We start from the raw sequence: 72,089 nt of genomic DNA on the forward strand, positions 1-72,089 counted from the left end.
AGCACACTTTTATCATTTAACTAAGTATTAGGAGGATGAATACATGTTTTAGAAGAAATACTCATTGAAAATTGGAATCATGTATTTCTGTTTCTAAGACTTTAGGCAAATAATTCATTCTGGTTTTCAGCTATTATTTATATACAAGAAAAGGAATATATCAATGTTGAAACATTATTTGTTTAATTGAAGTGTTTGCAATAACCTCAAAAATGTATTTTAGATCAAAACATTTCTGTTTCAAATTCATACTAATATCCTGGGTGACCGCATTTTGAACTACTCAACCTCCTGGATCAACATAGTTGGCTGAATGCTAGTCACAGTTAACTTGACCTGTGCTCTGCTTCATAAAACCCCACTTCAGTGAGAATACCTTTAAAATTAATTGTGGAATCCCTTTGGATATTTTAAAACTTTAAGTTAATTGGATAGAAAGGAATGGTGTTGTCCATTTCCTGAACTCACTGCTAACCTTTAATGCTTGATGAGTATGAGGAGAGAAACATCCAGAACTCTATGTATTAACATCTAATCGGTATAGTGCAGCTATCAGGTAATAAGCTAATTGTATATTCAACCAAGCACTTCTGCTTGCAATAGACTAAGGAATCAGCCAGTTGAAATTGAAGTTGGCAGGTACAAACAAGTACAAGTGCAAGAAATAATAATAATAATAATAATAATAATAATAATAATAATAATAATAATAAATTCCTCCAGCATGAGATAAACCCCTTATTAAACTGAGAGATGGTAGCTTTTTTCCTGGTTCTTAAGACCAAATATTATTCTAAAAGACATGATTAATCAATGCTTATAATTTCATTAATCTTTACTGCTTATATTTTTTCAGTGCTAGTGTACATATGCTAATGGATAATTCCTTCAGGATTTCATTATGGAAGGTGTATAAAATGTTGGATAATTCTGTGCAGTTCTCACAACTGAGTTTCTTCCTCCCAGTGAGCCAACAAACATTGACTGATGCAATATAGATAGGCATTAGCTATTCCAAACAGCACTTGTGCTGAATTGATGCCACCTGGGTCTCAGCAAAGAGCTTGTAGAATACTTAGCAGGCATTACATTAATACATGGTTATTCTGGAGTTTGTTTTTCTTTCTTTGTTTTGTTATAGCACCTGAAATAGTTGAACATAGTATACAGGTTAAAAAAAATACTGACCTTAGAAACATATATATCAAAAACACAAACCATTAACAATACTTTTTTCTTTTTAAAACACAGAATATATTGAAATATTGAAACAATCTTATAGCAAATTTTAGATAGTTCATAGCAATATTATTTAGTGTGTGTCCTGGTTAATTTCATCAGCATTGAGAAGGTTAGTCTACAAAATTATTCTTGAATACACATTCAGGAAAACATACTGCAATGATGATATAAATCAGAACAAAGTGGTGTTATATTATAATGCCTATAATTATGCAAAATTATAGGTATGCTCTTATAAAAAGAAATAGAAAGGTCATGTGATACAATCATCTTTTGAACCCAGTTTATAAACATTACTAAAACTGAGTTGTGTCCCATTATAAGTAATATTTAGATACACTATATATAAATATCCATCAGAACATTCCTTAAAACTTCACAATCTAAGCATCCCAGGAAATGGCTCACTGAATAAAGTCCTTCTCACAGAAGTATAAGAACCTATATTTGAATCTCCAGAACTCATATAATGCTTGACAAAGTAACCAACATGTCTGTAATTCCAGTATACCTACAGCAAAGTGAAAGGCAGACACAGAAGAATTCTCTACAGCTCATGCCTATGTAGGTATCCTCGTTTGTTCAACACCATCAGCACTGAGCCAAGCTGCACATATAACTATGAAGTTGATCATGATCTTAGAAGTTGTTGAGGTACCTCTAGGTTTACATAGAATCTTCTGTGAATTTTACACCATATACAATTATCTGAGTAGTCTAGAGTGTGCATACATTTAAGTAAACTCGTCAGCTCATTTAGAATTGCATCATCAAAAGAATGTCACCACTGCTCAGTATAGAGCTATTTTATGGTTGTATTTTTGTAGAAAAGTTTTATTAAATGAATGTGGATTTCTTAATGATAATTTAGTTACATTTAAAGACTTTATTATGTGCAGGGTTTTTAGTAGAGGGCAACATAATAAACAGCATACAATAGAAATGTGTGACTTACTGAAGCCTGAGTAGGAAGCTGTAAGTGTAGGAACACTTAGAGCCCTTCTGTGCCTGACATATTAGAGTTCTTTTGGCAATTTTATTCAAGAAGATCTAATTTCCTGGTTGTCTGGCTCACTTTTTCTTGGCCTATGGAGATCACTTACTCTGGCTGTTCAGCAAATATCAGTGAGGATTCATTAGATGTCATATAGGCAAAATATATTTTCAAAGTAAATGCCTAGTTACAGTCTAGAAGGCTATATTATCAGTAAGCCCCATGTGGTCATAAAATATACAAAGGACAGTCCTAGGCACACCTGTTAAAATTAAGAACAGTCTCATGATAAAGAAGAAAAGGCAAGAAGTTAAGGAAAAATAAAAATCCCTAGAGTCAAAAATATCTAGGGAGTGATTTGAGAACCTGAGAATAAGTCAACTAACATGGCTTGAGAATGGTTGGAGAAAGGCTGGCAAGACTGAGCCAGGAAGGTAGAGAGGGGACAGAGGCTTAAGAAACTTGAAGGCTCGTGGAAAGACAAACCACCTTCAATTACAAGGAACTTAGAACCCATGCCCTACAAAATCTGAAAAATTATGTGAAATGCAGCACAAAGGAATAAACAACTAATGAATGTTTTTGAATGCTAATGCGTGTTTTGAATTAGCAGTACTAAGCAATGCTCACAAAGACTTCAAAGGAATCCAGCTTCATCCAAACAGCAAGTTTTACTCCACTTTTTTAATTCCATTTTTTTTTCTGCCATAGCAAACCTTGCTTCCTTGATTCTCCTATCTCTTAAGTGACTCAAAAATTCATTCTATGAATAATTGAAGAGAATGGACTGGGAGAATCTAACAACTATTGTTTAGTGACATATTCATCTGCTAAGCTAAAAAATGGTTAATAAAGATTATTACAATGCTAAATATAGACACTGAACATAGAAATATGCACTTAATAAGCTCTGTTAGCAATATGGATAACAGTAATAATTGGAGGGGCTTCTTAATTTAGCATGCAGCTAGGCTTGAAGCAGAGGTCATCATTCATCCCCACTGATGGCTTCTGACTGAGCCCAAATGAACAAAATTCCCAGGTCTTAAAAACGACTCACATCACTACACCTTCTAATGGAATAGAGTTGTTATAATTTTTTAAATCCCCTTTTCTGCAAGTTGCTAGTACATTATTTTTTTAAATGACTGTGGCCTTTATATGAAGCCATGTTTTTATAAGCTATGATGATTTTTCTAGGCAATAAAATATAATAAGTAGGCATGGGTTTATGATTTTTGTCTTAAATTTTTACATAATGCTCCTGGTTAGTGTTTATTTTTCTTTCTTGATATATCTATTGCCATTAAATTACCACTAATGTCTTTTCCCTCTGGTGTGTGAAAATGGCCATATGCCTCTAAAATTCAAAAAAGAAGAGTCTATATTCATGGAAAAAATATCTAAATATTTCAAGTGTTATACACGTGATTATTCCGTTTTATATCTTAGACTTTTAAAATAATGCTTTCTGTTTCAGAAACTTTACATTTGCCAATACCTTTGGAATTCTATAGATAGAAATTTTAAAATTTCATTCATATACCACAATCTCCTTTTTCACAAATAAGATATATTGGTTTGTTAAGAATTTTGATGAACATAATTATCTTCCTTTAGGCTTTGAAAGTCACATATTCAGAGCAAAAACAACATATGCTATCATTTGTATTTTGTTTCACTTATAGTTATTCATAATACTATGGGACCCCATGCTTAAATTTTAGAAAATTGTCCTCAAATTAGACTTGTGACCTCTACGTGAGAGACAGGTGCATGTCACCCACATATATGTTCACATATAACAAACACACATAATCCACAAACACTCACAAACATGTATACATCAAGCTTGAAATTTTTAGAGTTAAGCATATCATACATATGTGATGGTGTCATTAATATTTAGAACATGGACACCTAGATCTGTAGACTCAGACCATTTGGCTCACATTACTTCCCACCAGAACATTGAGTTTCATTTACCATATTTCTTTACTGATTTCTACAGTCTTGTCTTTCTTATTTTAGATAAAATGCAGGGTACTACCTCAGGGTAGTGTGCTCTTCCACCCTGCACAGATGTCTCCAGTTGGTTTATTTCCTGCTTGATGGTTTTGTTTTGTTTTGTTTTGTTTTGTTTTGTTTTGTTAAAACAAATAACATGATATATAATCGTGAATTTGTACTTTTCCATTAACAATAATATATCTAGTGATGTGGTGGTTTGAAAGAAGATGGCCTTCATAGTTTCATAAGGAGTGAATCTATCGGGAGGTTTAGCTGTGCAGAAGTAGATGTGTCTTTGTTGGCAGTAGTGTGTCACTGGAGGAAAACTCTGATATCTCAGATGCTCAAGCCTGACTAGTGACTCACAGTATTTTTCTGCTGCCTGCTTGTCCAGACATAGAACTTTAAACTCCTTCTCTAACACCATGTCTGCATGCATAAAGCCATTCTTCCTACCATGACAGTAATAGAATAAACCTCTAAAGTGTAAGCCAGGACCAATTTTCTTTTTTCTTTAAGAGAGTGGCATTGTCATGATATTTCTTCATAGCAATAGAAATTGTAACTAAGATAGTAGTTAGTACCAGGGACTGAGGTATTGAGATAGGTATAATCATTCTTTTGTTTGGAGTAATGTGGACCTTGAGAATTTGGATTAGAAAAGTGGTTGGATGCATAAGTAGAGCTTAGTGGGCCAATCTAGTAGGAATATGGAAGACAGTGGTGGTGGAGGTGGTTTGAACTGTCAGGACATGGCTTAAGAAGTTTCAAAGGAAAAGACTAGTGTTCTCATAATATATTGGTTAAGAATGTGGCTACTTTTTCCTTTTCTCCAAAAAGTTTTTTGAAGCTAAATTGAAATTTTTTGAATTAATGGCTTTTACAGAAGAAGTTTCAAAGCAGCCTAGTATTGATTCTGTCATCTCATTATGAAAGGAAATAATCTGAGAATGAAAAAATTCACAATGTGTACTTCTAGGAGAACAACAAAATAGAACAGAGCTAAATTCTGTGTTGAAGGAGATAAACAGTGTAAAAGAAGGCCTTATACTAGATGGAATAAAGGGATTGATGATATGTTAAAAACACCATCCAGCTAAGCATTCAACTTGTAAAGAGGAATTAAAGAAAAGTTTATGGTTATAGTATGGTGTGCACACCTTTAATCCCAAAACTCAGAAAGCAAAGGCTGGTAGATCTCTGAGTTTTAGATAAACCTGATCTACATACTTAGTTTTAAGACAGCCAAACTAAGGCAATGAAAAAAACCATCAAAAACAGAAAGTGTATAAAGATGTAATTCAATGAGGCGGCTGTGTCCCAGTTCCAGCGAGCAGCCGAACTTGTCAGCTTCAGCCACATGGTTCTGATTTTAGAGTCAAGAATAGAAGAAAGGTATTATAGAATCTTCTCCCAACAACAAAGGAAAGCTGCTGGGGCCAGACATGTGTCAGGGGTGCTCCTGCATGGATAGATAAGGAGGTCACTGCATGAAGCTGTAAAGATGTGAAGCTGGATTGCCTTGGAATCCCCCAAAATTTTCAAGATGCCAGAACTATAACATAACTGCCAAGGAACATTACTAACAAGAAATACAAGCAGCTCAAGAGAGATAGTGTGTTTCACTCAATGAAAGGAGTTAGAGATATGAAGAATATTTTAACATTAGACATGGGGATGCTTAGTTTGGCATTTTGCCCAGCTGATCTTGCTTTGGTCCAGTATTTTCTCACTATTTTCTTTCCTCCTTTCAGAAGTGGTAATGTATATCCTGTGCTATTATACATAGTAAGTATGTTATTTACTGTTTTGGCTTTGATTTTACAGGGTATTACAGTAAAGCAATAACCATGAGTCTCAGAGGAGACATTGGACTTTTATAGACTATAAGAACTTTTAAGGTTGGATTTAATGTATTTCTGTATTATGATATAGTTACAACCGATGGAGGCCAGTGAATATAATGTGGTGGTTTGAGAGAAAATGGCCCCCATAGGCTCACAAGGAGTGGCACTATTAAGAAGTGTGGACTTGCTTGAATAGATGCAGCTTTGTTTGAGAGTGTATCACTGGGGGCAGGCTTTGAAGTCTAGATGCTCAAGCCAGGCCAGTGGCCTCACAATTTCTTCCTGCTGTCTCCCAATCTGAATTATCAGTTTCTTCTTCAGCCCCATGTCTACCTGAAAGCTGCCATTCTTCCTGCCTTGATGATAATGAACTGAAGCTCTTGAGATTGTAAGCCAGACTGAATTAAATATTTTACTTTATAAGAGTTGCCAAGGTCATGGTGTCTCTTCACAACAATAGAAATGCCAACTAACATAAATGACAAGCAACTGACTTCCAATTTAAATGTGGTGACATATTAAAATAATATGATATTGCACAATATCTGTGTAGTTTTAAACCAAAACATGTATCATAGATCCTTGGTCACTGCCAAGAGCTTCCAGTTTGGAGAAGAAATGCTTGAACTACTAGGATTGTATTCTTCTCTATACTCATGACTGTTCCACCTTGGCTTTGAGTATTTCTTCTGGTTCTCATGATGTTGGGATTTGTGCACTAGGAGAAACTATAGGAGTATAGTAGGAGACTTTCCTACTCCAGATTTTGAGTAGCAGAAGCAGGATCTTTCTGGGCCAATTTGAGTCATATCCCTATCACTATAGCTCAAGAATTATGATGACCAAGTTAGAGAGATATGACACATTTTCTATTGGAAAATGAATATTAAAAGTAAAAGGTAACTGAGAGTAACAAATACTCTACCTAGCAGTAAGTTGGATGGATGGAATAGGCAACCTTTGTGTAGTTACTTGTTTGGTATCTATAATGGATACTAGAAAGTACATTTTGTGATGGATGAGAATGTATTGAATTTTCTCATTACTTTACTATCTGACATAATCCCAGGAGCATCATAGACTTTGTTAATTATTTACTGATTGGATAACTGGATAAATCCAAATGTTTTAAAGTTTTACTGCTGTGAACTGACTCAGCCCACAGATCAGTCTGTAAGAGAGAAAGTTGGAACAGAGGGGAAAGAGACTCGCAGAATGGAGCCAAGACAATGTTTTCTGATTAAGGCTAGTTTATTGAAAGGCAATTGTGGGTATATAAGCACAAGCAGGGGAGTGCAGCTGGAGACACTTTACTACAAGAACCTTGCAGCTGGGGACACTAAACAACAAGTCCAGCATATGTCTGAGAAAAACAAGATGTTTATCAGAGGGTGCTCAGCTGTTGTAGGTTGCTTGCAAAAACATCATGCTAGAAAAATAAGTCTCTTGTCCAGGTGGAAAAGTATCAACCTGCAAATACATAGCCTGAGATGGCTGCAAAAATGATAGCCTCAGAGAAGTTGGCTCCCACCAGGTCCCCGTTCTTAATTATTTTCAAAAACAGAAGGCTAGAAAAACTTACAGAAACCATGCCTGTCTTAGGTTGGAACAGAAGTCCCTAGCAGGTCTAATAAAGTCACTGCGGCTACACAAATTGCTAGATCTATCTTCCTTGGTGTTTCCCTCAGAGAGGAGACCTGGTAGTCCTATGTGGGCTTTCAGGTGTCCTATAAAGCATTTACACTTCCTCCTCAAAATTAGTTGTTCACACTGTAAAAACAAACCAACGGCTTCTGAGGAATGAATGCTTTGTTTTCACAGCAGTTTCTAGCAGAGGGATAGAGTGAGCTAAATCTGAGCTTTCTGTATAAGTATTGATGGCTTGATTCAAAAATGCATGGAACACAGCAATTACAGCATGTAATTTAACCAACTGAGCTGACACAGATGATGTAGCAAAAAAGATTACTTGATCCTTAAAGGCATAAGCAGCTGTTCCTGATGAGGAACCATCACTGAAAACTAGTAATGCTTCCTTTAGAGGTGCATGTGCAATGCAAGATGGAAAAATGAATGCATGGTGATTACATGGCCAGGAGTTTCCTTCCAACAGTGAAAAGACACTATGACCAAGGCAACTCTTATAAGAATAACACTTAATTGAGGCTGACTTAGAGGTTCAAAGGTTCAATCCATTATCACTAAGCAAGGAACATGGAAGCATCCAAGCAAGCATGGTACAGGAGGAGCTGAGAGTTTTACATCTTCATTTGAAGGCTGCTAGGAGAAGATTGGCTTCCAGGCAGATGGAAATGGTGTATTAAAGCCCATGCCCATAGTGACATACCAACTCCAACAAGGCCACTCCTCCTAATGGTTACACACCCTAGGCAAAGCCTATACAAACCATCACATTGATTGATGAAGGAGACAGATTAAACATGGAAGTAATCAACACTTTTAGATAATAAAAATTTTCTGGCCTTATAAGTCAGAAGGATGTTTCAACCATTCTCTGTCTCTCTCGCTGTCTGTCTCTCTCTCTCTCTCTCTCTCTCTCTCATCTCTCTCTCTGTGTGTGTGTGTGTGTGAGTGCATGCAGTTTTAATTTGCCTGTTTGAAAATTTTAAGTCTCATTTCAATAAAAGAAGGGCATTAAATGAACAGATGTTATATTTCTAGTGAGTCTGTCCCTCTGGGATCAAATGAGTTATAGAGCTCTGCTTCAAATTTTGTAAGCTCACTTGAAGAGATATTTGATAATTCTGAGCCTTACTGTTCTCCATCTCTTTGGGGAGGGCAACTCGGTATTTCACAGTTAGAATAGCTACAATCTCTTATCCTGTGGAGAAAATGTCCTCTTTGGATACCCAAATTTGTGACTTACACTGAGCCCAGCAGCTTGTGAGATCTCATACCATTCTGATGATCCTTTCACTCCCTGACAGGATTATATGCCATCCATAATTGATTCTAAGGTGTTCTGAGAAATATAATGTTGCAAAAATGTTACTATCCATATTCTCCTGCATTTCATTATGACATAATGACTTTGTTACCTTTAACACTTGGGTCACTGTTGAAATTAATGATGAGGATCAAGATACAACTAGGTAGGGTAAAAGAGATGGCTCAAGTTGTAATGTTGCTTTCTCTTAAACCTGATGACCTGAGTTCATTTCCCAGGACCCACATGGTAGAGACAACAGACTCTCCCATGTTGTCCTCTGGCATTCACATGTGCACTGTACTGCATGTGTGGACATGCACACGCGCGCGCGCGCACACACACACACACACACACACACACACTGAATGTAACAAAAGCCTTTTTTAAAGATGTAACTGAGTAAAGAGGACAAAAACATGACCCCAAAAGAGATAGAATGAAGTAGCAGGATTTACCAGAATTAAGAAGAATAAGATCCAGACACATTCTGGGGGATCCACAGAACCCATAGCCAGCGCTAGCACGCCCCTTCCGCCGCTCGCACCTCCTCCAGTCTGAGACCTGCAGGAGAGTGCACCCAGGAGTCCCCCAGACACATTCTGGGAGATCCACAGAACCCATAGCCAGCGCTAGCATGCCCCTTCCACCGCTCGCCCCTCCTCCAGTCTGAGGCCTGCGGGTGAGTGCACCCAGGTGTCCCCCAGACACATTCTGGGGGATCCATAGAACCCATAGCCAGCGCTAGCATGCCCCTTCCACTGCTCGCCCCTCCTCCAGTCTGAGGCCTGCGGTGAGTGCACCCCGGAGTCCCCCAGACACATTCTGGGGGATCCATAGAACCCATAGCCAGTGCTAGCACGCCTCTTCTGCCACTCGCCCCTCCTCCGGTCTGAGGCCTGCGGGTGAGTGCACCCTGGATTCTGCCAGACACATTCTGGGGGATCCATAGAACCCATAGCCAGTGCTAGCACGCTCCTTCTGCTGCTCGCCCCTCCTCCGGTCTGAGGCCTGCGGGTGAGTGCACCCCGGATTCCACCAGACATATTCGGGGGGATCCACAGATCCCACAACCAGCTTTAGGTAGGAAAACCCACATACTACCCTGAGCTCATAGCTGGGTGCCCTGAGTGCTCAGAACCCAGCAGATACCCCTCCCCGCCCCCTTCCCCCGCGCCCCTGCCGGCTAGCGCCCCTTTTCTGCCAATCTCCCTGGTCTGAGTCCCGGACCAGACCTCTACCAGGTCTGCAGTTGTGTGGACCCCAGTCACCGCCTGAGACATACTGGAAGGTCCGCTCAACCCAGAGCCACAGAGGAACAACTGAACTCAGAGTGTCAGAGAACATACCCTGAGATATCCAAGAGGAGACACTGCACCCAGAACAGCAGACATCTAGCTGGACTGCTACATAGGAGGCACCATATCCTGAGGCATCCTAGAGATACCACTGTAATCAGAGCAGCTGGAAAAAAATCACAAAGACATCTGGACTCCTAGAAGACCAAACACAAGCGAGACAACTGGAAAGACAGGCTTCAATCAGAGACAGAAGTACAGGTAGCACTAGAATTAACCAGATGGCAAAAGGCAGGTGCAAGAACGTAAGCAACAGAAATCAAAGTTACATGGCAACATCAGAACCCAGTTCCCCCATCATAGCAAGCCCTGAACACCCCATCACACCAGAAAAGCAGGATTCAGAATTAAAATCACTTCTCATGATGATGATAGAGGACTTTAAGAAAGACATAAATAACACTCTCAAAGAACAGATAGAAACCCATAGAGAGGAAACACAAAAATCCCTTAAGGAATTGCAAGAAAATGCAACCAAACAGGAGAAGGAATTAAACAAAACCATGCAGGATCTAAAAATGGAAGTAGAAACAATAAAGAAATCACAAAGGGAGAACACCCTGGAGATAGAAAACTTAAAAAAACGATCAGGAGTCATAGACACAAGTATTACCAACAGAATACAAGAGATGGAAGAGAGAATCTCATGTGCAGAAGATACCATGGAAAACATTGACACAACTGTCAAAGAAAATGCAAAATACAAAAAGCTACTAACCCAAAATATACAAGAAATCCAAGACACAATGAGAAGGCCAAACCTAAGGATAATAGGAATAGATGAGGGAGAAGACTCCCAACTTAAAGGACCAGTAAATATCCTCAACAAAATTATAGAGGAAAACTTCCCTAACCTAAAGAAAGAGTGGCATAATTATGCTCTAATTGTATTTTGAGAGAAAAGTTTCCTTTTAACAGGAAGGGTGATGTGTAGGAGGAGCTAAGGTAGGAGGAGTACTGAGAGGAAGAAAAGGAGTAAGAAGAGGAGAAGAAGAAGGAGAGGAGAAGCTAGGTGATGAAAGAGAGATAGAGGGGGGAGACAGGAAAGCAGATGTTCATGAGTCTCCACCAGTCAAAGATAGTAGATATATCTAGGTTGGGTAGTGGGTTACACCTCTGATTGAACAATACCAAACTTATAAAGCCTATGATTAACATTTTTTAAAAAAATGTATAAATGCAAAAAGGAAACGGGGGGATGGGATAGGGGTTTTCTAAGGGGGGGAATGGGGAAAGGGGATGACATCTGAAGTGTAAATGAAAGATCTAATAAAAAATATATATATAATAAAAAAAAAAGAAAGAGATGTCCATAAATATACAAGAAGCCTACAGAACTCCAAATAGTTTAGACCAGAAAAGAAATACTTCCCGCCACATAATAGTCAAAACATCAAATGTACAAAACAAAGAAAAAATACTAAAAGCAGTAAGGGAAAAAGGCAAAGTAACATATAAAGGCAGACCTATAAGAATTACATCAGACTTCTCACCAGAGACCATAAAAGCCAGAAGATCCTGGGCCGATATCATACAGACCCTAAAAGAACATAAATGTCAGCCCAGACTACTATACCCAGCAAAACTGTCAATCATTATTGATGGAGAAACCAAAATATTCCATGACAAATCCAAATTTACACAGTATCTCAACACAAACCCAGCACTTCAAAGGATAATTGGTGGAAAACTCCATCACAAGGAGGGAAACTACAACCTAGAAAAAGCAGAAAAGTAATCTTCCAAAAACCGTAAAAGAAGGTAGCTACACAAACATATCTCCAATGCCAATAACAAAAATAACAGGAAACAACACTCATTTTTCCTTAATATCTCTTAATATCAATGGACTCAATTCTCCAGTAAAAAGACATAGACTATCAGACTGGATACGTAAACAGGACCCAACATTTTGCTGCATTCAGGAAACGCACCTCTGTGGAAAGGACAGACACTACCTCAGAGTAAAAGGTTGGAAAACAATCTGCCAAGCAAATGGTCCCAAGAAACAAGGTGGAGTAGCGATTCTAATATCAAATAAAATCAGTTTTCAACCAGAAGTAATCAAAAAAGATAAAGAAGGACACTTCATATTCATGAAAGGAAAAATGTACCAAGAGGAACTTGCAATTCTCAACATCTATGCCCCAAATGTAAGGGCACCCACATACATAAAAGACACTTTACTAAAACTTAAAGCATACATTGCACCCTATACAATAATAGTGGGAGATTTCAACACCCCACTCTCAGCTATGGACAGACGATGGAAACAGAAACTAAATCGAGACACAATGAAACTAACAGAAGTTATGAACCAATTGGACTTAACTGACATCTATAGAACATTTCATCCTAAAACAAAAGAATATACCTTCTTCTCAGCACCTCATGGTACCTTCTCGAAAATAGACCATATAATTGGTCACAAAACAGGCCTCAACAGATACAAAAAGATTGAAATAATCCCCAGTACCTTATCAGACCACCATGGATTAAGACTTGTCTTTGACATGGACAAAAACATCAGAAAACCGACATACACTTGGCAACTGAACAATGCTCTACTCAATGATAACTTGGTCAAGGAAGAAATTAAGAAAGAAATTAAAGACTTTTTAGATTTAAATGAAAATGAGGACACATCATATCAAAACATGTGGGACTCATTGAAAGCAGTACTAAGAGGAAAAATCATAGCTCTAAGTGCTCACAAAAAGAAAGTGGAAAGAGCATACATCAACAACTTGACAGCAAACCTGAAAGCATTAGAACAAAAAGAAGCTAGTATACCCAAGAGGAATAGACCGCAGGAAATAATCAAACTCAGGGCTGAAATCAACCAAGTCGAAACAAAAAGAACTATACAAAATATCAACAAAACCAGGAGCTGGTTCTTTGAGAAAATCAACAAGATAGACAAACCCTTAGCCAGACTAACCAAAGGGCGCAGAGACAGCATTCAAATTAATAAAATCAGAACTGAAAAGGGAGACATAACAACAGAAACAGAGGAAATTAAAAAAATTATCAGATCCTACTACAAAGGCCTATACTCAACAAAATTGGAAAATCTGGAGGAAATGGACAATTTTCTAGATAGATACCAGGTACCAAAGTTAAACGAGGAGCAGATAAACCACCTAAACAGTCCCATAACACCTAAAGAAATAGACACAGTCATTAAAAATCTTCCCACCAAAAAATGTCCGGGGCCAGATGGTTTCAGTGCAGAATTCTTTCAGACCTTCAAGGAAGACCTAATACCAATCCTCTTCAAGTTATTCCATCGAATAGAAACAGAAGGAACACTACCCAATTCATTCTATGAAGCTACCATTACACTCATACCTAAACCACAGAAAGACCCAACAAAGAAAGAGAACTACAGACCAATCTCTCTTATGAATATTGATGCAAAAATACTCAATAAAATTCTCCCAAACCGAATCCAACAACACATCAAAACAATTATCCATCAAGATCAAGTAGGCTTTATCCCAGGAATGCAGGGATGGTTCAATATTCGGAAATCCATCAATGTAATCCACTACATAAATAAACTCAAAGAGAAAAACCACATGGTCATATGACTAGATGCTGAGAAAGCATTTGATAAAATTCAACATCCCTTCATGTTAAAAGTCTTGGAAAGATCAGGAATACAAGGCCCATATCTAAACATAGTAAAAGCAATATACAGCAAGCCAGTAGCCAACATCAAACTAAATGGAGAGAAACTTGAAGCAATCCCACTAAGATCAGGGACTAGGCAAGGCTGCCCACTCTCACCTTACCTATTCAATATAGTACTGGAAGTCTTAGCTAGAGCAATTAGACAACAAAAGGAAGTCAAAGGGATACAGATAGGAAAGGAAGAAGTCAAAATTTCACTATTTGCAGATGATATGATAGTATACTTAAGTGAACCTAAAACTTCCACCAGAGAACTCCTAAACCTGATAAACAACTTTAGCAATGTGGCTGGATATAAAATCAACTCAAACAAATCAGTAGCCTTCCTCTACTCAAAGGATAAACAGGCAGAGAAAGAAATCAGGGAAATGACACCCTTCACAATAGCCACGAATAAAATAAATTATCTTGGAGTGAATCTAACAAAGCAAGTGAAAGATCTGTATGACAAGAACTTCAAGTCTCTGAAGAAAGAAATTGAAGAAGATCTCAGAAGATGGAAAGATCTCCCATGCTCCTGGATTGGCAGGATTAATTTAGTAAAAATGGCTATCCTGCCAAAAGCAATCTATAGATTCAATGCAATACCCATCAAAATTCCAAATCAATTCTTCATAGAGATAGAAAGAGCAATTTACAAATTCATTTGGAATAACAAAAAACCTAGGATAGCGAGAACTATTCTCAACAATAAAAGAACCTCTGGGGGAATCACCATTCCGGACCTCAAACTGTACTACAGAGCAGTAGTGATAAAAACTGCTTGGTATTGGTACAGAGACAGAAAGGACGATCAATGGAACAGAATTGAAGACCCAGAAATGAACCCGCATACCTATGGTCACTTGATATTTGACAAGGGAGCTAAATTCATCCAGTGGAAAAAGGACAGCATTTTCAACAAGTGGTGCTGGCTCAACTGGAGGTCAACATGTAGAAGAATGCAAATTAAACCATTCTTATTGCCTTGCACAAAGCTCAACTCCAAGTGGATAAAGGACCTTCACATAAAGCCAGGTACACTGAAAATATTAGAAGAGAAGTTGGGGAAGACCCTCGAATACCTAGGCACAGGGGAAAAGTTCCTGAACAGAACACCAATGGCTTATGCTCTAAGATCAAGAATCGACAAATGGGACCTCATCAAATTGCAAAGCTTCTGTAAGGCAAAGGATACTGTGAAGAAGACAAAACGGCAACCAACAGATTGGGAAAAGATCATTACCAATCCTACATCTGATAGGGGGCTAATATCGAATATTTACAAAGAACTCAAGAAATTAGACGCCAAACAACAAAATAACCCCATTAAAAAATGGGGTACAGAGCTAAACAAAGAATTCTCAACTGAGGAAACTCGAATGGCCGAGAAGCACCTCAAGAAATGCTCAACATCCTTAGTCATCAGGGAAATGCAAATCAAAACAACACTGAGATACCACCTCACACCAGTCAGAATGGCTAAGATCAAAAACTCAGGTGATAGTAGATGCTGGCAAGGATGTGAAGAAAGAGGAACACTCCTGCATTGTTGGTGGGGTTGCAAGCTGGTACAACCACTTTGGAAGTCAGTCTGGAGGTTCCTCAGAAAATTGGACATAGCACTACCTGAGGACCCAGCTATACCACTTCTGGGTATATACCCAGAAAATGCCCCAACAAATAACAAAGACATATGCTCCACTATGTTCATAGCAGCCCTATTTATAATAGCCAGAAGCTGGAAAGAACCCAGATGCCCTTCAACAGAGGAATGGATACAAAAAATGTGGTACATTTACACAATGGAATATTACTCAGCTATTAAAAATAATGAATTCGAGAAATTCTTAGGTAAATGGATGGAACTAGAAAATATCATCCTGAGTGAGGTAACCCAATCACAAAAGAACACACATGGTATTTACTCACTGATAAGCGGAGATTAGCCCAAAAAATTTGAAACAACAAAGATTCAACTACCAGACGATTGAAGGAACCGTGAACCATAAGGGCTGGTGGCCCCGTGAGGAAAGCAACAATACCAACCAGCCAGAGCTCCCCAGGGTCTAAACCACCAGCCTAGGAGCACATAGGGAGAGACACATGACTCCAGCTGTATATGTAGGGGAGGATGGCCCTGTTGGGCATAGGTGGGAGACAAGATAATTAGTACCCTGAAGGCTGAGCACTGAGGGGGGGGGAATCTGAGGGTGGGGAGGGAGGCTGGGGGTAGGTGGGTAAACACCTTCATAGAGGCAGGAGGAGGGGGGATGGGATAAGGGGTTCCTGGGTGGTGGGGGAAATATGGTAAGGGGATAAAATTTGAAATGTAAATATTATATCCAATAAAAGAGGGGAAAAATAGAAAAGCTGTTAGAACCAACATTCTTAATAAAATGTCAGCCCTCTTCTAAAAAAAAAAATATCTTCATACTAAAATTTGTTTTGAGAATTGTATATTGCAGAATGATCAGCCTTGGTGTATCTACTCAACAAGCAAGCTGGGCAGACCTGCTCAAACCTCTGAGGTCCGTGAATTGCTTCTGGAGGCAGAGAAGACACAGCATGAGAGGATTGTCAATTTGCTCTCTCCCCCACTCCTCTTCTAATATCTCAACGCCCATAATCAGCTTGAAGAAGCTAATGATGAGTCAGCGCCCCTATTCCCTGGGCATGGGGACTAAGGTGGTAAATGTTGGGCTGTCTCTCTAGGGAAAAGTAGTGGTTTTGTCGGAATAGAGAGGATTAGCTAGGGTTTATTGCATAGCCATAACCTATTAGTAGAAATCTGTATAATTAATATCAAGATGAAGATATAAATTCTTAAATGGCACCAATTTACTTTGTTTACAAATTTTAAGGTTTTCATTGGCATGAGCTTCTTAGTGATATAAGAGTGAGATGAATATTGTTACTCTCATAGGCATTGTACCAGTATAACACACTTAGGAATACAAAGCTTAGACCCAGTCCTTCTTTAACTTTTTTAACTGATTTGAGATGGTCAGCCTGTGAGTTAAGGGACTATAGCAAATTCATGACTTGGAGTTTATTATAAGGGTGTTCTCTATGTTTTATTTAGAAATAGCTGAATGGAGTTAACAGGCAACAGTCCAGATTACCTTACATGGATAGCTGGTTTTCAAAACATCAGAAATCCTTAGAATTGACATGACAAACATTTCAGTATTAATGTTCATTTTCATTAGAGACCTGTCTGCTCCAGACAGCTTCCTATGTTAAATTCTAAGAAGAAATTGAGCATCCTTGGAGTTACTCCAGTTGTGGTGAGACAGCCACTAGGCAAGAATTGCCACTTTCCTTCTACAGACAAATTACTGTCCAGAAAAGGACACACTTGCAGAATAGTCGACTGATTATATCTGCCTAGACAGAGTAATCAGCCCTTAATAATTCTGCAGCACTAAGGTCTGTCAGATGATCCTGGGCCAGAAGGCAGAAGAACAGATGCTCCAACGTTTTGAAGTAGAGCGAGTGTCCAGGTGTTCAGAGGTCTCTATAAATTGGCTAAGTTTTAGAAGCTATGCTTTGTGCTTCCCACAATTATAGTCAACTCAGTCATTCTGGATTTCTGACGGGGTTGAAAACTTATAGCTATTTACCTTGAGAGAAAAGATCTGAGTGTATGGTCGTCAGCTGACATTCATCCTAAAGCCAGGTTCAGAACTAAATGTTTTAGTTAGGAGAGATGACAGAGGTGCTGGTAGGTCAACAAAAGGATGGACTGGGTATTAGGACTATCTTGTTCCTCACTGGTACAAATTGGCATAATTATGCTCTACTTGTATTTTGAGAGAAAAGTTTCCTTTTAACAGGAAGGGTGATGTGTAGGAGGAGCTAAGGTGGGAGGAGTACTGAGAGGAAGAAAAGGAGTAAGAAGAGAAGAAGAAGGAGAGGAGAAGCTAGGTGATGAAAGAGAGATAGAGGGGGGAGACAGGGAAGCAGATGTTCATGTATCTCCACCAGTCAAAGATAGTAGATATATCTAGGTTGGGTAGTGGGTTACACCTCTGATTGAACAATACCAAACTTATAAAGCCTATGATTAACATTTTTTAAAAAAATGTATAAATGCAAAAAGGAAAAGGGGGCATGGGATAGGGGTTTTCTAAGGGGGGGAATGGGGAAAGGGGATGGCATCTGAAGTGTAAATGAAAGATCTAATAAAAAAAAGGGAAAAAAGAAAATATCAAATAAAAATATAAAAAATTAAAAAAAAAAAAAAAAAAAAAGAAGAATAAGACACCATGAATCTGCAAATAAAAGAAGGGGAACAGAAAATTAGCTACCTTGAGCACCTACTTTGTGACAGACTGTCATGGATAATTAGTTATAGGTATAATCCTTTCAGTCGGCAAGTGGCCTTTTATCTGATGCAGCAGACAAGGGAACAGAATCTCAGAGATACTGAATAAATTGTCCTCAATCACAAATTCCTATTTTGGTTATTTCTTAGAAAATAAAATAGAAAGAATAAAAAGAAAAAGTGATTCAAAACCTGAAGAAGTGTTAGTTTAAAGAGGCTCCAAGGACATGTACAAATATAGATACCTCTAAGGTGAACTCATTTGATTTTTTGTTGCCCAAAACAGTATAATTTTGTGGGACTAATTCTAAGAAACAATTTATCAGAAAACTCTACTTAGTTGAAATTATTGTTGGAATTTAACTTGCCATTTAAACTAGAGAGTTTTTCTCTCTGAAAAAATATGCATAATTAAATCATTCCCATAAAATAGAGGAATATAAACCCATTCCCTTTGGGTGCCTCAGTAGCTCTCAGGTCTGTAATGAAAGAGAGTGTGCGTATACATCTTAAAGATCTTGCTAATCCCAAAGGTAATGTGGAAACCTTTCATGGAACAGACTGCTTGGCATAGTATAGTGATATCCCTGTTGATATAATTAGATGGTGCTATTCACTAAACCCAGACCCTGCAGATTCTGTTGTAATAAAGCAGTCTAATATTATGCACAGTAATTACTGAGCCAACATACAAATGTGTGCTCCTTCTTCTCTACCTACACCTACATTTTTTTTCTATTTTCAAATTAATTTCAAAATGTTATTATTTTTGTAGTCTAATGACTGCTTCTTCAGAATATTTTCTGTTTGATGATCCTACTCAGCCAGTTACTCAACTTGAGTATCTTGTTTTTGTCTTTTTTCTTTTACCTTGCTGTTCATTCTTTAATATTTTAAAAATAAATGTTTTGAAGTTGCATGCTCGTTAAATGACAGATCCATACTTAAAGTATTTAGAAAACACAGCCAGAAAATTGTTGGCTTGGTGTCAGTTTCATATTTTCATAGTTTCATAGTTTTATATGTTGGCTGCTAGCAGGCAGAGGCTAAAGCTCTAGAATGAAATGTAGCCCAAAAATGCCAGACAATGCTATTTGCCTGGCATCTACTCTTCCCCTTCTCCCGATACTTGGGTACTCCAGTTTTGTTCAAGGAGAGAATGAGTTTATCTCTCTACAAAAATTATACAGCAGGATGTTAGCTTCCTGTGTCTGGGCCCATGGAAATGTATGTAGAGCTGCACATGCAGATCTCGTGTTTTCATTTTGCTTTAGTTAGCAAAAACATAGATGTATTACTAATATAACATAGTAATCTATGTAACTAACCTGAAGACTAGTTTTTCAAACCTTGAGGCTGACTGAACCCTGATGCATTATCTTAGATTACTTGAGGGGGGGTGGGAAGAGAAAAACTTATCTGTAGATACTAAATCACAACTAAACAGGAAAGAAGTCCTGCCTTGCTGCCCATAGTGGGAATGAAGTGGAAATTTCTGGATTCTTTGGAAATTCAATTGTGTCACATGATTTTTTTTTTCTGAAAGAATGTTTTGCTGAAGCAGAGAAGACATGATGTTTAGAAAAATATAAATATGACACAGATAGTGAGCAGACATTGTTCTTGCATGGCCACAATAGCCATGCAACACTTTGAGATCTTTGTTGGTCTTCACTTTGTTGAAAGAAATACACCAAAGAACTTCTTGTAATATTCCACTCGATTCTTGCCTTTTGCACCGACTCCTGATGACTACATGGAGCATTGTGGTTTCTGCTGGATGAAGCTTCTGATTTGGGTTTCAAATCAAACCCAAATGTTTTTGCTATTGGATTGGACTGCTGATATCCTGACAAAGATATTGGAATTACCACGAAAAACTACATCTAAACTGGTCCATAACTCCCTTTTCTTGTTAACTTTCTTTCTCTGCTACTTCTGGTCAGTGTGCTAGAAGAGAGAGTGGAATGCTTAAGAATCCTAAATAAAGTAGGTTTTGAAAAAAACTCTAAGCCTATAGAGGGACACTACAAATAACAGTAATGTATCATGTATTTCACAAGGCAAGAAATAGGGTTTGCAATGTTCTCAGCAGAAAGATAGGTAAGCATTTGAGAAAACATGAGATGTATAACCAGATTCAAGCATTATGCAAAAATAATATATTATACTACAGAATACCATGTTACCCAAAAAACTCTAGGACAGGCAGGTGCAAACATCCATCAACTGGTGTCCATCAACTGGGCAGTGCACGACCCTACACACTGGATTCAATAGACCACTATAGCCAGTCCTTCTGTCCTTTAATCTTAGAACATAAAACGTAAACATGACCACCACAGGTATTTTGTTTGTTCTTTCCATTATTTCCCATGAGTGATAGCTGTCACAGTTGATATCTACTAATCATATTCTTATCCCTGCTTTACAAAGGCCCACTATGAAGACAAAAAGTATAAATGATCATAATATACATAAGCTGTTAAGTAAGGTACTAAGTGCATTGTATTTTGAACTTCTGAAGGAGTTCCCTTACTTTTTCCCCAACTATAAATCAGTTGATCTCACCACTGGGCTCTCTTTTCACTCTCTTCAGAAATGTTTTTAAGATATGGCATCAGATGTGGGCATTTGAACAAAGCTGAAAATTTTGCCTATCAAGCATAAACTCAGTGTGTGTAGGTATGAAGAATGACCTGGAAACAAAGAAAACATGGTTAGTGCTTTCATGAAACTTATGTTTTGCTGACAACAGCCTTAAAATATTTTTAAGGTGACATTTGTATAATTATAACAATTGCAGCTACAGGGATCATCGAAGTGAGAAAATGAGCTACAGTCCTGGGGCATGGAAACACTTCCTTAAAGAAATAATATCCTTGTTAGGATACCACTTTTAACAAGGATATCACTTCTTTAAGTAAGAGGAGGAGAGGGGAAAATTGGAGAGGACCTTTGGGAAGGGGGGGGACCAAGAGTAGAGACAGAGTTTGAGATGAAAATAAATAAATAAAAATTAGTAATACAATATTTCTGCTGGGACACAGACGTTAATGTCATTGGCAAGGGATTAACAGCTTGCTTTCAACAGAGAAATGTACCTGAAACACCTAGAAGCATGGGGAGTCGGAGAAGCTGTGATCCTGCCAAGTGTGGTAAACAGAGAAGAAAGAATAAATAGACAAACAAAAGATACTGAAGAAGAGAAGCAAGAGCCAGGCCACCTTGCCATATGTCAAGGTCATGTGAATCTGGTATAAACAAAGGTGTTTTACTTGTATAAAAGTCTTTCAAACACAAAAGCATAAATTAAAAGTATATTCTTGAAATGGAGAGGGCTTTTTTGTGACAAGCTGACTGTCAGGAAAAGCTCCAAATCTTTCAGTAGCTTATAAATAGCTTGGGTTGAGTTGCCTGTGGCCAAATATCTAGCACTTTGAAAAATAGTCTTCTACCAAGATGCCATTAGACATGATTCAGATGTTTATCTTCTGTGTTAGAATGATATCTAATCCTCCAACTAAAGAACTGAATGGGTTAGCAAAAGATACCTAAAATTTTAAAGATTTATATTCTTTGTCTGTGTGTTTGAACTAATCTGCCTCTTTCTCCGAGTTACCTAGTCACTACATAAATTTATTTCATAAAAAGTGTTAAAAGAAACTTCCAGGAGTCATTATTATAGGAATACTACATTTATGAATAATCTTCATATAATTAGCAAATCCCTCCAAAAACCTAGACAGCTTCAATCATAATTGCTAACTTGTATAAAGCTCCATTTTCATACCATCAATATTTCATGTTAGAGGCACAGTAGTTTAATAACCTGTTTAAGAATTTCATCCAGGAAATAATGGTACCAGGGTTTAATTCATTGGTTAATTAAATATCTGCATCTGATTGAATGAAATGAGGACATGACTACTCTAACATATGGTTGAGAAAATTTTTATTGTAGATATGAGAGAGAGAACAGCCAGTGGAAACTGGAAGCCATCTGAACCAGCTGTGGGGGCAGGGGGAAATGAGGAAAAGAGCATGGCACAAGCAAACCCAAAGAGCCAAGAGAGTCATGAGAATGAAGAGAGTCAGTAGCTGAAATGACAAGTTTATATAGGAAAGAGAAGCTTGGGGAAGGGAATCAAAGCCCCTGGACTAGGGAGCTTTGGGTAGGAGGGTTGAGGTGAGAAGAGCTGAGAGTTACCACAGGCATTTAGAAAGTCTGGAGGCACAACTGCACTTTGGTATGCCAATAGGCACCACAGTTAGCCATATGTCCCTGCTTTCCTTGGGACCTGAAACTGTTCTGAGCTCTGCTTCCAAGCACAGTTTGTACCTGTATCTCAAACACCATGTTTCTGTTTACCCCCTTGTATCTCATTCATCAATACTTCATGGTTCCAAGGTTATGAGATACATTCACATGAAGATTTATCAACTTACCTTAGTGTAGTATTCTGATAGGATATAATTTGCAGTAAAATTTCTGGAGTTTTCCAGGTATAGTGGAGTCACAGGGATGTATTTCAGCCTTGCTACAGTTTTTGAGTGATCTTACATAAGTGGTCATTGGGTACTTACAAGAGAAGCTTTATATTAAACTATTAAATGTTTCAACTTTTTTTTTCATTTCCCAAAAATGTAATTTTTAATTTATTATTTTAATTTTATTTTCAAATATTTGTATTTATTCTTTGAAAATTTCATACATATATACAATGTTTCTTGGCTAAATTCACTACTTTCCATCATCCAAATCATTCTTTGCCTTCCCAATAGAACTTCATCTAAACTCCAAGTCTTTTCTTTTTTTTTTTAATCTTTTAAAATACATAATTCTAAGTTAAATTCATCTTGGAAAATAAATATATGGAAGAATTAACTATGATTACTTTTATCTTAAAAGGTGATTTATTAAATGATTGTATATATTTTTTGCCTGAAATGTATATAGTTTATCAGTCATATATGTGGTATTTTAATGTAGTAATTCTCAAACTTCCTAATCCTGTAATTCTTTAATATAGTTCTTCATTCTGTGGAGAACCCTCCAAAAACAAAATTATTTCATTATTACACCATAATTGAATTTGTTTACTGTTAAAAAATAGTACTTTAAATATCTGATATGCAGGATATCTGATATGCAATCTCTGTAAAAGAGTAATCCAATGCCCAAAAGGAATACGACCCACAGGTTGAGAACCACTGCTTTAATGTATCATAAGCAAATGTAAATTTTGAGTTAGATGATAAAAATGCTGAGATAGGGCTATGTCCCAACTAGAGATGAAATGATACTACAGATCTATTTGTCACATTTTGCGTATTGACTACTAGCTAACTTTATACAAAGAATTATAGATCACAATTGCACAGATGTGTTTACTGTTTGTTATCTATGTTTTTCCATGACAACCTCAGGTTGCATACAGAACCTTTGTAGACCAACCTCCAAATATTTAATATGCATCCATCATTCTTTCAGATACAGTGAGACTTATAGTGGTGGGTATGGCATCAAAGGATAGAGTCAAAAACATAAAGCAGGTGTAGGAAAATCACAAAGGCAAATGTTAATGCTGTCGACACAGTCAACACACAGAGTGTGATCATTGCTAAGCAGAGTCCAGCAAGGAACTGTGAATACATGAGCAGTGTCATCAGAGAGAAGAGTGTGGCCAGGAATACAAGGCAGTATTCAGGAAAAAAAGATTTGCTAGGGGCCAACGTTTTAGGAAGGAGAGGGAGCTGCATGTATTTAGAGACATAGAGAAGTCATGGATCTAAAGTTTGTCAAGAAGCAGATTACAGTTAAGAGGCTAGGTAGAGTTAGAAGATGTTATGGAACAGAATGAATTACACATCAGGGTACAATATGAAAATATTGTAGTCAGGAGACCTACTGTTGTCATAAAGCTGTAAGGGTGCAAGGTGACATATAAATGGAATGATGGTTGCTTAGGTTGGAGGGAATACATAGATATATTGGAGAGCCAAATGGTGACATGGCGCAGAGTATGATCAAGAGCACAGTCAAGAGACTGAGGAATAGTGTGGCTAAACAGAGTCAGTGTGTAGGTTAAATTCAATAAGTAGAATGTTATCACATAGCAAAGTATGCCATAAAACAGACTACACCAGCCAACAGAAGAGTCAGGAAAAATAGGGTAACCAGAGTAGGGAGAGTTTTACAGATGTAAAGGAACAGTAAGCTAATTGTTGTTAGGCAAACAGAGGAACTATTGAAGAGCCATACAGAGTGAGCCAAGCTGGCACTGGTGAGATTGAGACACCAATTAGGAAGTTTAGTTTTAGGTCAGAGTCTACTTGTCCTTTGAGTGTCAGAGCTTAGCTCTACACAGCAAGATGTCAAGTGTCTACTGTAAATTGAGAACTCTGATAAATATATAAGTATTCTTCCACATTCTACTTGTGCAACCACCTAGACCAAAGACAGCTGTTGGGTTTTGGCCTAAAGGAAATCACAGAGTCACAAAAGCAGAAACCAGATTCTAAATGATCATAGAAAGGTTTGGCACAATGTAACTGTGCTCTGTGTTTGTGCAAACTATAATGAAAGTAATTATAAAACTCAATCCATATATATGTACCTGCCAGCCTGAGGCATTGTATGCAATGTTAGCTGAAACTCACTGTGTACAAAGAAAATAATAGCATTTTATGTGGTGAAATATAATGCCTTATTAAAAATGAATTTTAACTGCAGATATTAAGCCTGAAGTAGCCCAACCCCCACACCCTACTGCCAGCTGGTAATATAGTTTTACAGTATACCTAGTCAAAACCATGTAGCTTAATTGCCTTTGATGCATTCATAATTATATTTACCAGTAGTACTTCAATACAAAACCTAATATACACACATGTGCCTTGATATACAACACACAATTGTCCCACATACTAGGAATAGAAAATAGGCTTTAAAGTAGTTATTATATGAAAAATTCTACAATGAATTTTGTAAAATTCATTTTATTTTACTTGCTGGGATGAATATTCGTTCTTTTTCCTCTTGTACCACATTTTTATCCATATTTATTCATATACTATAGGTTTATTAATTAATATTTAATCAATATATTTTGAGTAAGTCCAGCTAGCAAGAGGCATTTATAGTCTTATAAGTCATAATGGAATAAGCTTGTTAAATTGAAAAACAATTTAGCTATTAGACTAGCTTTTTAGAAATTAGCATTTTCTTGCAAAAAAAATGGAGATGCTGTACTCTACAATTTCAAGGCAAGCCTGAATGGATGCACTTTACAACCTGTAAATCTGCACAGTCTTGAGAAGAGAAAGAAGAGATTCAGTAAATCTAGTCAGTAAGACTTTGTGATATCAAATCATCGCCCTTCATATGTCACATCACACTCATTGTGGAGGATGGTGAAAAACCAGGCATCTTTCTCTTAAACACATCTGATTATCCTGCTCTGAAATTTTAAAAATTGTTTTTAATCACTGCATAGTACTCCACTGTGTATATGTACCACTTTTTCTGTATCCATTCTTCTGTTGAGAAACATCTGGGTTGTTTCCACCTTCTGGCTATTATAAATAAGGCTGCTATGAACATAGTGGAGCATGTGTCCTTGTTATATGTTGGAGCATCTTTTGGGTATATGCCCAGGAGAGGTATAGATGCATTAACAGGTTATATTATATTGCACACGGTATATCTAGGCTGCTTGTCATGTTGAACAAGCACCTATTTTTAATTCTCCTATGACTTTTAAGTGTGTATTAGCATATGTGGCCCTTTAATTCACCCAAAGGAAAATTGGGACCTTGTGAACATAAAATGGTATTAAACATGGACAGTTTCCAAATATTTTCCCATGTTAGGTAGATGAGAGTGGGTCTATTTATTTGAATCTTGGCAGAAAAATTTTGGTCTGGATATTGATGCCATTAATTTTCATGCCAACAGAGATTGCAGTGTTTACAGTGTGGACCAGAAAGCACTCATTCTGGCTTCCATATTTATGATTAACTTAACTCTTGAAGGCTTTTAAGAAAATTTTCCTGTAGAACTGCAATTATTTTTATTGTCTTATTTCCTGATTAGCCTCAATATGAGAATCAGTAATTTTTATCACCATTATTTGGTATCTGACTCAGTAAAATGTAAAATATGTTTTAGTAAGCTGGAGATTCAAGCCATTCTTTTTGTCTTCAGGCCATACCTCCCAAAAGAAAAATCTCTGGACTTCCTCTACATTTTGTATTAAAGCCTGTTACCTAACATCACACAATGTGTATGACTTCTATTTTTAAGAGGGCAATGGAAAATAATTTGTAAGGAATCCTAACATATTGCTTTCCTTCTTTCTTTTCTCATGGAGTACAAGGTTACAACTAAACTGTGATGAGTGCTGTTTAGAGCCATCCTCTGCCATTAGCCTTGTCTGACCCTTAGTTACAGTAACACTTTCACTTCTGTCTTAGTCATAAAGATCTTAACATTGACTTTACCATTAACTTTTGTTTTTTGTCTCTGACTTCATCCACCAGCCCTCCAAATCCTAATACCCTTTTTCTGTTTTTTGTTTTCTGTTTTTTTTTTCTTTTTGTATCTTCTTCATTTAATGAACAAGGTATTACTATAAGGCTTTAACTATCTAAGGTCCTAGATACACTGAGATAACAGTATCCAGACCCTGTTATGACAAATTTCAATCTCAAATTAGAGATACAAACAATGTATTAAATGGTTACAATTTGGTGTGGGAAATGCTAAGATAGAACTCTTAGGTACTGTGAGAATTCTAAGGACCAACTTCTCTAGTCCAAAAAAAAAAAAAAAAAAAAAAAAGGAAAAAAAAAGACTTAGTCAGAATGATAGATATCATGTGATAACAGAGGAGATAGTGAATGAGTCATAAGGAATTATACAAAGTTTAATAATAAATTTATTCTTTTTGCTAGATGGTGTAAAACTAAAATCTACCATTTTAGATTTGTATTAAAATACTTAATATTGGATAGGAGAGATGGCTCAGTGGTGAAGAGCACTGACTGCTGCTCTTCCAGAGGTCCTGAGTTCAATTCTCAGCAACTGCATGGTAGCTCACAACCATCTGTAATGGGTTCTGATGCCCTCTTCTGGTGTGTCTGAAGACAGCAGCGGTGTACTCATATGCATAAAATAAATAAATCTTTAAAGAAATGCTTAATATTAGTATCTTTCTTAGATCTCAGTAGATATTTTTGTTGGTACATGTATATAATCAAAACTGAGAAAACACACAGATGAAAATTAGGATAAAATTTTGTGTTTAGTACAGAAACAATGGATCTGTCTAACCTATTGAACTACACATCTGGAAGAGTAAACTATGATATATACAAAAAAGAAAGAAAAGCTGATGACTTAAGAACTTTGAAACAAAATATTTTTCCTTAAAAGTATAGTTAATATACAAAATAATTTTATATAAACATTGTATACTAGACAATATTGATGCTTGTGATAAAAATATAGGTTAACAATTCTAACACAACCATACAAATGGGTGGCAGATGAAGAAATAAGTAACTGAGTGTCAGATGGCTGGAACCAGATTTCTTACTGTTAGGGGGAATACAGATAAGCAAGCAAAGGAAAAACAAAGCCTGAGAGACAACAATCTCTTATTTATTTCAATATTTACACAGAGGGCAAGGAACAGAAACAATTGTGGACATGTATACATATATGAGCTAGCCGGCAAACATTTCTTTTGTAAGAGTTCAGGAGTAACTAAATCCCTAAGTCAATATACCTAGTGCTCTTGTCTAGCTAAACACATGCTGAGTCATCCCAAAGTCTGGGTCAAGAGAAATACTGGAAGAGGTTGTCGAAAACTGTAGTTGGATGGAGTGACAAAGAAAGAGTGCTAAATTCAATGAGTGTTAAGGTCTAGAAAGAGCAGTAAGAACATTTTTAGGGATAGTTGTGTACAGAATGTTACAGTACCCTTGAGGCTGACAGCAACAAAGATATTCTGATTTATCCTGTAAGATGCCCAAATTATATAGTTTAAATGAGGGTTGAAATAGTTTGACTTAGAACTAGTTTCTACAGTCAATGACATAATTGATCTTTCAATATATCACATAACCATTCATTATGACTAATTACTGTAATTGCTCTGAAAATTTCCATGAAAACTTACTGGTTCTAATTGGATTTACATATTCTGAGAAAATATACAGTCAGCTGGTTTCCAAGTAAAGATAAAGAAAGAAAGAGGAAAAAAAGGATAGGTAGAACAGGGTACTTTGAAAATACCAACACCCAGGGAGAAGTTTCTCATAGGAGTGTCCCAAGAATTAAGTCACGGATCTTGAAGGAATGCCAAGATCTAAGTCCTGGGGAGAGAAAATACAATAGAAACCAAAAACAACCTGTTGTGTTAGTCTGGAAAACAGTAATACAAAGCTAAAGTATGGATTAATGAGAAGGAGGTACAAAAGCCAGATTAAAAAGCTGCCAATGATCAAAAAGGAGAGTGGGAGTATATGGCTTTATCCCCAAAAGGTGGTACCCAACTTTAGCTCCAGCCCTTGGGAGTCAGAGTCAAGTGGATCTCTGAGTTTCGGGTCAGTCTGGTCTATAGGGAGAGGGCAGCCAGGATTATATAGAGAGACTTTATCCAAAACAAACAAACAAATAAATAGTCAAATACTACATGTATACATATGTACATACCAGTAATTAAAATTGCAATTATTTAAACAAAATAAATAACATTCTATTGGATTATAACCAATAACTGAAAAAAATACATATAAATTCACTCTAGGATAAATTGTTAAAAATACATCTTACTAAGAACAATTTTTAAGAAAAAAAATAAGCTAATGATATTGATACTGCTAATTGCTCAAAGAAATCAATCCCATATCTGGCTTCCCTGTCTCCTAACAAGGTCATTAAGGGTGTTTTAAAAGAAAACAAAAACTTTTGGGAAAAGGATGACCATCTCAACAAAAACTTTAAAGTTTCTAGAATTCAGTGAGATAGACTATGTTCCTTGCCTATAATGTATACTCAGAGACTCTTACTTGTTCATGTGTACCCAATACTTTTATGTTGATTGAAGTGTCATTTCAGCACTCAAACTTGAGATTAAGTCAATATGATACCAAAAAGGAAGGACTTGCTAATTTAATTGTAGACTGTACTTTTTTACTAATTTAACTATACAGTTTTGTACAACTATAATTTAATTTGTAAATATACCTTCAGTTGAACTGTGTAATTATTGAGAGTAAGGAGTTTATTATATACTGACTTTGTATTTCCTATAAGATACCAAAGAGTCATATCAAAGTTTTAAGTATCTAAAATCATCTTTGACTCATTGAAGTAGGACATTTCTAGAAAAGTAGACAGTGCAGCTGGACGCACAGATGCTCAAGCAGTAAAGGGCAGTAAAGGATCCAAGAGAAAGATGTCACACTTTCTTCATCTGGCCGGGAAAATAATTTTGCTTATACTTTTTCATATTAGAAATATTTTCAGCAAGCATCTTGTTGAAATCCAGTTTCAGAACAAAAATTAAAAGCTGAATTTTAATCAGCAATTCCCAGAGTATACACACCTTCCATAGACTTTTCTCTAGTGACACACTGATGGATAACAGCACAGTCTGTGGCCCTCTCCATCACCATTTTGGAAAGGTGAAGGAGTTGCCCTCTAATGTCTTTTCATTGGCAGGCATGTGGCAAATCATCCTTCACTTTTCAGTGGTTGACAATTTCTGAATGATACAAGTAGTTGAAGCATATCCTCAGGGCACCACACTTTCTGGAGATGAAGTTGGTTCAAAAAGTTATATTTCTTGCAGGTCTTTTTTTAACCATCAAGAGCATACTTGTAGTAAACAAGTATAAACTACCTAACTCTCATTGTCTCGTTTATATTTTGCCCTTTAGAGTATATGTATATTGACAAAAGGAAATACAAACATCGGGGAAAAGAGGTCATTTGAATGGAAACATTCCTAAAAAAAAAAAAAAAAAAAAAAAAAAAAAAAAAAAAAAAAAAGTTAAGTTTTGTAGGGCTGTGAAGGGATGATTTGGTCTCTGCGGTAGAGCACTGGGTTTGAGATAGCTGGAGACCCAACAGGTGACCATGGCCTGTGAGGGACAGCACATATCTCCCCACGCCTCTGGATTCCAGACTCCTCCATTCAGCCTACATCCCCATTAACCTGAGCCTTGCAGGTGCAGAGTAGCTCTGTTTGGCTCAGAGTAGCTCTTCCCAGAGAGGTTTTGCTTCACCCTCCACAGCTACAGGTAGAGGGCATGACTAACAGACTTCAGCCTCGAGAAATTTCCATATTCATGAGTTATCTAAAGGCCAGGGGGCATAGCTCAATTAAGTTATTCCTCCCCAGTTCCTCCTCTTTCCTTCTCCCCCTGGCTTTGGGGGGGTGGGGCACACATCCAGACCCAACGACTACACCATGAACAATAAACTTCTTGAGAAGCCCATGGGCTTTTCCTATCATTGGGGCCTGCTGTCAAAGCTTCCAGCTTTTGAAACTTCAGACTTTCTCCAGTATGTGGGACCTGCCGGCATACAAAGCCTCCGGGACTCCCCTGCCTTCGCCCACCTCTGCTGGTTGCTGCTGCTGCTGCGCTGGCCCCCAGACCCCACCCCGCGAGTTTTTTCCCCACAAAGTTTCATTGCTGATGTTGCAAAGATAAATATATAAGGAAAAAATAAATAATAAAAAGAATATTAGCACCTCCTCTGCATGCACACTGCTGCTGTTCTAGGTACTACAAAACTGTAGTGTGTCCTTCCTTCTGGGTCCAATAAAAAAAATAAATAAAACTAGGTTAAGTATTTTAAATAAGCCAGGCAGTAGTGGCTCACGCCTTTAATCCCAGCACTTGGGAGGCAGAGGCAGGTGGATTTCTGAGTTCAAGGCCAGCCTGGTCTACAGAATGAGTCCAGGACAGCCAGGGCTACACAGAGAAACCCTGTCTCGAAAAACAAACAAACAAACAAAAAGTATTTTAAATAAGAAGAATAGAGTCGAGCATAGGCAATCAATAATATGAGAGACAGTGAAAAAAAAAGGAATCATAAGAGATGATGAAGAAACCGAGATAAACAATAGAAGTTATGAAAACCTTGTAGGATACCATAAAAAATATAGAAAAGCTTACAATCATATTCACATTCCTGGGTTATCTGGATAAAAGCATCATCATAACAAAGGCCACCCCCAGAGTATTTTATCCAAAAATCCCAGATCTTACTATCCTCCAAATTCTCCAGTCTTCAGTTTGTATGTCCCAATAATACGGCATCCAAGCCCAGAGCAAGCGGAGAGGCCTGGACAATGTGATCTATTACAGACACACTGATTACCAGCACAGCAAAGGATGGGCGAGGCACAGATCCAACAACCAAGGACTAACCAGAAATCTAACGGAACCTGTCTTTTCAAGGTATACAGTGAGGAACCAGATCAAATTCATGTTTCTTTATCAGAAATTTCTGGTGAAGTTCTAACTGATAATAGTTGTGTTTGCTAGGGATTTTATGCTTAGAGCAGTGAAGGTGAAAATGTGATATTTGCATATCTTGCAACACTAAAATCTGTGAAAAATATTTTTTAAAAAAAGAGACAAGAAGAGGTTAAAGCAAAATTTCAACTATATAATGTAAATACTAGAGAACCTGATGCTATTTAGTTGATAATATGTGATCTGATTTGGATCATTAAAAACAATCACTGCTAAGGGAGGAGGCACTTGAACTCCTGAAGCCTGAGGACCCCATCAAGATCAATACTAAAATACAAAACACTCAATAGTGAAAATAAAACACTTTAAAAAATAAGGTGCAAAATTTTGGGTAAAACACAAGGCAAATGTTTTTAATTTTTATTTTTAAAATTTTTATTGGTTATTTTATTTACATTTAAAATGTTATCCCCCATCCTTGTTGGGGGCTGACTTTTAGCAGAAAGCGGCTATCAGCTTTGCAGCCATCTTGAGCCATATACCCTGACATGAGACTTGGATTACAATAGCCTACAACAGCTGAGCACACTCTGATAATCTTGGTTTAGATACCTTGGGTGCATGAGATTAAAGGTGTGTGAGATTAAAGGTGTGTAACTTAAGAGTGTGACTTAGAAGTGTAGAGATCAGATTTAGAGACAAGACCTAAGGGCATGATTAAAGGTGTGACCAAAAGGCATGGTTTAGAAGTGAGACAAATAAAGGCAAGAGGTAGACAGAAGAGAGATGAGAGAATCAGACACTTAGAGGAAATAAACTTTTTAGGGAGACTCTTTAGAGAGTACAGCTAGACTTGGGACTTGGACCAGGAAGAGAGACTGAAGAATAAACGGGATTGAATCACACTATGTCTGGTCTCCATTCTTCGAGTCCATCCTCACTCTCTCTCTTATTAAACCCTGACCCTTGGACCAGAGCAGCAGCTTGGGCCGGATATAGTGGCTGGTTGCCAAACGCAGGGCAGCCCAGGCCTCAACATTTTGCTCGGGCAGCGACACATCCTGGCTTCCCTTCCCCAAATCCCCTATTCCACCCCACTGCTCTTGTTTCTATGAAGGTGCTGCCCGACCCACCCACCTGCTCCTGCCCCCCTGCCCTAGCATTCACCTATGCTAGGTCATCAAGACTTCATAGGACCAGGGGCTTAATCTCCCACTGGTGCCAGATAAGGCCACCTTCTTCTACATATGGAGCTGGAACCATGGGTCACTCCATGTGTATTCTTTGGTTGGTGGTTTAGTCCCTGGGAGCACTGGGGAGTCTGGTTGGTTCATACTGTTGTTCTTCCTATGGGGTTGCATAGGAACCTTTAGCTCCTTCAATTCTTCCCCTAACTTCTCCATGGGGCCCAGCTGCTCAGTCCCATGGTTGACTGCAAGCATTCCCATTTGTATTCATAAGACTCTGGCAAAACTTCCCAGGAGACATCCATATCAGGCGCCTATCAGCAAGCACTTCTTGGCATCAGCAATATGACTGGGTTTGTTGGCTGTATATGGGATGGATCCCCAGGTGGGGCAGTCTCTGCATGGCCTTTCCTTCAGTCTCTGCTCCACTCTTTGTCCCTATATTTCCTTTAGACAGGAGCAATTCTGGGTTAAAATTTTGAGAAGGGTGCGTGGCCCCATCCCTCAACTGGAGGCCGTGCCTAACCGCTGGATATGGTCTTTCCAGGTTCTATCTCCCCTTTGTTGGGTATTTCAGAAACCTCTTGCTTCCCTGGTGTCCGGGACTTTCTGCTGGCTACCCTCAGTTCCCCATCCTCCATTGCTACACACCTCAGTTCAATTTCCTGATCCTCTGTACATATCTCCAGACTCCTTCCACACCTGATCCTGCTCCCCTTTTTATCTCCCCCTCTTGTCTTCCTCCCAAGTTCCTCCCACCCTCTATCCCCCCCATTATTATTTTGTTCTCCCTTCTAAGTAGGACTGAAGCATCTAAACTTTGGTCTTCCTTCTTCTTGACTTTCAAATGGTCTGTAAATTATATCATGGATGTTCAAAGCTTTATTTCTAATATTCACTTATCAGTGAGTACATACCATGTGTGTTCTTTTGTGACTGTGTTAACTTCACTCAGGATAATGTTTTCTAGTTCTGTCCATTTGCCTGTGAATCTCATTAAGTCATTGTTTTTAATGATTGAGTAGTACTCTATTGTGTAAATGTATCACATTTTCTGTATCCATTCCTCTGTTGAAGGACATCTGGGTTGTTTCTAGCTTCTGCCTATTATAAATAAAGCTTCTATGAACATAATAGAGTATGTGTCCTTGTTAAATGTTATAGCATCTTTTGGGTATATGCTGGGTCCTCACGTATTACTATGTCCATTTTTCTGAGAAACCACCAGACTGATTTGCAGAGTGATTGTATCAGCTTCCAATCCTACCAGCAATGAGGAGTGTTATTCTTTCTTCACATCCTCACCAGAATCTGCTGTCACCTGAGTTTTTGATCATAGGCATTCTGACTGGTGTGAGGTGGAATCTCAAGGTCGTTTTGATTTGCATTTCCCTGATAGCTAAGGATGTTGAACATTTCTTTAAGTGCTTCTCAGCCATTTGAGATTCCTCATTTAAGAATTCTGTGTTTAGCTCTCTACCCCACTTTTAAATAGGGATATTTGGTTCTCTGGAGTCTAACTTGAGTTCTTTGTATATATTGGACATTAGTATTCTATCAGATGTAGGATTGGTAAAGACCCTTTTCCAATCTGTGGGTTGCCATTTTGTCGTGATGACAGTGTCCTTTGCCTTACAGAAGCTTTTCAATTTCATGAGATCCCATTTGTCTACAGTGGATCTTAGAGCCTGGGTCATTGTTGTTCTGCTCAGGAGATTTTTCTCCTGTGCCGACGTTTTCAAGGCTCTTTCCCAATTTCTCTTCTAATAGATTCCATATTTCTATTTTTTATGTGGAGGTCTTTGATTCACTTGGACTTGAGTTTTGTATAAAGAGATAAGAATGGGTCAATTTGCATTCTTCCACATGCAGACCTCCACTTAAGCCAGCTTCATTTGTTGAATATGCTGTCTTTTTTTCACTAGATGATTTTAGCTTCTTTATCAAAGATCAAGTGTCTGTGGGTGTATGGGTTAATTTCTGGGTCTTCAATTCTATTCCATTGGTCTGCCTGTCTGACTCTGTAACAATACCATGCCGTTTTTATTACCATTGCTCTGTAGTACAACTTGAGATCAGGAATGGTGATTCCCCCAGAAATTCTTTTATTATTGACAATAGTTTTCACTGTCCTGGGTTATTTGCTGTTACAAATGAATTTGAGAATTTCTCTTTCTATCTCTGTAAATAATTGAGTTGGAATTTTGATGGGAATTCCATTGAATCTATAGATTGCTTTTGGTAAGATGACCATTTTTACTATGTTAATCCTGCCAATCCATGAGCATGGAAGACCTTTCCATCTTCTGAGGTACTCTTAGGTTTCTTTCTTTGAAGACTTGACATTCTTGTCATACAGATCTTTTACTTGCTTTGTTAGAGTCACACCAAGATATTTTATATTATTTGTGACTATTGTGAAGGATGTCATTTCCCTAATTTTTTTCTCAGCCCATTTATCCTTTGAGTAGATGAAGGCTACTGATTTGTTTGAGTTAATTTTAAATCCAGCCACTTTGCTAAAGTTGTTTATCAGCTGAAGTCCTCTGGTGGAATATTTGTGGTCTCTTAAGTATTCTATCATATCATATGCAAATAGTGATATTTTGACTTCTTCCTTTCCAATTTGTATCCCTTTGACCTCCTTTTTTAGGGTGTAGATAGTTATTACACAGAGTCAGCACCAGGGTGTAAATGGACACCAGAAGCACAGATTTTTTTTATCTACTTATATCTCTTTGTTCAAGCATGTTTTTAACCATAATTCAACACCATTAAATAATGATTAGGAGAAAGTTCTGTCACAAACTACATGGGTTCAAGTCCTGACTCCAGCAATTAATTATCCTGAAATTTCAACATATGCACATGAACATTTTGTGCATCAATTTTCACTTATAAAATGAGAATATAATATAAGTGTCAGCTTTATATCATGATCTTGATGAAGAAATTAATTAGTGCATAAAAGTGCTTACAACAGCATCTGTCACAGAGCATGCACACAGCAAATCCACTATTCTTTTCATGACCCTTTACAGGGCTAAGTTGCAGAAGTTCTGATGTTTTTAATTCAGAAAAAAACTAATTATTTTGGTCTCTGTCCATGCTGTTGAATTTTATTTTTAAATTTTCTCAGTTTTCAAAGGATACAGACATTTACATATATCTGTAAATGTATAACTATATATTTACAAACACTGGTATCCATGCATGTAAATTATAGATCTATAGCTATGGAATCATGTACAAAACTGACTGGCATTGCAGCTGTCAAAATTTCTTACTGCATTTGATAGCATTCTTGTCTTATAAAAAGTGAGGGAGAAATGCCAATAAATTATTCATTACAGCAATCTGAGGATAGCTCAGCAAATAAGAAGGACAATAGGGCAGTCTGGAAGAAAATTTATTAAAACAATAAAATTTTCCACAGATAACCTACTTTATACTTTAGTTTCCAAGTAATTAACTTTTTCACAAATGTATCTCATGTATTTAATTTGATACTTATGGCATTAACCTACAAGAAGATGTGTTTTATACAATATTTTTGTCTAAGCTTCATATTGATTTTCACAGTGAAAATAGTTATTCCTAGATACGAACTGCTCCAACTGCTACCATTTCAACCATGTAAGCATGTGCACCCATGGATATATAGGAACATCAAAATACAGTTGCAGGCTTTTGGAGGGAGAAGTCACAGAAGACACTGATTTTATGCTTTGTTTTTTAATCCATTATCTAAAAGTAAGGGTCATGATAAAATTTCAAGTATTCAAGTGGTTTCTAGAGAACTTTCACCTAATAAAATCCTTATTTGGTTCTTATATAATGCAAATTTCTCAAGAAAAGAAGATTCAGACACTAGTGTTAACTCACAGGGATGTGAACACCATTCATGCATGACATAATTTTCTGTGGCCATTATACAAAAAGGAGAACATAGTTCCTACCTCAAACATTCTAAAGCAATAGTAAATGCAATTCTGAACAGTGTTGCAACATGCCACAGAATTATGACCAGAAACCCCCCACTAAAGCATCTCAGTAAAGAAAGAATTTCTGGCACTGCAGTAAGAATCATTAACTACAGGCCTTTTATGTGTCTTTTGACTATTTGCTTATAAGGAACTTCACTAATATCCTACTGTTTTACAAGCAATAAAAATGCAAATAAACACTTAAGGGCACTATATTGAAGCTCAGATTTGAAAAGAATATCACTATATTCACCAAAGCTACCTGGTTTCCTTTAATTGAATGACTTTTATAGATGCACCTTCTGATTAATACTATTCACCCAGACAGTCTTTTAGCTGGCAGATAGAGCTTTTGTTTCTTTGCTTTTTGTGCTAAAATATGATTTTTCTCCCTGCCATGGTTTTAAGTATATTCATTTTTTAAAAGATGAAATTATGATAAGCATAAACACCCTTTCAGAGACGGAAATTTAAACTCTCAACATTGGTTTTAAGGACCTCTCCAGAATGCACTAAAGCAAAAGGCATTGATAATTTCTTGCATATAAAGGAATGTCAGCATTGTGTTGATTGGCCAACTCTTCACCCATGAATAAATGTATGATGAAATACATTAATCTGTGAAAGAAGCCTTCTTAACAAGAGAGAGCCAGATGGTGCCATGGCAATATAAATGCTCCTAATGGAATTATGTGTTGCTTCTGCAACTGATGTCAAGGTATTTCATCTCATCTTGTCTGCAAATAGGCTGGTATTATCTCAGTCTGTAATTATAATAGTTATAATAATTGTTCAAGGATCTAATAAAGACAAAAGTCCTTTTATAATGTCCAGAGCTGGGAAATGAGGAACTCAGATTTCACAGTATTTTCCAGAAAATCATATTTATGTTCAAGTACAAATTCTTCAAATATAATTTTATTTTCCCTTTATTTCTACATGCACTCCTACACCAAACATAGAAAGATATACTGTCACACAGGATGTGGTCTATTAAAATCAATATCTTTTTTCTGTTTAATTTTTCTCATTTCAAGTCATCCTTAATAATCACCAATCAGAAGAACTAAACAAGCAGTTATAAGTTTGTCACTTAATTGGGAAGTTAACAAGGGTAATTTAAGACTGATTGTCTCCAGCAAGTTCTCAGGTGATGGGCTATAAAGCCATGGATCTGAGGTCGTTTCCCCCAAGTACTTAATCAGTATAGTAGAATAGTCCCACGGAAGTTGCCTACTGTTACACAAATGTTTTGAGACAGGAAATGGTATAAAGCAAATGAGTGCCTGCTTAAACTAATGAAAGGCATGAAACAGACATGCCTGGTTTCAACACACTAAAATAATTGGAAATTATACAGTTAACACAACTTACAATCACTACTGTAGAAGAGACAAAACCAATTTCAGCTTGACAATTAAAAGAGCCTTAAAACATGCACTAACCCTTGTTTGAAATCTAGGTCCTGTCCCAACTTTATCTCTTGCTATGGAAACATCATAGTGAGCTACAGCTAACGTCCAAATATGTCTCTGAAAATGTCCAGATACAGTTTTCCAAAAGTAGACTGTCATTTCCCATATTGGATTGATTTCTAGACCAGTACATGATTGAGTACTAATAGCTGGTCACCTTTAAGAAGAATACAGTTGACATAATTTCTTTTTTTGATTCTCTATCCCACAAGGTCTAAGAACTTGAGGCAAGGCAGCTTGTCCCATCTAGAATATAGTTAAGCTAAAGGTGGATCAGGAACATATGTCCAATATAGCTCCCCAACCCCCTTGTCAGGGCACTCAGCAAGCCCAGAGGTCAGCATCATTCTCTGTCTCAGCAACAGTATGTCTCACAAATCTTTTTAAAGTTCCATGGGCTACTTCCACAATACCTTGTCCTTGAGGATTATATGAAGTTCCCTTAATAAATTGTTAACAAAAAGTCTCGAATGCTCAACTACAATTGACAGACCCATTATCTGTTTTTTTCCATTGGATATTTTATTTATTTATCTTTCAATGTTTTCTCCTCTACCATTCCTCCACAAAACCCTTTATCCCATTCCCCCTCCTCCTATTTCTATGAGGGTGTACTCCCACCATCCTCCCATTCCTGCTTCTCTGCTCTAGAATTCCCCAACATTAGGGAATCTAAAGTAAATCTAAAATCTAAAGACCAAGGCCCTCCACTTCCATTGATTCCTGATAAGGTCACCCACAACTACCTATACAGGTGGAGCCGTGAGTCCCTCCCTTTGTGTTCTCAGGCTGGAAGTTTAGACCCTGGGAGTTCTGATTGAGTATTTTGCTACACCTTCTAAGAAGGACCAAAGCACACACACTTTGGTTTTCCTTCTTCTTCAAGAGTTTCATGTGGTCTATGCGTCGTATCTTAGGTATTGTGAACTTTTGGGCTAATATACACTTATCAGTGAGTCCATACCATGTGTGATTTTGTGATTGTGTTGCCTCACTCAGGATAATATTTTCCAGTTTCATCCATTTGCCTAAGAATTTCATGAACTCATTTTTTAATGGCTGAGTAGTACTCCATTTTGTAAATGTACCCCATATTCTGTATCCATTCCTCTGTTGAAGGACATCTGGGTTCTTTCCAGCTTCTGGCTATTATGAATAAGGCTGCTATGAACATAGTGGAGCAAGTGTCCATGTTGTATGTTGAAACATCTTTTGGGTATATGTCCAGGAGTGGTATAGCTGGGTCCACAGGTAACACTATATTCAATTTCCAGAGGTACCACCAGACTGCTTTCCATAGTGGTTGTACCAGATTACAATCCCACCAACAGTGGAGGAGTGTTCCTCTTTCTCCACATCCTTTCCAACATCTGCTGTCACCTGTATGTTTGATCTTAGCCATTCTGACTGGTGTGAGGTAGAATCTCAGGGTTATCTTGATTTGCATTTCCCTGATGATTAAGAATGCTGAACACTTTTTTAGGTGCTTCTCAGCCATTCAAGTTTCTTCAGTTGAGAATTTTTTGTTTAGTTCTGCACCCCATTTTTAATAGGGTTATATGACTGTTTAGAGTCTAATTTCTTCAGTTCTTTGTATACCTTGGATATTAGCCCTCTATCAGATGTAGGATTGGTAAAGATCTTTTTCCAATCCGTTGGTTGCCAGTTTGTCCTATTGATGGTGTTCTTTGCTTTACAGAAGCTTTGCAGTTATATGAGGTCCCATTTGTCCATTCTTGATCTTAGAGCACAAGCCATTGTTGTTCTGTTCAGGAATTTTTCCCTGTGCCCATGTGTTCAAGGTTTTTCACCATTTTCTCTTCTACTAGTTTCAGTGTAGCTAGTTTTATATGGAGGTCCTTGATCCACTTGGACTTGAGCTTTGTACACGGAGATAAATATGGATCAATTTGCATTCTTCTACATGCTGACCTACAGTTGAAAGAGTGCCATTTGTTGAAAATGTCTTTTTCCCACTGGATGGTTTTAGCTTCTTTGTCAAAGATTAAGTGACTATAGGTATTGGGATTCATTCCTGGGTCTTCTATTCTATTCCATTGATCCTCCTGCATGTTTTTGTTCCAACACCATGCACATTTTATCACTATTGCTTTGTAGTACAGCTTGAGGTCAGGAATGGTGATTCCCCCAGAATTTCTATTATTGTTGAGAGTAGTTTTGGCTATCCTGGTTTTTGTGTTATTTCAAATGAATTTGAGAATTGCCCTTTCTATCTCTGTGAAGAATTGAGTGGGAATTTTGATGAAGAGTGCATTAAATCTGTAGATTGTTCTCAGCAAGATAGCTATATTTACCATATTAATCCTTCCTATATATGAGTACAAGAGATCTTTTCATCTTCTGAGATCTGCTTCGATTTCTTTCTTCAGGGACTTGAAGTTCTTGTCAGACAGGTCTTTTACTTGCTTGGTTAGATTCACACCAAGGTATTTTATATTATTTGTGACTCTTGTGAAGGCTGTCATTTCCATAATTTCTTTCTCAACCTGTTTATCTTTTGAGTAGAGGATTTGTTTCAGATAACTTTATATCTAGCCCCTTTGCTAAAGTTGTTTATCAGGTTTAGGAGTTCTCTTGTGAAAGTTTTGGGGTCACTTAAGTATGCTATCATACCATCTGCAAATAGTGAAATTTTGACTCCTTCCTTTTCTATTTGTATCCCTTTGACCTCCTTTTGTTGCATAATAGCTCTGGCTAGGACTTCCAGTACTATATAGAATAGGTACTGAGAAAGTGGTCAGCCTTGTCTAGTTTCTGAGTTTGTGTTCTCTTAGGGTCTGTATGACATCTGTCCAGCATCTTCTCACTTTTATTATATCTGGTGAGAAGTCTGGTATAATTCTGATAGGTCTGCCTTTATATGTTACTTGGCTTTTTGTTCCCTTACTACATTTAATATCCTTTCTTTGTTTTATGCATTTGGTGTTTGATTATTATGTGATGGGAGGTATTTCTGTTGTTGCCTAGTCTATGTCGGGTTCTGTAGGCTTCTTGTACATTTATGGACATCTCGTCCTTTAGGTTAGGGAAGTTTTCCTCTATAATTTTATTGAAGATATTCATTGGCCCTTTAAGTTGAGAATCTTCACTCTTATCTATACCTATTATCCTTAGGTTTGGTCTTCTCATTGTGTCCTGGATTTCCTGGATGTTATGTGTTAAGAGCTTTTTGCATTTTGCATTTTCCTTGACAGTTGAGTCCATATTTTCAATGGTATCTTCTGCACCTAAGATTCTCTCTTCTATCTCTTGTATTCTGTTGATGATATTTTCAGCTATGACTCCTGATTTCTTTCCTAGGTTTTCTATCTCCAGGGTAGTCTCCCTTTGTGAGTTTCTTTATGGTTTCTACTTCCATTTTTATGTCCTGGGTGGTTTTGTTTAATTCCTTCACCTGTTTGGTTGTGTTTTCTTGTAATTTTAAAGGGATTTTTGTGTTTCCTCCTTAAGGGCTTCTACCTATTTACCTGTGTTCTCCTCAATTTCTTTGAGTGTTATTTATGTCCTTCTTAAAGTCCTCTATCATCATCATTCAGATTTTAAATATGAATCTTGCTTTCCTGGTGATATGGGGCATTCAGGACTTTATGATGTGGGAGAACGAGGATCTGATGATGCCAAGTACCCTGGGTTGCTGATGCTTATATTCTTGCACTTGCCTTTTGCCATCTGAATCCCCTTAGTGCTACCTGCACTGTCTCTGACTAGAGCCTGTCTTTCCTATTGTCTTGGTTGTGTCAGAACTGTTTGGGGTGGGTGTTGCTGCTTGGGTTAGAGCTAAGGCCCAAGATCTGCTTAGTGCTTGGCATGGGCTGGAAGAAACCAGTGCTCTGGGCCAGGAGTGAATTCCTCGGTCCCAGTGGGTCCCAGTTACTCCCTGTTTGGGGCGGGTGTTGCTGTCTCCTTACCTTAGATACTGCTAGGGTTAGAGCTCCTGTGTGCTCCACTTCCTCTGGGTTTTGAGAGATTGGGTGCTGAGCTGCCACCCAGGATCTGCTCAGTACTCGAGTGAAGACTGGAAGGCTAGGATTAGTTTTCAAAAGAATACTGTTGAAGATCACCAGATTCAGAAAAAGCTTAATACCCTCTCTTCTTTTTAACGGCTTCAAACCAAGACTGTGTTTTTGCTTATTGTTTTTGTTTTTACATTATACTTACATCATTTCCTCCTTTCCTTCTCTCCCCCAAACTTTGTCACATATCTCTCTTTCAATTCCATGGTTGCCTTTGCTCATTCATTGTTCATCATTCATTACACATATGTGTGTGCTCTCTATTTGAATTTAAATGCTCTTGACAAGAATAAAATCATTTCTGGTACTGGAAAACTTCAGATAGTCAAGTCATGAATCTTGGAGAATTTACAATTACCTCTTTACTATACGAGTATACTATCTAGCTTCACTATAAATATCTGTCCTTATACTCACAGAGAAATATAGTCCTCATTGAGTATTAAAAAATCTGCTTTTGCAACAGGCAAAGACTTTTGCAGAAAGCTACAACTAATCAAAATGCAGTATTGTGGACCCCAATCTTATCTGATGTTCCTATACCATAACTTCTGCACTTAGGGATCTGCTTTAGAGCTTAGGGATCATTTCCAAAGAGAAGGCAGAAAGATTCTAAGAAACAGTGAGGTTTCTGTGAGCATGTGTGGTCTAAGAATACCAGAAGAATAATTTTTTTTTTTTTGGTGTCCTACTGCATGAGGTAGAGAAAGAATCGTTGCCAGTGGAGATGAGCATCACTGAAACAAACACAGTATTAACAGATCTTAGTAAAATAAGTCTTCATTTCCATGAACTGTCATATGTAGTCACTAATTACTTGAAGTGACCTATATGTCAAAGCCCAAACACCCTTTTATTCATAAATGTCATATAAACAAATCTGAGCACTGTTTTGTGCTGAAGTTATTTTATGTCAAGTCACTTGTACAGAAAACATTTATAAGATCATATAATCTTTTCTCTTATAAGATTAATTTAAAAGGCACCTCAGGAACAGCCAAACAATGACTGCACCAAACTGAGACTCATCTCATCAGAGAAGGCTAACTTATGACACTATTAATGATACTCTGATGTGCTGGCAGATAGGAACCTAGTGTATCTGCCTCCTGAATGATTTCATTCAGCTTCAGATGGAGGCAGATGCAGACACCCACCAGCAAACATCAAGTGGAGCCCAGGAAGTCTTGTGGAAGAGGGATAGAAGTGAGCAATTAAGAGGGGTCAAGGACATCACAAGAACACCCACACGGTCAAGTAATCTGGCATCATGGGGGCTCAGAAAACCTGGGCTACCAATCAGGAAGCATGCAGAAGATAGACCTAGATCCTCTCCACACTTTTAGCAAATGTGAAGCTTGATCTTTTTGTGAGTCCTCTAACATATGGAGTGGGGCCCACCTTGGTCTCTGTTCTCTGACATTGGATCACTTCTTCAGTACCTGGACTGCCTGGTTGGACCTCAGTGGGAGAGGATGTGCCTAGTCATTCTGGGACTAGATATCCAAGGGTGGGTTGGTGTCCAAGATATGGGGCTTCCCTTTTCTTAGGAGAAGGGAGGGGGCAATGGGGGAAAGATTTGTAAGGGCGGGATTGGGAAGAAAGCAGGAAGGAGGTTGTGATTGAAATGTAAATCGAACAAATAAACAAACAAATAAATAAAAGACCCTTCAGTTACTATTCTCATGAGATCAGAGGAAGACATTCCCTTCCCATGAGCCACTTACTATCTAATCTAATGTTGCACCTTCAAATTCAATAACCATAACTCTCTATGTTTCTTATTAGCAGACTCTATTTAATTTTTATAGTTTAGCTAGTGTTGCCTGCTGACCAGAGAGTATGAACATTTTAACTCCCCTAGATTTACATGGGATTCTTCTTTTGTCTGAAACACCTTTTTAAAAGTTATCTATCTATCTATCTATCTATCTATCTATCTATCTAGATCCTAAATGCTACTCCCTCTCAATTTTATCTTCTGGTCCAATATTTTTGTGTTCTTTAGACTTCTTGCACATTTATAACCATCTCTTTCTTTTGGTTAAGGATTTTTTTTTCTATGATTTTGTTGAAAGTACTTTCTGGCCCTCTTTGCTGGGAATTTCCAGCATCTTCTATTCCTATTCATGTTAGATTTGCTCTTTTCTTTGTGGCCCAAATTTCCTGAATGTTTTGAGTTAGTAGCTTTATACATTTGGCATTTTCTTTGACAAGTATATCAATTTCTTTTATGGTATCTTCTACACCTGAGGTTCTTTCTCTTATCTAATGTATTCTGTAGATGTTGCTTGTGTCTGTATTTCCTGTTCTCTTTCCTAGGTTTTCCATCTTCAAGTTTGCCTCCATTTGTGTTTTCTTTATTCCTTCTATTTTTGTTTTTAGGTCTTAAACTTTTTTACTCATTTTTCCTGCCATATTCATTTATATTTTCCTGTATTTTTAATGGCTTTATTTCTTTCCTCTTTAAGAACTTCTACCTTTTGACTGAGTTTTCCTGTATGTCTTTAATGGATTTATTTATATCTTCTTTGTAGTCCTTTATCATCTTCATGAGATGAAATATAAGGTCACAGTCTTTCTCTTCATGTGTGTTAAGATATCCAGGCTTGCTGTTGTAGGAGTGTTGGGTTTTGATGGTGCCACATTGCACTGATTTATGTTTATTATGTACCTACACTTGCCTTTCACCTTCCATCTGGCTGTCCCTTGTGCTTGTTGGCCTGGATGTCCTAGGTTGGAGCAGGCATCTTAGAAGCCAGGCAGAGCTGTGGAGGGTCAGTAAGTGTGTAGACTGGAAGGAAGATGGAGTCCAACAAGTGAGGCAAAGCCCATTGATGCTTGTCTTTCTGGAGTCCTAGCATGCAGGGGTATTGGTGTGAAGTGGGAGGAGGAGGGTTCTCACTTGTGTGTCCTGGGTTAAAACAGGCCCCCCAGAAGGCAGGTGGAGCTGTCTGTCTGACGTACCTTTAATTTGAATTCTTCACATTGGAATTTCACTCCAGTTCTTGAGGAATCTTTTGCTACTTCTTGCATATACAATGGCTTTCTTTCAAAAGACTATAAGTAACTTTGATCATTTCCATATAGCACTTAGTACCTTATATTTTCATACTTTTCCAAAAATTTTATCACTGTTTATTCCTAGAAATCAGCAATTGTTCATTCCAATTTTGTATGTCTGTGTTTATACCTAATTTAAAATCACATAATATTGAAGAAATGTTTTGATTTGTTAATTGAACCTGATGAACTTAAAATTTGATAACCTTGATCCCAAAAGATATATTTCAGCAATTACTTGAAATTAGAAAAATTCTGCATTTCATTTTGAAAACTCAGATTCTTCACTGTAATAGCAAAACTTCATCTGAGTTCAGCTGTTTGGTTCATTATGAGTACAAAGAATAAAATAGTCATCAGATGTTAACATTACAAGGTAAAGGCTGTTTATGGCATCATCAAGTGCTATTCTAGATGGTTTTACACTTTCGTGTGGTCATCAATATTAGGATATTCACTGGGCATTGCTGTAGAAATCAAAGGATTCCACCAATGCCCTCATTGAAAAGCTCAGAATCAGTATCAGTCTGGAGCAAAGTTAAACATTTCTTTTTGTGTGTGCATTATGGCAAAAACAGTTAGAAGGGACATTAGGGTGTAGCTACATGCAGATTGAATCCTTAAAACAAAAGATAAAAGAAATCTCAATTGATTGTCACAATAAGGATTACCAGCAAGCTAACAGTCAAACCTAAAGGAGACGCCACTTTGAACAAATGATTGGACTGACTGTTCAAGTTGATAAGAAGAAAAGACTCCATTTTTTAAATAGGGTTATTTGGTTGTCTGAAGACTAATTTTTTGAGTTCATTGTATATATTGGATATTACCCCTCTATCATAAGTAGGATTGGTAAAGATCTTTTCCCAATCTGTTAGTTGCCTTTTTGTCCTACTAACAGTGTCCTTTGCTGTAACACGCACCCCCCCAAATCCCTTTTCGCCCACGAATAAGGACAGGAGGTGATAATCGGGTATACTGCAAACGAGGACTTTACTTCTCGACACGGTAAAGGGGAAAGACCGAAGAAACCGGAAGCGGCCTAGCTTAAATACACCCTAGAGTGACGTATTCACTTCTGAATGGCTGTTCGCTCACCACCCAATATTACGCCTCAGGATAGGCCAGTGACTTGGCGGTCTTTCTGCCTAGCAGCTGCGCAGATTAATTGTTTACTGCTGGGAAAACACGAGGCCAGCGCCATCTTGGAAATGCAAACGTATAGCCACTGCTAACAGCGGCTTCCTACATCTCTCCCTGTTTAAATTATTAATATGAAACAGCCTTTCGCCCATTAAGCACAGCACCAACTCAGTGAGGGAAAGCAGAGGCCTGATCCTCTGTGCAGAATGAGATATTGTAATGGGTTTAATTCCCATACCCAATCTCGATGCCTTTTGACGGGGAAAGGGAGCCTCTACCCTGGGGCGCCACCAGGGGAGGTTTTTGGCATCAAACCTTTATGCAATCAGGCATACTTTCGGGAAATCTATCCACACTCGTGGAACATTCCCTGTCCAGTACCCACTCGCAAACACCTCTAACTGTTCAGGTACCGGTTATTCAGGCAAGGGCTGGCTGGACTTAGACCTCTCATCATCCCAGTGCAATGGGCTGAACCCCTGGGGTGCAACGACTGAGGGCCTCAGTCAATTGGCTACTTTCTCAGCCTAGATAGTCAAATTTCAGGGAGGGATGCTTGCTCCAAGGCTGCAAGTGCTTGGGCTAAAAGCGACCTTGTCACGTTTTTGCTGGGCTCTGAGCTTACAGACCAACCTTCTATGAACACGAATCCACATCATAGGGCTGTATCAAAACAGGCCTACCTTCCCTTTTAGAAAGAAAGAAAGAAAAGGCAGAAGAAATTCAAGAAGTAAAATCTCCATGGGAAACAGGTTCCACTCGTGTTCCAACAAGGATCAAAATCCGGACCTGCAATTGGTGTTGTACCTGGTCCAACTTCCCATTCCACTTTCCTTTTCAATAAGCAGAAAGATTATGGCTTTAAATAAATGTATCATTCACAAATCTCAGAGGTATAATACCTGGATGTGGGGTCGCTGACACACAGCTCATTTGAACCACATCCGTGAGCTGCTTCACATGGGCTTGGAGCGAATCAACTCTCTGATTGACCAGTAGGATGCCTGCAACGCATCCACTTTCTGTGGGAGGGTCAAAGCCTCAGAGGTCTTTTCTGAAATTTGATTAACAACAGTAGCTGCTGTAACTTGATTGACCATGTCTGAGTCAGCTGTCACAGCTGTAGTTGTAGAGATGGTAATAGCAGCGATAAGGGCTGCAGTTATATCAAAATCTCTTTTCTGTCAGAATAAATTCGAGGTCTCAGACTTCTGAACGGGGATAGGGATCAGAGTGGTAAATTGGCTATTAGGCCTGCTATAGAAAAAGCAGACCAGCACTGGGACATAAAGCAAGTTACATTGGTACAAGTTAGCAGAAGCAACGCCTTTTAAGAAGGCAAGGGCATAGGATTTTGAGAAGCAGATAGGTTAGCCATCTAAATTCACTATATATACTAGGAACCCCATTTAGGAGAGTCCAAATGGGAGCTGAGAGCGTCTGCAGATGAATCCTTCGGGAGGTCTTTTTCAGGAACCGCGAGTCGCCGCGTCAGTCGCTCTGGCAGCCAAAATGGATTGTCTTCCCCCTGTGGAAACACACAGACCGCTCCCCGGGATCTTATTAAAATAGGATCCGGACCTTTCTATTGACCAGTCAAAATATCTTTCCATTTAAGAAATTTTATCATTTCTTTTGGCCTAGTTGGTTCCAGGAAATGGCAATCAGCCGCTGTATTGCCCTGACTGTCCAAATTCAGAAAGTTGAGGGTAAAAAGTGCTAGAGAAACAGTAGCTCGTGGCACCGTGGGCAGAGCTTCCTCAACTTCTCCTTTTTGTTTTATCAAATAAGTTTTAAGGGTACGATGAGCATGCTCAATGATGCCCTGTCCCTGAGGGTTATAAGGAAGACCAGTCAGATGTGTCACCTCCATATGGCGACAAAATTGTTGAAATTTTTGAGAAGTGTAGGCTGGCCCATTGTCAGTTTTAAGGATTTTAGGCTTTCTCCAGGCACTCCAGGCCTCGAGGCAATGTTGAATAACATGGGCCACCTTTTCTCCGGTCAATGGAGAGGCGAATATAACTACAGAACAGGTATCAATAGAGACATGCAAATATTGTAATTTACCAAAGGATGGGATGTGAGTAACATCCATTTGCCAGAGTTGTAATGGCCTGATTCCCCGAGGGTTAATTCCTGTATGGGGAACAGGTAGGAATTGACAGCAGTTTTGGCATTGAGTCACGATATCTCTGGCCTCCCTTCTAGAGATGTTAAATCGACATCTTAGTGTCTCAGCTGTCACATGAAACCTTTTGTGAAAGGCTTTAGCCAAATCTAACTTTGGCGAAAGGGCAATTGCAATCAACCTCAACCTCGTGGCTCCATCTGCCAGGTCATTTCCACAGGACATAGGTCCCGGTAAGCCTGAGTGAGCCCTAATATGAGTTATAAAGACAGGAAATCTATGCTTAGCCAGGGTAAGCTGAATCTTTTGAAAAACTCTACAAGTCTGCTAGATGTCTTAGTTAACCCAGTGACTTCTAATGCTTTTACTGCATTAACCACATAGAAGGAATCTGAAACAATATTTAAGGGGCCTGGAAAGATTTCCAGAACCTCTGACACCACTAAGCATTCCACAATTTGAGGTGAGGTTTCATGATATTGTTTGGATGTAACCTTATCATTAACCACATAGGCACCCACTCCTGTTTTTGACCCATCCGTATAAACTACCATTCCATCTGGGAGTGGCTCCTGAGACAAAATATGTGGAAATATGATAGCTTGAGTTAAGGCAAATTGTAAGATGGGATGCTTAGGATAATGATTATCTATTTGACCATTGAAGGAAGTAACCAGCACTGCCCAAACATCAGAGGTAGCTGTTAATATTTGGACTTGATGGGCAGTATAAGGCACTATCAAAACCTTAGGCTCTCTTCCAAAATGAGTAACGGCTGCTTTTAGCCCATGAAGGGCAAGCTGAGCAACTGCATCTGGATACCTTTCAATGATCTTTGCGGGAGAAGCATTGGGATGAACCCATAACAAGGGCCCCTCCTGCCATAATACAGCAGTTGGTAAGTGTCTAGTTTTAAAGACACATAAATCAAAGGTTTTGGTTTCATCTATACGTTTCAGCTGGGCATCTTGTAAAGCGTTTTCTACTACTTGCAGAGCACGGCTCGCAGCTGGTTTTAAGGCCCTCAGTGAGGAAATATGAGCATCCCCTTCTAAAATATCAAATAAAGGTTTCACCTCGGCCAAGGGAATTTTTAAAAACGGTCTTAACCAATTTATATCACCTAATAATTTCTGAAAATCATTCAAAGTATGTAAATGGTCTCTACGAATCTCCAACTTCTGAGGAATTATCTTTTCTGGATAGATAACTGTCCCTAAAAAGGAACCAATTTCTGAAAATTGAACTTTCTCAGTAGCAACATGTAGACCCCAGTGTTCCAAGGTTTTTAATAATAAGGGGTATGAGGTCTGTAAAGTACTTAAATCCTTATGACACATAATAATATCATCTGTATAATGGGACAGCAACAGCGAAGGAAATTGTTTCTTAATTGGCTCGAGGGCCATTTGTACATACAGCTGACATATAGTAGGGCTGTTGGCCATGCCCTGAGGCAGAACTTTCCACTGATATCTCTTATCAGGTTCAAAACGATTAGTAGTAGGTAGTGTAAACACAAATCTTGGTTTATCTTGTGGACATAAGGGAATAGAGAAAAAACAATCTTTAATATCTATAATTATAATTCTCCACTGCTTAGGCAAGGCAGAGAATAAAGGCAAGCCTCGTTGCACAGAGCCAAATAGTCGCATCTGTGCATTGACGGCTCTTAAATCATGTAAAAGTCTCCACTTCCCAGATTTCTTTTTAATAACAAATATAGGTGTATTCCAGGGGGAGGTAGAAGGTTCTAAATGACCGAGCTGCACTTGTTCTTTAATTGGTTTTGTAGCAGCTTCTAATTTTTCAGAGGATAGGGGCCACTGAGGAACCCACACAGCCTCCTCTGTGAGCCAGGGTATGGGCATAGAACCCTCAGTGGCAACTAGGAAAAACCCAGGCCTTGCCTTCCTGCGTTTGATTCTTGTGAGACAGGATCTAACCTTCCTTGTTCGTTCCTGCTGAGACCCTTCCCTTCTTTAAATCCCATGCTTTTCATAATGTTTACAGCTTGTGGGGAGTATTCACTAGTCAGAACTAGCCCTAGGCCCTGTAAAATGTCCCTTCCCCAGAGATTGATGGGGAGGGGAAGCACATAAGGTATAAAACTTCCTGTCTGACCCTCTGATGCCTGCCACGTCAACGAGCGAGAACTGACTGCGGACTGGCCTCATATCCCAATCCTTGTAGGGAGTGTGACGATCTCTTTACAGGCCATGCCTTAGGCCACCAGTTAGCAGAAATAATACTTTTATCCGCTCCTGATTCCAGAATTCCAGTAAATTTCTTCCCCTCTATTGCTAACTGTAAGGTGGGTCTAGTTTTAAAATCAACCACCAGATGAGCGAAGTCAGTTCCTGAGGAACCAAGCCCTTGAGAACCTCTAAGCTTCTCAGTGGATGGAAAACAATCATGCAAGCTTGGAAGGACAACCAATTGAGCAATCCTGTCCCCAGGGGAGACAGAGAATACACCTTGTGGGCTAGAACAGAGAACTTGAAGTTCTCCGGTATAATCCTGATCTATTACACCGGGGTGTACCACGAGCCCTTTTAAGGTAAGAGAGGAACGGCCTAATATAAAGCTGACACTTCTCCCTGACAGGGAGCCTCTATAATCAACCGGGATCGGCTGCACCCCCATGTGTGGCATTAATAAGACTCGGGAGGTGGAGCGGAGGTCCACTCCTGCGGAACCCCTTGTGGCTCTGCAGCGAAGAAAAGAGTCCCCTGAGTGTTCCGCAGTGTCCCATATCTTTTGGGGCCCTGGGATCTTGGGCCTACATATCCGTTTTTTTGAAAAATTTTCCTCCTTAATGGCTGAGAGATTTGGAGGGAGGATCTGACCTTTTATATCCCTAACAGAGTGGCAATCTCGAGCCAAATGATAACCCTTTCCGCACCTAGTGCACAGCTTTGATGGTATTTGATTATTTGGGCATTCTTTTTTTTATATGTCCCACCTTCCCACAGGCATATGTTTTGAAGGGAATTTTCCACGATTCTGACCCTTAAGCAGCACTGCCACCATTTCTAAGTTCGCCACTGCGAGTCCTGAATTAGTGAGGGGACCCCCCAAGCCACGGCAGACTCTTAACCAATCTTGTAGCCCCTTAGCTCTCCAAGGAGCAATAGCTGCACAGCATTCGGCTGTGGCATTTTCAAAAATCATCTGTTCTATTAATGGCATCGCCTGCTCTGGTTCCCCAAAGATCCTACCAGCTGCCTCAGTCATACGAGCCACAAAGTCAGAGAACGACTCATTAGCTGTCTGAATTATCTTTGACAAATAAAGGTTACTGCCTTCCTTCCTAGGGAGGGACTTCCACGCCTTTACCGCAGCTGATACTATCTGTGCGTAGACCTGCCAAGGGTGAGCGGTCTGGTCATTCGCGTGTACGCCAACTCCCGCCAGCATGTCAAAAGTCCATAATTGTTGTCCCTCAGCATTTGCATTAATCCTAGCTTGTGCTTGCAATGCCTCATGCCACAATGCCTTCCACTCTAGGTATTGGCCCATATTGTTAAGTACCGCCTTCACTGTGTCCTGCCAGTCTCCTGGCGTCATAGCAGCTGTACCTAACCTCTCCACTTGGGCTACGGTAAAATTAGCTCCAATTCCATTATTTTATATGTTGTCCTTCAGTTGAACCAGCACCATTTCTTGAAAATGCTGTCTTTTTTACACTGGACACTTTTAGCTCCTTTGTCAAAGATCAAGTGACCAAAAATGGGGTACAGAGTTAAACAAAAGATTCTCAACTGAGGAAACTCAAATGGCTGAGAAGCACCTTAAGAAATGCTCAACTTCCTTAGTCATCAGGGAAATGCAAATCAAAACAACCCTGAGATACCACCTCACACCAGTCAGAATGCTAAGATAACAAACACAGGTGATAGTAGATGCTGGCGAGGATGTGGAGAAAGAGGAACAGTCCTCCAGAGATGGTGTGATTACAAGCTGGTACAACCACTCTGGAAATCAGTCTGGTAGTTCCTCAGAAAATTGGACATAGCATTACCTGAGAACCCAGCTATACCACTCCTGGGGATATATCCAGAAGATTCTCCAACATATAACAAGGACATATGCTCCACTATGTTCATGGCAGCCTTATTTATAATAGCCAGAGGCTGGAAAGAACCCAGATGTCTTTCAACAGAGGAATGGATACAACAGAAAAAAATGTGGTACATTTACACACTGGAGTATTATTTAGTTATTAAAAACAATGAATTTGAAAAATTCTTAGGTAAATGGTTGGAACTAGAAAATACCATCCTGAGTGAAATGACTCAGTCACAAAAGAACACAAATGATATTCACTCCCTGATAATTGGATATTAGCCCAGAAGCTGGCAATACCCAAGATTCAACTCAGACCACATGAAGCACATGAAGAGTGAAGACCAAGTGTGGGTGCTTCGGTCCTTCTTAGAAGGAATAACAAAATACTCAAGGGAGCATATATGGAGACAAAGTATGGGACAGAAACTGAAGGAGGGGCCATCTGGAGACCATTCCACCTGGGTATCCATCCCATGTGCAGTCATCACTGATGTGGATGTCAGGAAGTGCATACTGACAGGAGCCTGATATAGCTGTCTCCTTAGTGGTCTGCCAGAGTCTGACATATTAAGAGGTGGATGCTCCCAACTAACTATTGAATTGATCATGGGGTTCCCAATGGAGGACTTAGAAAGAATAAGCTGAAGGAGCTGAAAAGGTTTGTGGCCCCATGAGGAGAGTAACAATACCTACCTACCAACCAACCAGAGCTTCCAGGGTCTAAACCACCAGCCTGGGATAACATAGGGAGAGATCCATGGCTCCAGCTGTATATGTAGGGGAGGATGGCATAGGTGGGAGAGGAGATCCTTGGTCCCATGAAGGCTGGTTGCCAAGTGTGGGGGAATTATAGGGTGGGGAGATGGGTGTAGGAGTGGGTGGAGGCATATCCTCGTGGAAGCAGGAGGTGAGGTGGAATAGAGGGTTCCTGGAGGGGAGGGGGATGAAGTAAGGGGATAACATCTGAAATGTAAATAAAATATCCAATAAAAAAAGAAAAGACTCATTAGTTTTTGTTGTTATATACAATTCACACAAACTCATGAATTTCATTGTGGTACTTTTAGTTGTGTACATAACATCTTTTGATCATACTCATCCCTTACACCTATACTTGTCTCATGATCTTTCCTGCTGGTCCCTACTCCTACCACTTGCTTCTCTTTTTGCTTTTTAAATTTAGATGTTACATATGAGAGAAAACATGTAATATTTTCTTTCAGAGAGACTCATTGAATAATTCAGGATTATTCTATATCTGAAATGGGTCAGGTACTATATTGTGTAGTGACAATGTAATAATTTTTTCTTGAGTAAAATTAATATCATAGTGATGAACATATAAATATTGTTTTATTTTTAATAACATGAAAAATACACAAAATTAAATGTATCAGCTATGGATTAACTTAATGTGATGTTTGCTGGCAAGGAAGTTGAAGTTGAAGTTTAAATGGCAGAATAGAGGTTGCATATGTGATATTTAGGAGGAGGTGAAGGCATTACAAACCAAAAGAAAAGTATGTGCCCGAAGGAGGAAGGAAATTGGCCTATCCTATAATAACTGGATTTTGGTCACTTTGGCCAATTCCATTTCCATTTTAAAGATCACCAAATGAGTATGAAATTTGCTGAAGCGAATCTCTATAAGGCTCCTGTCTCATGAGGCTATTTCAGGGAATAACATCTGCAAAATGAATAAAAATAAAAGTTGAACATAGACATTTTCTTTATTGCCTTAATTCACAACCTGCCTGAGTCACACTTGCTTTGGGAATCATAATTTAGAATGCCTGGACTCAAATGTACTTAAAAATTCTCTTCACAACGGGGAGGTGGGAAAAAGAAAAGTGTTAGGTGTAAAAGGCAGACACACACATAGCTGCTCTGAAGGCAATATGACAGTCTTACTGAGAGAACAAAAAGTAGTTTTTAAAATCATATCTAAAATATCTACACATGAGCGTAGGCAGGGGGAAAGGCCCTGGAGCTTTTTGATGCTTGTGGTACAGTTTTCCCAAATAAGTCTCTTTTTACAGCTATTCTTTCTGTGATTTTATTCAAAGATGTTGGTGGGGAGGAATGAAATATAAAAATTGGAGTTTGTCTTTACTTCAAACAACAATCTTAGTTATATTGTCTAAAGAAATACTGTACATTCTGTATTTCTATATGGAAATTGAAGTAATTTTTGGAAAGTTTTTATAATGATATTTAATTTTGTTTGGAATGTATTCAATTAATAAGTCAACTTGTTAATTGTGGGGCACTGAGCTGAGAGACAACCAGGTGTCTGGTGAACGAGCTTCTGAACCCCGGAGACCCTTTAGGGATGGTAGGATGTTCAGCTCTGTTCCTGGCACCCTGGCTCTCTCAGCTTCTGCCTTTCACAGCCCCTCCCACAGAGAGGTTGGGAGGTCTACAACCATTGACCATCAGGTCACATAGGAATGGTGCCCCAGGCTCTCCTCACATACATATGAGGCATTCCCAAAAACCTCAGACTAAGCCAATGATGTTACCTGCTGCTAAAACCTTCACCCACCCCAAACTGTATATATTGAGCTTAATTGAGAAGTAAAGCACACACAAGAACCATCCTGTTGTCTAAGAGTTTCTGTCGTGGACCCTCCCCTCTTCGCCAGCTAGCTGGCTCCAGAGATGTTAACACTGGGCAAGGGATCTACCGCCTTTCCATGCTACATGGCAGGCACTTCCCGGCTTAGCAAAGAGCTGTAACACTTAGGAACCTGCCTGGGACACCAGGCTGCCTCCTTGTCAGCTAGTTGGCTCCTTATTGGCCTAGCCCGAGCCTGGACCAGTTCAGAGGTTCAGCGCAGAGAGACAAGGGCAACACCTGGGAGAGACCGGTCAGCGACAGAGCGCCAGAGGCAGCGGCAGGGCAGGCAATCTCCCCTCCCTGCTTGCACCCTGTCCCCAGCCGGGAGATTGTCGTGGGACACCCTCCAGAACAAGGGTCCTACAGTTAATTTGATTACAATTTTAGCTCATAATAACAATACCCTATTAAGGTTTGGGTGCCATATTTTAAAAAATGTAGTCAGTATCAATATTATTTTTGTATGTTGTCAGGGTGATTTTTACTTTTCACTGAAACATAATAAAATTGTACAAATAATAGCATATAATCTTAGTACATTACTATGCCCTGCATTTCTCTATAGCAATATAAAAGTCATTATTACTATATATTCTCAAAATTTTAATAAAACTAATGAATTTACTCCTTAAACTATTATGTATAATGTATATCATAGTGCTGTATGCAGTTTATGGTATTCATAATGTAGCTAAAAATTTCTACATCACATCAAGCTTTAGCCATAGCATTGGATTCAATATATCAAGAATCTCATCAATTAGTGAGCCACAAGCAATCTATAAAAGAGAATGTATTATTTATAATTTATTAATCTGTTAAACAAAACACTAGAATACTTCACTCATTCATGTGACACGTGTACAAACTGTTTATCCTGTGCACTGAGTACACAGACATATATTAATCCATTTTATATCATTACAATGCCTGCAGCTTAATGGGAAGGCAGTATAGTCTCTTGAAATCACCAAGCTAATCATCAGAAAAAGTGAATATAAATCATAGCAATAGAATAACTACTTTGGGAGTTGGGAATCCTCTAATGGGATGTGTCAACTTTAAAGAAAGGATAAGAATTTACCAGAATTCTTCAGTTATTCTAAAAATAGGCATTTCCAAGCTGGGTAGATGATTCAGTGGGTAAGAAAGCTTGTACAATTAAAAGACCTAGTTTGAATACTAGAAACCATGTAAGATTAGGGCAGAGGTGTGTACAACTTTAACCCAGGTTCTGGGCAATTAAGGACAGCCTGTAGGCTGCAAGACTAGCTTCATGTTCAATTTGAAACCCTGTCTAGAGATAATAAGAAAGAGAACAGATCAGGACACACATTCTCATCTACTGGTGTGTGTGTGTGTGTGTGTGTGTGTGTGTGTGTGTATGTGTGTGTACATAAGTACTACACATATTCACCTCTGTCTCTGTGTGTCTCTTTGTCTCACTATTTCTCAATCTCTCTCTGTCTCTGTCACTCTCTCTGTCTCTCTCTCTTACACACACACACACACACACACACACACACACACACTTCAATGCACAGACACAAGTACAAAAGTAAAAAGGAAGGTAAAACGCTATCAGCATTCCACTTGGAGCAACTGAGTTCTACCAAGTCAAAGGAAAGAGGGTGTGTAAACTCAAGGACTAGATCTTGTTTACAAGTCAAAGCTTCAAATAAAGAAAATTAAAAATAGAAAAACTGGTACAGTAGCTGGGAAAACAGAAATCCAGATAATAAAGTTTATACCAGGTGCTTTGAGTTTATCCAGAAAAAGCCACTAAGCAAACGTGGGAAATATATTTAAGTTGTTTTATAAAACAAAATACTCATGTAACAGTAAAGATGACAACAGAAGGATGAGAGACAATTAGGATTTGATATGAAGCAGGCAAATTTTTAATCTGCTCTTTTCCACCAGAGAACTCAGATGCCAGAACACATACAAGCCTGAGTTATCTGCTTGGGATTTCAATATATACACACACAGAGTTCCTTTGATTAGGAGTTGAGATGAGTATTAATTCATACTTGTACAGGTCTCAATATAGGGGCTAAGACTTCAGTCAGAGATGTGCAAATACTGGAAGACAGAAGTTCATTGGGCATGGAAGCTAAATGCACAGGGTACTAGCATCTCATGCAATTAAACTTATACTTTAATTTGTGGATCACAAGATGCTAATGAAAGGAGTCACATGGAAGAAATGGATAGAGCATTATTGAAGTCACTGCCATTCAGTAAATGTGTGACCTTGCTGTAAGCTTATATTTTTCAAAATATACTTTTAATAAGGGTTCTTCAATGCTTTAACCTCCCTTCTAGCCTACCACCTACCAGAGGTATTGGAGAGTAAAGGTTAATAGGGCAAAGAAGGTTGTGGACCTGTTTAGAAAAAAAATAGTTCTTTGGAGAGAATCTAGTCTATGGTTTCAGGATATGAGCAGTTCAGATCACATGAATCATCAGTGGCAGCTCTATTCACTCTCAAACACCATATATGAATCAGCTATGGCAGTTCAATCCAGAAGAAATCTAAAAGCTATCCCATCAATCCTGAATCTGCAAAAGCTGCAAGAAACCCCTAGAACAACACCAGAAGTTCTTTGGTGGATTTCTCTCTATGAAGTCATGACAAACCATGACCAGGAAAGAATGACAAGGCAAACCTGTACCATACAGTGTGGTTAGGGACAACCAGAGTCAGCAAGGCTGAATGATGATCAGCAAAGAATGGTAAGGCATACCAATACCACGCATTGTCATCCTCTACCTGTTGGATTATATTCATATGCTTTTCAAACATCAAGTATTCTCTTAAGTGTCTGTTCTAGCAAAACATCACATGCCCTTTTTTTCAGATTACTTTCAGGAAAACATCATTTGTCTATCCCCAGCCAAACATACTCCCATGTGTCTGCTTCAGCAAAAACTTCCCCTTATAAGCAAAAACATTACATGACACAGCTGAGTCTCCAAAGAAACCAGAAATTTCCACTTCAGCATGTGGAAGATTTTCACTTCAGCATGACTCATTCTCTTCATTTAGAAGATGACAAAAACAGCTTCATAAGATAGAGTGAAGATAAAGAGAATTTATACAAGCTGGTGAGAATGCAGTGGAACTCACTAAACTTCAAGGACAATAATAAAATTATAATAACAAAACTACTCAAAATCGTAAGATTTTGAGCATATGAAGCCATGACTAGATTTTATGTTCTAAGAAGGAAAGTAGATGTGTAATACGCAGGATAGGGATATCATTAAGCTGAATTTTGACAGTGAGATGGTAATGAAAAAAAACTAATAAACAGGTTGTTTTAAGGGAAAAAACGGGTGGTGAGGAGTATCAACAACATAAGAAGTTGGATAGAGTAAATAGATTTGTAGGACAAAGCTTTCTACAAAAAGATTCTTCCCCTAAAATTATATATATAGCAACATGGAAAACCAAGAAACTTTATTAATAACTTAGGACATTCATATGGATATTGTTAATATTTTTCTATGAGTCAGGCTATTCAAATATACATAAAATATATAATAAATTTAAATGTATAACATATAGTATATAATATATATTTTTTGTTTTTCTTCTTCATTTATTCAACTAGAGCCTTACAGAAATATTAATTGTAAGTTTTGTGAAAACTTTGTAAGTAAAAATAAATAATGTTGGCAAACAATATATGCTTTTATATGTATATCAAAGTTTTAAATTTCTGTAGAATTCTAAAACAACCTCTTAACATATAAGGAATTACCGGTTGCTTCCAATCAATGTTATATACAAAATTCCCCATGCCTTTTCTGTCTCCCTTAATTATTTTCCTTGATACTTTGTTTGTCTAAATTCAGCTAATGAATTCAAGACATTATTACATACAAAATTTATTTATTTCCATGTCTTATGAATCGTTGAATTACTTTTGACTTGAAGTAAAATAATGCTAACCTTGCTTTTTTATTTTTTAGAACATTTGATACTTATCTTCTTTCATGTGATACCCTTGACTTAAAATGCAGAAAATGTCATACAGAAAGAGAATGTTAGTCAGAAGTTACCAGAATATTATTTAGTTGTCAAGAGTGCTTTTTTTTATTATAAAAGGGAACAAATACTTGCCATTTTTATCAGTATATAATTGCTAAAAATATAAAAGCATGTAATAAAAAATGGGGAGATGTAGGGAAACAGGAGTTTAAACTTTGAGTACACAAAGTTTTCTTATCCCTTCATTATTCTAGAATTTGAGTTTATGTTTTGCTTTCGACCAGTATTTTCTCATCATGCTTCTTTTATTTTTTTTTGAATGGTAACGTATATTCTGCTTTATTCTATGTTGGAAGTATGTAATCTGCTGTTTTATTTTTATTCTACAGGGTCTTCCAGTTAAGAGAATGTGTTGAGTCTAAAAAAAGAGTTTGAACTTTTAAACAGTGGTGATAGACTATGGGGAAATCTGAAGTTGGACTGAATATACTTTGTATATGATAATGCTACAAGCCTATGGGTCAGGAAGTATAATGTAGTAGTTTAGATGAGAATGCCCTCTACGTGTTCATATATTTATATACTTAGTTTTCAGTTGATGAACTGTTTAGGAGGATTAGAAAGTCTGTCCATGTTGGAGGAGGTCTGTCATTGTTGGAAGAAGTTTCTTATTGGAAGGATATATGTCTCTGGTAGTGGGCTGTAAGGTTTCAAAAGCTGACACAAGGCTCTTTCTCTTTCTGTCTCTCTCTCTTTCCCATTCTCTGTTCTTCCATGCACCCTTCTTATTCTGTGGGCAGACAACTAGATATTTGTTCCCTTCTATAATTGGCTACCACAAAGATTTCTCAGAGTGTCTGAACAGATCTATGTGGGATGTTTCAAAACTGGGACCATTTTCCCAATTGGATATAATTTCTATATGTAAAAACTGTAAAGCCAGGTATATTTATTGGGAAAGTTATAAATTTTATTTTTTTTTCAAATTCACTCATAAAGAGTACCAAAGCACTTATATAATGAAAAATATTCATGAATTGTTTATGGAAAATAATCTTTCCTCAATCTAGAACCTTTTTTCTACTTATTTGATAAATATAGTGAAAATTTAGTTTCATTGGAAAAAGTTCTTATAGTTATTAACTTTGTTATTTATTGCTAACTAAAACAGTTTCAGAACTCTGAGTGCTAGAATGCTAGAGAATTAAGGCACATGACTGGCTATCCAGTAGCTAGGTGCAATCACCACCATGGTGGGGTCCTTCAGGTACAGGGTACCTTCTGCAACTTTTTAAACTATCAAGCAACTGGCTATCTTACTGTTCTCAGAAGTTATAGACTGCTCAGTTGTCAATGTCACTGTACAGCCATATTCTCCTGTTACTACCTCTCACTATTTTTTCTTTGCTTCTTTCTTTCTGCTACCACCTCAGACTAAACAAGGAAACATAAGAAAAATACTTCAGTATGTGTAAGACTTTCACTTAGCATGATATTGTAACACACAGTAAGCAGAGCAGAAGACTATCTCTTAGACAACTCATTGACAGACTGAGCTGTCTGCTTACATAGCTTGAGATAGGTATTGAATCTATCACAGACATTTCTTTGAGTCAGTCACAACCTTACCTTCTAGCATCAACAGCAGTGACTAAAACTTAAGTAATTTGAACCATCTATATACTTGCTTTTTTGAGCCTTCACAATAGTCTCTCTGCTAGACCACCAGGAGATGTGTTCCCTTTTTATGAAGATAAAACGGTTACATGGTTATCTAGAGTGCATTGAGGCCTATAATAGTAGGTCATTGATACAGCCCTGGCAGAGGCAGTGCCATTAGGAGAAAGTTAAATTAACTGTAATCTGTCTCGTTATACATAGAACATTAGAGATTGCTGGTATTTACATGATGATGGTCCAGGTAGCTGTGATATTGGTACTAACATATCTCAAGACACTTAGGGTAGCAAAGAAGTTGCTGATAATTACACAGTAAAATTGCCCAGCCCCAAAATCTTTGCTTGTTTTCAGAAAGCAGAGTATTGGGATTGTTTACAATATTAATTTAATGATGCTAACATTAAGTGTCTTATTTAGCATTTGTATTGCTTTGGTAAAACACCATAATCAGAAGCAATTTAGAAAGAATCGTCTTTCAGCTCATCTTCCTTCAGCCAGGGAAGTCAGTACAGAGAATTAAAGCAGGAAACTAGAGGTAGGAACTGATGCAGACATAACGGAGGAGGGTTGTGTTTGGCCTGTTTCCATTTACTTCCTGTCACACCCTCAAGTGATGCTCTATTTCCCTGTTCAGAAGTAAGTCTTCCAAAGTTTTGTTCCATCACTTACATATTTTTTGTGTTTTCCCATGGAGTTGTTTTTAATATCACACATTAATTATATACATACAAATGAGTGGCACTCAATTCTTTATTTCATCTTAATTTCAATTTTTAGCTCAGACAAATGTTTTAAAAAACATATTCTGTCATTTTATACTCTAGATTTCAAGCTTAAAGGTCGAATACTTGGTTTTATAAGTCCTCTTTGGCATCATATCTTCCCCCTTGTGTCTTCACTAGCAAACTATAGACATCTCTTGCCAGAAATGGAAACTTGAATATGATCTGTTCAGCTATTCATTACTGTTGAGTTCTCACATACAACCATTTCCCATCTCACTGATTACTTATTGTAAAGTGTCTTCAATTTAAAACTCCTTCTTTTCAACCAATCATAGTTTCAACTCTTTTCTAGACTGTTGCTGTAAAGTCCTGAAATAGATTTCTCTACTTTGAATTATTCCAGACATTACTTCATGTTCATGAAGGTACCAAAGTTTAAAGATTATCTAACATTTGTTGTCCGGAAAACAATTTACTTTGTTCCTGTGAGAATGATAATTAATATGACTGTTTTAGGACAGTACTGTGATGTAGCTCTAAGTTACTAATCACAGTTATCAATTTATTTTTATCAACTACTGAAAAGTCAGAAGTGCCCTTTTTCATGACTGTTTCCTACATGGGGAGTTCCAATTGGACAGACAAGTATATGCTAAAGACCCATTGCATAGCATAGTGAACATATTTAACACTGTAGTTTACCATTGCTAAAAAAGTAGATTTAAAAGGCTCTCAGCACAAAAACATAATTATGCAGACATTAACTGTATTTTTGTTTCAAGACAGCGCATTGTATACTGTAACTATACATAAATTTTAGTTAACTAGTCCTTGGAAGCACTCAAGAAGTTTATGCCATGTACAAAGAAAGAAAATGTGAAAATTAAAGTTAATAAATGGAGTGTTATCTTTCTTCAAATTATTCATTGGCAGATTCTTCTTTTTATGCAGCTTGCCTAAAGTGACAATGTCATTTCCTTTCCATGACCCAGTTAAAAACAACCAATTTTTGCATTTCTCTGGTTGTTTATTACCAGTAGTTCCCATTTATTAAATGTTTCAGAAAATATAGATTGTTATCTAATTAAATTATTCATATATACTTAAAATATCATTATTTTATTATATAAGCATAATTAATTAAATTAATAGCTATATAAGTCTATGGAACACTAAAATCATTAAAATTGAAAACGATCCTTTATCCTTAGCTTATATTTATTGAACTCTGTTAGAAATTAGTGATTGTGCTAAGCACACAGATCATAGATATGTAGAATTATTTGGTTGTCTTCATATTATTTAGCACATGTTTAGGTATTATTAGAGCTGAAACAATAATTATATGAATCATAAATACTGGGAAAATTTGAATATGAAATGAGGCTTCATTTTACTCTCTATATGGTATACATACAACAGGTAAACTAAATGATATGAGCAGTTTTTCTCAAAAACAAAGCAAAACAAAAAACCCAGGAATTTAAACAAACTCACATGTTCTTGCAGCCAGTTCTCCCAACTACCATGGGGTTTGGGGAGGCATCATCCCTGTGCACATGCTGCCTCATGGAGAGGAATGGTGAGGCCAGTTCTCCCTAACTTTTGCCCACAGTTCCAGCTCCCATATGCTCCCTGCATCAGGATCAGCTCTGCTGTGCTGGCAGGTGAAGAACAATGCCTGCTCTCCTGAATTCTACAGCTGGTGAAGGACAGGGATAGCTCTCCTGCTCTCAGATCCTCCAATTGCTTCAGGTGGTGGGGCAAGGGGGCAAAGGGCATGGCTCTCTACCATGCTATCTCACAGTAAAGGACTAATGGGCTATCTCTTTCTCACCCATGTCATTGGGTCAGCACCACCAATACTCACCCCACCAGGGCCAATTTTATTGTGCTGCCAAAATGAAGACTATTATCCCTGCTCTCCTGAGTGCTGCAGCTGGGGAGGGACAGGGCCAGCTCTCTCTCACTGTCATGACTCTGGTGCCAGATCATTTGACTGCTACAGATTATGAAGAGGAAGGGAAAGTACATCACCCCATTAACCTAGTCAACTCACCATAGACATGTGGGATGGGCCCAGTATACTGGCACACCACCACCAGGGTCAGCTTTGCTGTGGTATCCAAGTGAAGTGCAGGGCTAGCTGTCCTAAATGCGGCAGCTAGTGAAGGGCAGGATAGCACCCCAGTGCTATTGACCTTATGGCAGCTTTCCCTACAGCATGAAGGGGTATCACCTCTGCACCTGTGCCACTCTATAACAGATGGGTAGTAAGGTCAGCTTTCCCACATTTTTACCCTCAAGGCGAACTTGTCCACACACTAGCTACCAGGGTCAGCTCCACTGTGTTGCTTGTGCAAGGTGCAGAGCTCCTCCTTCCATCTGTTGTGGCTGGTGACTTGGGGCCAGCTCTCCAGAATGCTGCAGCCAGGGAGGAGCAGGGCCAGTTATGCTCAGTTCCTAGACATCCAAATGGTCTCCAGTGGCTACTCCAACCAGAGACATTCTCATGCTCTCTAGAGGTAATATGAACCATGGACACTGACAGTAACCCTTGAGGATGCATAGCCATGAATCCAGAAATGGCTCTCAGTGACAGTTCAGGCTAGGAACCCAGCATGGTCCCAGATAGTGATGCTGGCCACTCACATCAAGTTACTACTCTCTACCCTTGCATCTCCAGTTCCATCTCTCTTCATAATGCACAAGCTGATCCACTCTTTCGCTATCTATCACAAACTTGCACATCATTGTGGCTCCCCCTTCAGAATGGCCACATAGCTGATGGGCCCAGCAAGCAGGTGTCTACTGCCAGCATGTACTGTGAGACCAAGGGCAGGTCTGTGGGTGGCATGGCTGTATCAGGTCTCTGTCTTCCTCTTCCAGCACTGCATAGTCTCCATAGTGTTAGGCAGTGATCTACAGTGTCTATGACCTGAACATACTGCATGGTGGAGGCCAAGTCTCTGAGCATCTTTCTCTGCCTGTATCATCCATATGACATGATGGAATGCATTGCTCTGTCTTCCTCCTCCGGTGCTGTATTGTCTGTATTGAATTTGAGTTTATTTTTATGTGTACCAGGCATAAATCGTCTGTGGTCAAAAGTCAGGCATAGAGCTATGATGAACAGAGAACTGCCATCTGTTTTGCCCCTAACAGATATAAGAACAACACTACCAACAAGGAATCTGTTTGCCAATGACCAGGTGGGTATAATAACAACATACTTAAGAGATATAACTAAGAGATATAACTAAGAGATATAACTTAAGAGATATACTTTAAAATATGTAAATAACTTCTAGAAAATACTTAAAATCCATTGACCTAAGTTACTGTTTACAACTAAACAAGTCGTTGTAGAATGGAGTTTTATCCCACACTGTTAATAGCAATGTATTTCCAAAACAGTAGGATCAAGGGGAAGATTTTGGTCATTATGGTCAATAACAAATAATTTAAAGAAATAGTTTTTAGAAATTTAAGATATTATCATTTGAACAAATGCCACGAGGCCTTTTCAACCCTACACAAAGATGAGTCTATATAGTCTCAAATACATACGAGGCCTGCTCAGTTTTTATAACAATACTTGTATGTATGTTTTCAGAGCTGCCCACTTGATATTGAGTAACCAATATGTGTGTTCTTCCCTAAAGAAAACTTTGTCCCCAACTCAGCATTCCTTAGTTAACTGTAGTTCTTTGTTTAGTGTTGAGGCCTCATGTTTTTTTTTTTTTTTCAACTTTAGAGTATTTGTCTTGTTCTTGTCTAGGCAGGTAAAAACAAACAACAACAACAAAAAACAAAAACAAAAACAACCCCCCCAAAATTTACTGTATGCTGCTATGAGCAAATTCAGATGACACCCATACATGGAAAATCCAATGGGAGATATCCTAGAGCCCTACATTATACTACTTGGAAACTTTATCTTTCTACATAGTTTCATATAATAATTCCAGGATATATAACATGGATTTCATGAAGCTATTGTCAAAAAACCCCCAAATAACATTGATATTGTCAAGTACATTCCAGTTAACTATGTTGCATTTGGTACACCCTGACATCAAGCTGTAACTCATAATTGAAAATACTGGATCATTTTCAACAGCATTCTTTCTCATCTAGGAGCAACTCTAAAATCTATATTTACCTCATAGTTAATAGTTCTTAAGTTCAAAGAAATATGAAAACTACAGTTTGAAGTAGGTTTTCAAAGCCATTTAATCAACAGAGATATATTTTGATAAAAAAAAGAAAAGAAAATCCTCCATCTGTATACTTATATCCATATTTTGTCTACCAAACATTACATTTATGAAGTAATAGTTAATATATTTTCCTTTTTAAGGTAATTATAGTGATGTGTCAGCCAATCATACCTTTGGCTTTTTGGACAATAGAGAGCATTGCTGTGAACACACTGTACAATTGCCACATTGTGCCATTTCTGCCACTTCAGTATTTTGCTTTGTTGTATATAAATATGTGATTTAAATTCAGGCTTTTGAAATATTGAAAGTAGCACAAAGGCTATCATTACTATTTCATGGACTGCAGGAAGCCAGAGACACCACATTGAGAATCCTGGTACCAGAAAAATATATATTTCTGAATTATAATTAGTCCTCATGTGGAATCACAGGTTAATAAATAATATTCTGGTCCACAACTTAAGACTTTTTAAAAAAACTTAGGTATTATTTTATAGTATTAAATAAATGTGAACACTCCATAAATCATTTATATTTAGAAGACATTCTATACTGTTGTGATTGTGTAGGAGTTTAAAATTTTGAACATTTGGAGGACTTCAATAGCAAAGAGCTAAAGTATACTGCAAATATTAGATTGGAATTACATAACATGCCATCATATTTTAAAAGCTTATTTTTGGACTTTATATTGTTCATAGGATAATATTGAAAAAGGCTAAGAACTATATATACAATCTTTATTTCTTAATGTGGTACATATATGCATACAAATTCAGATATATGTTTACATGTATAAGTATAAATGTATGATTGCTAAAAGAAAATAAAATAAAGGCCCAATAACAATCAATGGATTTATATACAAGTGCTTATTATGTTTTTCTTTACAATTATGGTTAAACAATCATACCTCAGGAGCATATGTACTTTTGTCTGTAGTACACTCAGTTACAAGGTCAAACCTGGATAAAGTAACTTCATTCTGAGTCCTCATCAAAACCTTATTACCACTTCTTCCTTGTCAAACAATCAATATATTCCCAGAAGCCAGAAATTATTTTTCTTGCTAAATGATTAGTATTTTTACATGGTCAGAAAGATTCATGATATTGAAAAAGATTACTTGTTGTTTCCCATTAATAAAGCAAACTAATTTATACATATGACAGGGCTTCTGGTTATAAGATAATATTTCCTTATGGTATAAAGATGAGGTTAATCTATCTCCATATCCCCACCTTTGTTACATATGCTGTATACTCAATACTAATTCTCCAGAAAAACTTGAAAAAATTGTTCATTATAATGTCCTTATCATTATTAAATGACCATCATATGACATTTTACTTTTATGAGTTTCATCTTACCTTTTAGTTTCTTAATTTTATAAAATATGTGTTAGTCAAAGGTTTTTACAGACACAGAACATATTATATTTATTAAATTGTCTTGCAAAGTGTGGGTCAGGTAGTGCAATAATGACTGTTTCACACTAGAGGAGCTGGAAGCTCAGTAATTGCTCAGTCATTGAGGTGAATGTCTCAGCACACCCAACTTAGGAGGAAAGCCTATAGTATTCCTGGAAAGCTACACACATCGCATGCCAGCATTTCCACTATCCTGGCTCCAGTGTGAGTGAAGCTCTACTGCAGCAGGACAAGGAACACGAGATGACAAACAGGCAAAAACCAAGTTTGCTTCTTCCATGTCCTTTCATCTGTCCTACCCACAGAAATTAATGACTGTGTTTAAAATAGATCTTTTTGTTTCAAATAATCTGATGACAAGAAAATCCCTCACAAGAATGCCTACCAACTTGTGTTTTAATTAATTCCAGATCTAGTCAAGGTGACAACCAATACTGGCCAAGACACTATTCAATGACCTTTTGTAAATACTCATAAACACATTGAGAACCTCTTAAAATAGTGTTTAAGCATGTTACACACACACACACACACACACACACACACACACACACATACACACACATATATGTATTATGTGAAGAATACAGGATATAGGATTGGATTGGCTATTTTTGAATCATGCATTTTCTATTGTTCGCTAAGCGGTATTCACTTAATTAACCCCTATGTGCTTCAGTTTTATCCTTTACAATGTGGATGTGATAGAATGGACTTCTCAGATTTTTATGTAGATTAAATTAGTTATTTTCAAGTCTTTTTACAATGTTTGTTAATATAGGTTATTTAATGAGTAAATGTTCACTTTACTTATAACAAAGGTGTCCATAAAATTCTAGAAAAAAAAATGTGATCTTTCCTATTTGTAGTGTTATACTTGTATATATACACTTATATACCTATCTTGTTGGGAGCCAACTTTTAGCAGAAAGTGGCTAGAAAGCAGCTAGCCACGCCATACATGCCTGCAAGGCACACGGTGCACGTGCTATCCATGCCTGTAAGGCTTACGTCATATCCACGTGCCTACAAGGCATGTGACAAAAGGTATAAATACTCCAGATTTCCCTTCAATAAATGAGACTTGATCAGAACCTCTGTCTTGTCTCCATTCTGTGCATCTCTTCCCCTTATTCTCTCTCTCTCTCTCTCTCTCTCTCTCTCTCTCTCTCTCTCTCTCTCTAGACCCTGACCTGAAGACCAGAGTGGCAGTTTGGGCCGAGCAGTGGTGGTGCACACCTTTAATCCCAGCACTTGGGAGGCCAAGCCAGGCAGAGCGGAGCAGGTCACAACATTTTTATTATAGTAACTATTCAGGCATTGTTAAGTCTTTTGTCTCTAGGCAGGCAGAGCAGAACAGGCCGCAACACTATATGCAGAATATGAATTTTGATCACAATGTATATCATAATTAAATAATAATTTATAATATTTATACATCTAAATATAATGTCAAATTATATACATTTAAGAAAAATATGAAAGGAAGTCTTCATGGCTCTGATGTAGACAAACATTTCTTAAGTGGAAAATAATGTGCATTAGCTATAAAAGAAAAATGTAACATTCCCAGTCAAGAGCTGAGCAGTAAGTGCATGTTCTGGTAGAATATATCTGTTGTCTCAGAAGTAAGATGGTTGATACAAGAGAATTGTGAGTTTGAGGACAATCTGAGCTAAAAAGTATGATTATGTTAAAAAACAAGACCATAAAATTTCACTGACAAGAAAATAAAGATCTGTATGACATGTTAAATCAAATATAGAAAATATATAAAACCAACAAAGGACTTAAATTTATATTGTAGGAACCAATAAAAAAAAACACAACAAATCAAACATGTGCTAAATATTTTATTAGTTCTTTAAGAAGATAGAAGCATAGCTAACAAACACTTGGATATATAACCCAAGATATTACTCGTTAGAAAACACAGCTTAAAAATACAATGAGATTGACCACTCTATAAATGGATAAAATTTAAAAGAGTGCTGATATAAAGTGTTGTTGAGGCAGCTCATGATTTCTGTTACAGGGTGTACAACCTTGAGTATGTGCCTCATAAACACCAACAGCCATTTTAATTAGTCAGAACTCCAGCACAGAGTTCTGAAATCCATCACTCATTTGCCTCAAGGCTCTGCTTCCCATGGCCTATTTCTTGCTAGGGACAAAGTAGAGCACAGATCCAAGACAAACTAGAATTCCTCCATAGGCAAAGGTTGCTGGAGGACTCCCAGACATCTTCCTCAACCTCGTTAGACTCCTAATATTCAGCCACTCAAACCCTTTGTTGCCATCTTTCATGAAGAGCTCAAACTTACACTACATTGAATAACTCCAACAGCCTTCTTCGTTTTCTATCCACTATTTTCTTTTTTTTGAAAATTTTTATTGGATATTTTCTTTATTTACATTTTAAGTGTTATTCCCTTTCCTTTCCCCTCAAAGTCACCTATCCCATCCCCGCTCTCCCTGTTTCTATGAGAGTTTTCTTTCACCCACAAACCTACTCCTGCATCCTCACCCTGGCTTTCCCCTACACTGGGGCATCAAGCCTTTATAGGACCAAGGGCCTCTCTTCCCATTGATGCCTGACAAGATCATCCTCTGCTACATATGCAGCTAGAGCCATGGGTCCCTCCATGTGTACTCCTTGGTTGGTTATTTAGTCTCTGGGAGCTCTAGGGCATCTGGTTGGTTGATATTGTTGTTCTTCCTATGGGGTTTCAAACCCTTTCAGCTCCTTCAGTCATTTCTTTAATTCCAACATTGGAGACGTCATGCTCAGTCCAATGGTTGGCCACGAGCATCTGCCTCTGTATTTGACAGGCTCTGACAGAGCCTCTCAAGAGACAGCTATATCAGCCTCCTGTTATCAAGCACTTCTTGATATCCACAATAGTGTCTGTGTTTGATGTCTGTATATGGAATGAATCCCCATATACATGTGGGGCAGTCTCTGGAAGGCCTTTCCTTTGGTCTCTGCTTCACATTTTGTCTCTGTATTTCTTCCCTTGAGTATTTTGTTCCCCCTTCTAAGAAGGACTGAAATATCCACATTCTGGTCTTCATTCTTTTTTAGCTTCTTGTGATCTGTGAATTGTATCTTGGGTATTTTGAGCTTTGGGGCTAAAATCCACTTATCAGTGAGTGGATATAAAAGACCATGTTGTGGTCTTTTGTGATTAGGTTACCTCACTCAGGTTGATATTTTCTAATTCCATTCATTTGCCTAAGAATTTCATGAAGTCATATTTTTTAATAGCTGAGTAGTACTTCATTGTGTAAATGTACCACATTTTCTTTATCTATTCCTCTGTTGAAGGACATCTGGAGGTTAGACTCCAGAAAATCAAATAACCTTATTTAAAAATGGAGTAAAGAGCTAAACAAAGAATTGGGATCCAGCTCAAGGGGAGGTCCCAAGGCCTGACATTGTTACTAATGCTATGAAGCACTCACAAAATAGGACCTATCATGACTGCCCTCCAAAACAAGCAGCTGAAAGAGTAAGATGCAGATATTTACACACAACCAATGAACAGAAGCTGCTGACCACTGTGGTTGAATTAAGGAAAAGCTGTGAGAAGCTGAGGAGGAGGGTGACCCTGTAGGAGGACCATCAGTCTCAACTAACCTGGACCCCTGAGATCTCTCAAACACTGGTCTACCAACTAGGCAGCATACACCAGCTGATATGAGGCCCCCAACACATATACAGCAGAGTACTGCCAGATCTGGGTTTAGTCAGAGAAGATGCACTTAACCCTTAAGAGACTGGAGGCCCCAGGGAATTTAGAGGTCTGGTGTGGTGAGAGATGGAGGGTGAGGATATCCTGTGGAGACAGGGGGAATGGGGAGAAGGTATGGGATATGTATGGAACAGTGAGAGGCTGAACCAGAAGAGGAATAAAATTTGGAGCTTTTAATTAATTAATTGATTGATTAATTGATTAATTAAAGAATTCTCAACGGAGAAATATCGAATGGCTGAGAAGCACCTAAAGAAATGTTCAACATCCTTAGTAATCAGGGAAATCTAAATCAAAACAACCCTGAGATTCCACCTCACAACAGTCAGAATGGCTAAGATTAAAAACTCAAGTGACAGCAGATACTGGCGAGGGTTTGGAGGAAGAGGAACACTCCTCCATTGTTGGTGGGATTGCAAGCTAATACAACCACTCTGGAAATCAGTCTGGTGGTGCCTCAGAAAAATGGACATAGTATTATCCGAGGACCCAGCTATACAACTTCTGGGCATATGCCCAAAAGATGCTCCAACATATAACAAGGACACATGTTTCAGTATGTTCATAGCAGCCTTATTTATAGTAGCCAGAAGCTGGAAAGAACCCAGATGTCCTTCGACAGAGGAATGGAAGTTTTGTTCAGTTAGTTCAGTTGTCATG

The sequence above is a fragment of the Arvicanthis niloticus genome, chromosome 11 (assembly GCF_011762505.2).
Source record: "Arvicanthis niloticus isolate mArvNil1 chromosome 11, mArvNil1.pat.X, whole genome shotgun sequence".
NCBI classification, from domain to species: Eukaryota; Metazoa; Chordata; class Mammalia; order Rodentia; family Muridae; genus Arvicanthis; species Arvicanthis niloticus.